Below are 72,089 nucleotides of genomic sequence, written 5' to 3'. Positions count from 1 at the left end.
TATGACATGAAAATCTAATTAGAAAATAAAGTAGATCCAACCGGCTCTGATACCATTTGTAGAGAAAAATCCGACGCAAGGACAATCAAAGATCAAATCCCCAAGAAAGAAAATAGGTTTTAGAATTAATTTTTTTTAATGTAAAATAGTACCTAAATTTTTGCAGTGAAAAAACTTATGATTGCTGAATGATCTTTGTTGAGAGTGGCACCTACTGCTTCTTTATGTTGCACGAACATCGAAGATTTGAAAACAACAAAAACAAAAGCAAAAACTAGTTGATGAAATCCACTTCACCAGAACTACAGATGTAGTTCCTCTACTTCACTTGCATGCTGAGCTTCACAGAAAAGATAGAAGATCAAAAAAAAAGGTTTCTAATATTTCGCATGCTCTCCTAGAGAGGGGGTTTTCAAGAATTTTAAAGGAAAAGATCCGAAGTGATAACAGCGACGAACAGAAGTTTGTTCGCGTGCTGAGAAAAGAATTCTATTCTCAGCGTACGAATAGTTTTTGTTTGTTCATTGAGTTTATCTCTTTCTTTTTCTATTTTTTAAACTCTAATTTAAAATTATGATTTATTTTCAATGTGCAAAACCTATTTGCGTGCTGAAAATAGAGTTCTATTTTCAGCATGTGAATAGAGTTTCACACGCTGAAAACACTGCACCCTATTCTAATTTTTTTTAATTTAAAATCAAATTTCAAATCCCTGTTTAGGTAGAAGTTCGAGTCCTAACTAAATTAGGACTCGAATCAAATCCCCTCTCATTGAGCTGTCAAAACAATTAAATCAAAAGTTGATCAGAAATTTGAGTCTTAATCAAATTAGGACTTAAACCTAATTTTTCTCAAATTTTGGATTACAAATTAATCTAAATTCATCCCCATAATTAATACTGTAGCTAATGCCTAGTGCTAGCAAGACACAGCCAGTATTTAATTCCATATGATCCAAAACTTAATTCTTAATTAAGTAAATCTATTTACTCAATCAAGTCATCTACTTCTAAATTGAATATATAGATCTTAGGTCAAGCCTTTCCTATGCCGCTCGACTATGTGCGTGACTCCATAAGTTCAAACACTAAATCGATAGTGTAAAAATTATTTTTTGTATTAATCAAGTGATCATCTAGCAATGATACTTGATATCCAGATAGGTTGAATTTTGCAAAACATCATTCAAGAACCTTAGTATATGGTTACTGCATCATTCCATGATAAACAATCAAACTCTTAATAAGTCATCCACGTTGCACTTCAATTTTATTATGATAATCTCATAATAATTTCTATGATCAATTACAAAGATTATTCTGACCAAGATTTTATTAAATTAAAATACAATAAAGCATTATCTCCTAAAATTTAGAATGGTCAATTCCATCTTGACTCACATATAGACTTCATAAGTACTTAACTGTGCTTAGAAGCCTTTCGTCACTATATTAAAAATATAGATAGCTTAGCACCAAAACACAGAGTTGCTTGCAAGTTAACATGGTGATCTCAGATCAGAGGGATATTTATACTCATATCTTTCAGGAGTGATAATGTTGCGAAGTTATCGTTAGGACACCATGATTATTAAATTAATTTTAACTTTTGAAACTATATTAAAAATCTATAAAAAGTAGTAAGTCAGATCGAATCCATAGAAAAGATAGTATTTTGATTTGATAACTTTGATTTTTATAAAAAAAAGAAAGATTTTGAGAAAATAATTTAAATTAAAAAATAAAAATTAAAAAGTATAAAAAATAAATTTGGTACTAAGATCTACTATTTAGATCTTAGGGTTTACTTACAATAAAATAAATAATAAAAATTTAAAAAATATAAAAATAAATTGATACTAAGATCTACTGACTAGATCTTAGCATCTACTTATAATAAAAATAAAGAGCAAAAATTTAAAAGTACAATAAAATAAATTTTACATTAATTGAAAGTGAAGTTTAATTATAAAAAATTTAAAAAATAATAAAATAAAATAAAATAAAATTGTAACAAAGATCTGAAGTTGATCGATTTAGCCTCATCGAAAAGATGGTTGACGATCTCTCCTTCTTCCTTCATACTCCATGGAGCGAACTGACTTCTCTCCTTCTTCTCTTTGGATCCTTACACTTCTCTTATTTTTTTCTATTTTTTCTCTTATTTTTTCTACTTTTTTCTACTTTTTCTCTTGTTTCCAGACTTCGTTATTTATAGATGAATTTTTTTTCTTTTTCTGATAGCAAACAGAGTTCTAAAATCTCTAAAAAATATGTCCAACCTATGTACAATATTTCTAGCCATCGGATCTACTTTGGACCATCCAGATTTCATCACAAATCCTCTTCATTAGGTCTTATTACAGTCGGAAAGGATATCAACTGTCGGATCGACTGTCAGATTTGATTTAGGCCATTAGATAGTGCATCTGATCTCCTATTTAAAGTCAGGATCAATGGCAGCGGTTGGATCGTGCCTAAGATTGATTCTAGACCGTCGAATGGCGCAAAAATCCTCTTCTCTAATTTAGTTCTCAACCGACAATAAATGCCAGCCATTGGATCATGCCCCTGGATGGCTTCAGATCGTTCGATCATGCAAATGATGTGGGCCACCACTGCTAGATATAGGAAGGACTGATTTCGACCATCCGATCAGGTGTTCAACACAATCTCAACTGTCGATCAGTGCAAAAGCCAGCCACCCACCCCATGAGCCATGACGTGGACCATGAAACTGTGCTGTGGACTGCAACCCAGGTTCTATAGATCGATCGGTCGGTCCATCATGTACCGAAGGCTTTTTTAAAATAATTTTTTAGGTATTTTGGCTTGATTTTTTCTTAGATTTTGCATCTGAAAAATAGAAAAAAAAATATAAATTAAATTTTTTATTAATTTTCCAATTATTTTGATGCTTAAATTACTTAATTAGCTTGATATCTATTTTTCATAAATATGCTCTAATTTTATATTTTTTAAAATTATTTATTTTTATAAAAAATTTAATTTATAAGAGAACTCATCGAATAGACAAAAGAGAGATTAATCTCTTCAATCTTCTATAATCAAATGGTCTGATGATCTCATCAATCTGAGTACTAGGTTACTAAGATTTGAAATCTAATTTCATATATAATTACATTAACATGCAACTATTGACAAAACTATTTTAGGTCATGAACATATCCTTGATCTTATCAATTATATTTTTCATCTAATCTAATTAGATTTAATGTATCATATACATCATATCAGATATGAAATATATCTTATACTAATTATAAAATATCAATTTTAGATTTGATATCATATAAAAAATTAATTAGATACAAATATGAATGTATAGGGTAAAATCTATTTTCGCGCAATGCTGAATTCTAATAGGATTCAGATCTAAATATCTATCAAAATAGATCCAATTCAGATCTAAAATAAATTCCACTCTATAAGAGAAATAACAATATTAAAATTTTATTAAAATAAATTTAAAATAGATTTTAATTTATGTTATTATTCCATCAAAAATTCAGCAACAGCAGAATTCTGTTATAACAAACTTATAACAACCTCAATCTACTATTGATTAGCACCTCTAATCCGATCAAAATCAGATTAAAAATTTTATATAAAAAGATTTAAATCAAATTTAATATTTTATAAAAAATCTCTATTACATCTTATGTAATTAATCTTGAAAAATTCTGTTATACATGTATATATTTCAAGCCTGCTCTGATACCAATTGAAGGGAAAAAAAATGTTTCTCCTCTGAAGGCCCAGATTGCATCTAAAATTTTTTCTATTCATTTACATGATTAAGGATCAAATTCTTACTTAATTAGCAATAGAATCAGAGATTAAATCTCAAATTATCTAATATAAACCTTCACGGAGGTTTGGATATGCAGACCTTTTACCTCGCATGTACGTCAGATACTGCAGAAAAGCAGGATGAACTCCAATCTAATTGCATTCACAATCTAATCAAACGACAGATGAGATGTGCTGGTATGACATCTCACACCAGCAGGTGAGGTATCCAAGATAGATCCATGCCCAAGAAAAGAGGGGCAGCACCAAAGGGGAGAGGCTAAGGAAAAGAAGAGACCTCTCTCTCTTCTCACGTCTCTCTCTTTTTCTCTTCTTTCAATCTGATTTGTTTGCTATGCATCCATAGATAGAGATCTTCTCTATTTATAGATAATTTTTATGATCCAATAAGTATAGGAGTCCTAACTCAAATCTGATTTGAATCAATCCAATACTTATGAAAGAAAGATTCCTCCATGAGATAGAATTACCATCACATATGACAACCAATTTGCACCCACTCTCTCACCTATATGAGATGCCCCAAATGAGCAAAGCTCCAGGTGTTGGTCAGCCCATAATAGAGGAGAATTCTAGAGTGTAAGTGGAAATACTCATATCTCATCAAAATTGAATCTGGTTCGAATCCAATTCGAAGCTGGTTCGAAATAATTTCGAAAGACTGTCAATTTCAAACTCTTTAGGACTTTTATACCAAGTCTAACTTAAATTTTAGATCCAATTAAGTTAATTAATTCAGATCTAATATGAAATTAATTAGTACTTAAATTCAATCTTTCATATGCTCCATAGATTATAGATCAAAAATTATTCATCCCCGGGATCGAACCTGAATCTCATGTGTAGTGCTAGCTAGACATAGTCAACTCTTCAATTCTGTTTGATCCATAACTTAATTCTCAATCAAGTTAGCTTATATGTTCATCAAGTCAAGTACTTTTAAATTGGACATATAAACATAGGCCAATTCCTTCCTACTTTGTCTGACTTGTGTGCATGACTCTATAGATTCAAACACTAAGCCGGTAGCACAGGAACTAATTTCTACACTAATCGAGATACCATCTAGCAATAGTTTCTGATATCCAGATAGGTTAAATTATTGTAAAAAAATATTTCAGAATCCATACACATGATTGCCGCATAATTCATTCTTTTGACTTTGAATGCTCTAGGATAGTCTCAAGTTAACTATATAATGAGATTGCTTCATCTGTATTGTATTTCATCTTTTCAAATCCATCTCATAGATTATCCTGATCAAGATTTTGCTAAATTGAAATACAGCGATATATCAACTTCAAAAATCTGGAGGGATCAATCTCATCTTGATCCACACATAGACTTCGCAAGTACTTGATGGTACCCAATAGCCTTCCATTATTGCATTAGAAATCTAGATAGTCCGGCACCAAAGCATAATGAGTTGCTTACAAGTCACTATAGTGATCTCAGATCTGAAGGACACTTATATCCATGTGTTTCGTGAGCAACTCTTGACAGCAGAATACTCAGTAGATGAGTCACTTGTTCAGTGATGATGTATCCCTACATCTCATTTGTATGCCATACCAATATCATTACACTCCTTAGTTAAGAAGATAACTAATCTATATGGCACACAACGACCTTCACTCGATAAATATCATCATCCTGTAATGACGTATCATTTGATTGCGAACATGTTTAAAAACTATATGATAAATCTTCTTTTTATTGTACACTAGCATAGTTCTAAGAACTTCATCACAGCACAAGAGTTCAAGAAAAATGTAACTTTATGATGAAAGATATCAGAATAATTTATATTTAATAATTAATAATTTATATACAAGAATGAACTCAATCATCACATGATTGGATTTTGGACACAATTCCCAACAAAGACTACATATGAGATGTAGACTAGGCATAAGCCGATACTTTCTTATCTTAGGGTTTGAGAGTGTTTATTATATGTCAAAGCACTTGTAAACCGATTAGTTTGGATTCTGATCCTATATATATTATTTTATAGGATAACCCTAAAGAATCTAGAGAATATAACTTCTATCTTACTAAAGAACAAAAGTTGTTGGGTATTCTTTTTAGAAAATGAGTACCTTGGTGAAGGAACTGATGCCTCTAATAAAAAACTTATGAAGTTTATTAGGTAGAAAAATCGACACAATCTAGTAAACCCATAGAATCAGATTTGATTAGATTAAATCCAGAATTTATGATGGAAGACACCATTAAGAAGATTTGGTAGAGTACCGTATCCGTTGGATAGATACTTCAATTTCTAGTTCTGGGACGTGATCTTATTGAACTTGATGAGAACAATAAGGATCTGATTACCTACATGGATGCCATGCAGAGGTCTGACTCCAATTAGTAGCTTGAAAAAATAGTATCCGAAATGAAGTCCATAATGGTCAATGATGTATGGACACTCATTGATCTACTCGAAAGGATAAAGCCCATAGGGTGTAAGTGGATCTTCAATAGGATCAGAGAGCACAGACGAGAAGGTAAAGATTTACAAAGCTCGTCTGGTTACCTAAAGATATTGTCAATATTATGGTAATGACTATAACGAGATATTTCTCCTATGGCAATGTTGAAATATTTCAGAGTTAGAACATGCATTTTGATAAGTGATTAAAATGCATAGCTTCGTTGAGAACGAAGAAGAACCTTGTAAATGCAAATGGGTTAATAGTTCTATGAGTATATTTCTTATTTTGTATGTGAATAAAATTTTCTTAATCGAAAATGATATTACTTATATTATAGGAAATAAAGATTTCGCTATTATCATTGTTCTCCATAATGGACTTAGAAAAAGTATCCCTCATCCTAGGGATGAAGATCTACAGCGATAAATCTGAGAGCCTGCTTAGATTTTTTCAGTCCAACATACATAGGATGTTTATGATTAGAATTTGTTCTATCATGTACACTATGTATGAGATCGGATATGGTATACTCACTAGGGTAGTGAGTGGATACCTGCAAGATTCGGATGAGAATCACTAGAAAGTCATCCTTAAGTATTTGAAAAATACTAAGGATCGGTGATTCGGTTATGGAGAATCTGACTTAAAACTTATAGAGTATGACTCTAGTTTTTAGTTGGATATAATAATAGCAAAAATGTATCGGAATATATTCTTACCCTAAATAATGGAGCAATCTACTAAAAAAGTTTCAAACAGAACAATATAGCTAAAATTCAATTTGCGAGGCAGAATGTATTGCAGCATTCAATGCTTGTAAAGAAGCTATGAGATTGTATATATTCACTGGCAAGCTAGAAGTGGCACCCTCTGATAATGATCCTACTATATTGTATAGCATCGGAGCCATAGCTCATGCCAAGGAGCCAAACTTTCATTAGCTTACTAAGTATTTTGCATCGCTACTATCTTATTCAAAAATCTGTTAAGGTGATGTTAATCTTTAAAAGATTGTCGGAAAGGAGAACCTGACCAATCCATTTACTAAAGCCTCGATATCTAAGAGTTCTAAAATGATAAATCGAAGATGGGTATATGATACTTTATTGATTGATTTTAGTTCAAGTAAGAGTTGTTAGGAATTATATCCTAAAGTCAATCGTCTAATAATTATGCTAATTATAAATACATATGAATTAATCAATAATAAAAGTTATTTAATCTTTTTCATCATAAGATTACATCTTCTAACGAACTTTTATATTGTGATGAAGTCCTTAGGATTACTTTGATCGATAAAATATTTATCGCGTAGTTCTTTAACTGGTTCGCGATCAAACGATACGCTATTACTAGGACGATAGCGATATCAAATGTAGATAGTTGTGTGTCATATGCGTTGGTTATTCTCGTAGCCAAATGGTATGAAAATACTGATATGGCATGCAGGTGAGATGTAGGAGTACATCATCACTGAATGTGATCAACTGCGGAGTATTCTGCTGTCAAAAATAGCTCATAAAGGGTATGGATATAAGTATCCCTCCGATCTGAGATCATCACAGACTTGCAAGCAACTCATTGTACTTTGATACTGGACTATTTGAGTATCCAATTCAGTGATGAAAGGTTGCTGGATGCAGTCAAGTACTTGTCCGATCAATGCGTGAGTCAAGATAGGATTGACCCCTACGAATTAGTAGGAGTTAATGTATCAATATATGTATTTCAATTTAGCAAAATCTAGGCTCAGATAATCTATGTGATGGATTTGAAAGACTGAAGTATAATGTAGATGACTTATTTAGGATTGACAGTTAAATCCTAAGTCTCCTTGATCATTAGGGTCAAAAGAATGAATTATATGATAACCATACACCAATAGATTCTTGAATGTTGCTTCATCATTATTTAACCTATCCGGACGTCGGATCACCATTGTTAGATGGTTACATCGATTAGTTTAAAAATTTATTCATGTACTACCAGCTTAAGTTCGAACCTATGGGATCACCCTCAAAAGAAGTTTCTGACTGATCATGTGGCTGATTAATAATTGAGAATCGTTTAAGGCTTAATCATCAATTCGATTAATTGTTAACCTTATGCAAAAGTTATAAAAAATTTATTCATCAAGTGTTAGTAAATTTATGAAGGATTAATTAACAATTAGATTATCGATTAGCTTAATTTGATTTAGTAAAGAGGATTAAAAAAAATCTAATTGAATTAGATTCAATTAGGTTTGACTCGATTAGGTTATGAGATGACCTAATCGCTAAGGGAGAATTGTCTCTGATTTGATCAAGATTTTAGTTCAATCAATTTTTAATTTACTTAAAATTTTATTAAAAATTTATAAATCTAATTAAATTGAGTTTCATCTATTTATTTGGGCTTAACCAGATGTAATTTAGATTAAGATTCAAATAAGGAAATTTAGAGTCCATATTGCATTGGACTCTTTTGCGCCACCAATTTTCAATGCCCATATTTTTTCATGCCAAGAGATTTTTTATGTGAGATTTCTTCACACCAAAATCTCTTTTCCTTCTTTATCTCATGTCCAAAAATGGATAATTATTTGATTTTTATGGTATATTCAAATGTGATTTGGAATTGGATACCATATTAGATAAGGTTTGACGTTATCTACAAGTCCAAATGTCACACCCTTTATCCTCTTGATTTTGTGCGACAAATAAAGTGATATGGGGCATGGAAAATCAGAAAGAAATCAGTTTTACCATAAAAAAATATATGGGAGCATCTTATGTTTCCTTTTGGGCATGAATTGGTGAGAAGAGCGAAACATCTTGATAGAGTCCAAGATCCTTTGGACTCTTCACCCCACCTTTTACATGCCTAAATAAAAGGGGTTTTATTTTTGTTTTGAGCATGTAAGAGAGTAGAGAGAGTACTCTACACCTTGAGGGTCTTGGGGCATGAGTTCTTGGTATGAAAAATAGAGGAAGGTCCTTTTCTCTTTGGGTGTGTGTAAAATCTAGGTTTCTAGGGTTTTATTCCTTAGGGTTTGGGAAGAGAGAAAAAATAAGAGAAAATTTATTTTCTTCTCTATCTTTCTTCTACCTCTTCATCTCCTCCAAAATCCATCTTCAACCTTTGGAATAGTTTTAGAGATTTGAAGAAAGGATCCAAATCAGTCAAGAAGAAAATCTTCGCACGAACTAGCATTTTTGAGAAGATCGATCAGATCGGGGCTTCGAGTGAATTTTCTGTAGAGGTTGAATGCATGTGCGACTGTGAACAACTAGCAAAGATTATCTTTATCATGTCTCTCAGTAGCGGCGATCGTCGATCTATACTCAGGTATCGAATTCTGAACTCAAATACAAGTAGATCTAATCTACTTTTCAAATCCATGCATGCAGATTTTATCATATGATTATTTCAAAATTTATATACAACATATCATGTATATAGATCTTAGAGTAGGTTGATTTGATGATTAGATCATATGTATGTTATATTAATATAATTAATCTAGATGTCTTTTGCTGTAATTTATTGGAAAAAATTTCGAAATACATGTATGAAATCACCTATGTTTTCCAACATCCACTACATACACAATTAATTCATTCAAGTAGTGCATATAATTTTTTTAAATTAGAAAAAATTTTTAAAATCTAATTCACCCCTCTTCTCGGATTGTATCTATGAGCAATATGACCCACTCCAACCTAACCCTATCTCACAAATCCCCTTCATTCTTATTTTCTCCCAAATCAGTCATTGGAACTTACTGTGAATGGCTCCAATGAAGTACCAAGAAGGATACCTCTCCCTTTGTTGCTGCTCACACCCATTCCAAAACTCAAGCATAGCAAATAACTAAAGATGATCACTCCTCCATTGTTGGCACTTTCATAGGTACTTCTTTCGGATAGGATAGTTTCCTTTAGCAGAAAGATTGACTTCAAGTTCCTAGAAGAAGAAGTATTTGTCAAAGGAGATAAGGTCAAAAAGTAAAGATGGGAGTACTTTTGCTCACTTAATGCACCCATCTATCCTACCATAGTTTGTGAGTTCTATGGGCATGCTAGCTTTAGAGCCAATTGAATGGAATCTATGGTGAAAAGAGTTTGGTTTATCCTCTCTAGCGAAGAATTGGGACGAATTCTCTACATGCCTATCTTTGGGGCCATATTCAATAGTTTGAGAAATCGTGATACGACCTTGAGTTTTATATTTGATTAAGAAGATGTTCAAGGGGTCAATGAAGTTTATGCTAGTCATTTGTCTATTGAGATGAGAATTCTCCATAACGTGGTCTACCAGCTCTTTTTCCCTAGAACTAGAAGATTCTATTTTGTGATTGAACAAGATTTGGTGTTGATCTATCACATTGTAGAGGAGCTCCCATCTAATTTTCCTATTGTAATATTGAGGTAATTTTTTGAATCTGCAAGCAGACCAAGAGCTTCAATTCCATGCGACATGCTACTTACTCTCGTGTTCCTCGAGCAAGGAATCAATTTGAATGGAAAAGAATCTAAATCCTTGCTCAAAATTGATACGTATGATGGGCGTTCACTACGCTGCATGGGTTGTATAAAAGTGGGAGATAAATGGATAAAGAAAATGCAATTCCAGGAGCTTCGAGCAAAGCAAAAGATACTAACAACGAGGGTGGACCCTCAGAATCGGATGTGCATATCAAACCTATAAAGCACCGGACAAATTCCTTTTCTCATGTTTCCCATGGCAACACCATTCGACTTGATTCATGGAATAGTAGAGATGTTATACAAGCGACAAAGTGATATCATGGATATATGAGAGCCGGAGAGCCCTCATCTTGAGGATTCTCTAAGAGTGGTTTATATATAGGCGGAGATCAGCATTTATCATCGAGGAATCTATGCACATGGATCGACCATCATTGGTAGATGATCACACATCCCAAATGTCGCGAACCATTCCATCCATGCATCATGCTCTACACATTTCGTTCTCATAGTTATAGAAACTATTCACAATCATGGCTAAGGTGTCATCAACTGGTTGGTGAGTTTGAATTCTCTACATGCTTATAGGTTAGCCATATAGCATGCTTTGACTGGTTAATCGGAGGCTTCAAGGCAAGCTTTGATTGATTGATCTACGATATCGACTGCAGTAGATTTTAAGGTGTATTGTTTACTCTCTAATTCAAAGAAACTTATTAAATTAGATGACGAAAGTAGATCTATCTGTGAGGACAACCAACTAAAATGAGTTGTCAATCCAAGCTATAGAGTCAAGTCATGAAATCGAGCAATCATAGTTGTCTTTTCATTTTTTATTGCAGACATCTTCTAGATAGTTCATTTATGGAGGATGTGCTAGTGTTTCTGCTTCTCAAAGCGGTATCATTCCTAGTGGGAGCCTGGGCACAATGATTAGATGCCTGGATGGTCACAATTCTAGTGATCATTCGAGGGCGGACGTCCGATTGATACATGGCAAGGATCGATTGGGATATGAGAGTTTGTCTGACTTGCATATTAGAGGATCACCCGCCGAACACTCTTCAACAAAGAGGACTTCTTTGTTTTGTACTGTTTCACATTGGATATGGCATTTGTGCGAAAGTTCGAGCATAGTCCCATCTTTCTAGCATTGTTTCATGAGCGATCGGCATTGGAGCCACAGTTGTCCAAGCACAGCAACCAGAACATCATCATCCTAGAGGCACATTCTGATCAATTGATCCTTCAGTCCATTCAGTCCGTCAACGGAGCCCTCCAGTAGATCAGTTAGCTTGGTATACTGGTCCGACTAATTCAAGTGCCAACACTTATGTTATAAAGTTTGATAATTTTTTTTCCTGTTCATCTGAAAACATGGCATAATTTCTAATCTGCAGGACTTTTCACCCTCAATATATCATGTTTCATCCTATGAAATAAAAATATGGATTCAACATCATGGAGCATGGAATGAATGACATCATTGCAGGTGAGATTAGTGGTAGCATTTCACACCAACATCCTCATTTCATTTTTCCTAATATTCATCATGTTCTAATTTTTGTTTTGAATGCTTAGTGAATAATAGCTTTTTGTTTATCTTGCATTGGATCGTAACCTAGATTTTGCACAACTCAGATTATTTTTTTTCTTTATTTAGGGATGGGAGAAGGCAGCAGCTCAACTAGTTAAAACTGACAAAATATGATCCGACCCATCAATCCGATCCGTATTCAAACCGTCATAAACAAGTTTGGATTTAGACTAAACGGATTCGGATTATAAACAGATCGATCCGTTTAACTCGTTTAATAAGTAGATCGGATATGGATTTTAAATATCTAATCCGTTTAATCCATTTAATATTTAAGTTGGGTTGAGTCAGATAACCCATTTAATCTGTTTAACCTGTTTAACCTATTTCTGACCCATTTAACCGGATCTGTTTAACATGTTTAACCAATTTAAGACCCGTTTAACCTGTTTAAAACCTGTTTAATCTGATTCTGACCTATTTAACTTGATCCATTTAACCCGTTTAACCTGTTTAATCTGTTTAATCTGCTTAATATAATTTAATTTATTTAATAAATAAATTAAACGGATCGAATCAGATTATTTATTTAATAAATAGATTATATTTAGATTTAAATTTTTGATCCATTACTCGATTTGTTTGCCAACCCAACTCAAGCTCAAAAGCGTTGGACCTTACCCATTCTAAATGACTTGAAGGATGCAATTTTTTCTTTTCTGATGAACCCAATCTAACACGATCTGGCTGGCCAATGGCTTTGGTTCGGGTCCAGAATCACAATCCAGGGAAGTCGAACCTGCTTGGGTCCGTACTATAGGAGGCCCAGCGGTCCCGCTAAACACGCGCGAGGGATGTTGATTGCTTGCGACCGCGGCCGGCACGATAGCCAGCCTTTTCAGCGCCATACAAGTCAAATTGCATGTCCCTTTCCTGCCCGCTGAGAAGCCGAAACCCTAGCGGCCCTAAAACCCCGTTGTTTCCTGTTCGCCTTTACCTTCTCCCTTCTCGCCGCGGTCTATCAAGGTAGGATCCCTAACTTCCCTCACTCTTCCTCCGATAGCCTCCCGTGCTAAGTCTTTTCAGTTTGATTGAATGGCTTATATTTCCAAATCTATGGCTTGAGATGAAATGGTTGGTGGTATTCGATTCTCTCGACTTTATGTTATTATTGCTCCTTTAATTTCTTCTCTTCTTTCATCTGTTTACTTCAGTAATTAGATCTGTGGCTTGATACTTACACTAACGATGGATCTTAGAAATAGTTTGCTTCTAGGTTTTAAGCGAGACGTTCGAGGAATTTAGCCGGTCTCAAATATATGGGAGATTTCCCCTCTTCTAGTGTGATTAGTAAATTACTGCTTCCTTTTTGTGCGAATATATGATCTAGATATTGTTTTGGATTTTAAGTTTGGGTAGTGGTCTGGTGAGATGTCACGTAAAAATGTGCCTTCCATGCTTGTTTTATTAAATCTAAGTTTAGTGGTGGTGCTGGTTTTAGTACACCACGCATCATGCTGGGGTGGGGGTTTTGCAGAGTTTTAGCTGTGAGTGCTATGAGATGTTTTTGTGTCCATTCATAGTGCTTATTGAAATTCCTAAGAGAATGGATAACCTTTGTGCCTTTGCGCAGTAGCCCTGTGGAGAAGGAGCAGGAGGGTTGTAAAAAAGTTTTTGGCTGTGGACGGGCCTGTTGGTGGTTCCAGCTGCCTGTTTGTCTTGTGACACCTGCTACTGAATTTCACCTAGTCTATTGTGGTTCTAATACAACTTGGTGAAGGAATGGTGTGGTGAGAAGATTATTAGAAGGCCTGTCTATACCCTGTCAATCTTCCAAACAGGACTTTGTGATGTAGCATGCTTGCAGCTTGACAGTAACAAGAACAAAAAATAAAAGAGGATATGCCGTTCATAGATACCAAAACTACATTTCTATAGTACCTTAGGGCACTCCTTTTAAGTAGAATAATTATGTGCCTTAATGTCATATTTATTGAGCTGGCAATACTCTCTTTATATGTCTATGCTGAATGCTGATGTAGTTCTGGTTATTTAAAATATGTCTGTCCATATTTAAGACCTCTCTGTATCCTTTAACAATCTCTTCCAAACACGACTTTGTTATCTGTGCTGCTTGATAGAAGCAATAAAAGAAATTAGAAGAGGATATGCCTCTTATAGATTCCAAGTCGACCTTTCTTTAGTACTTTATGGTGCCCCTTGTTATTTAAAATGATTATAGTGCTTAATTCTTGTATTTATTGAACCTGCATTACTCTATTCGTCTGTATCTTACTTAATTTTGATGTACTTCTAATTTAAAATAAATCTATTAAGATGTGTATTGATTTTGACAAATTTTGGGGTTATTATGTAATCAATAAAAAAAAAAAACATAACACTTGAGAGAAATCCATAGACTCTTTGATTGCATACTCTTTTGGATATAAGCTGTCGTTTAGAGTAATTCTGCGCAGTGTGCTTTAGCTCTCCTACGCGGTTGTCTGATTTATGGTGGGCTTTGAGATTCATTTAGGGTTTCGAGGTTATTAAAAAAATTGCTATCTTGCCCCTTCCCTGAATGTTAAGGTTCCCTGTAAAGTGCAAGCAGACTCGCAATGGAAGTAAATAGGGCCAGCAGTGACATCAATGACTTTATACAACTTGCAAAGTTCTTTAGATGCAAATAAAGGATAAGTCAAATTGATTTTTTGAACAATTCCTAGGCTTCATGGAATTGAAGTAACAAGACATAAGATGTCAGCAAGTTAGTTATACAAATTCCTTAGCCAGTACAGCTAACAATATTTATCAAAGGAAAACTACAATATCCTGGGAAGGCCCTGATATGTTGTGATTAGTTTATTGAATTGAATGTGATGGAAGATTATTATATTTATTAGACTGCAAAATCCTTTGGTAATGATCAAATTGTGATTATGTTGATTCCACCATGAGATTAAACTATTGCACCAAGTAATTGGTCCCACTAGCATTCCATCTCTTTGTTATTGGAGCTCGTGTTATTTTTGGGTACTCTAGCATTCATTTTCTTTTAAAGCATCCACTATTTGTCTTTCTAATCTTAAATTTTATTATCTAATAACATTTGATTTGTGTGGGCTAATAACTTGTGAACTGACAGACACTTGTGAACAACCTATGGAATCCCTCTCATATGTACTAATCCGAGGTTCTAAAAGACTCGTAAAAAAAAAAAAAAGAAGAAAAATTAACATTTATGGTATGCATTAATCTGTTGATAAGCTTAACATTGTTTGCCTGTCAAATTGCCAACAAGATGTGTAAGGATTGTTCTAAAAAGTTAAAATATAAAAAAAATAACATTCTCGTAGAGCGGATATGATGAGTATGACATAAAAGGATTAATAAAAAAAATAACATTCTCGTAGAGATGATATGATGAGTATGACATAAAAGAATTATTATGCATGCCTTTTCAAGTTGTTTTAAATGAAGCTTCAGAAATCGTGTAGCATTGCTCAGTGGATGTAGTATGGGTGGTTTTTCTAGGATGGAGGCATATCTTTTATTGAATAATTTTGAATGTGCATGATCAAAGAAACTTTTGGATACTTTTTAGTAATATCTGGTAGGAACTTGGTCTATTGCACAAGAAGTCAACCTAAAGAAGGAAGATGGACTATAAGAAAGTTGTTATAGATGGCAGCCTTTTGTCCATATTTGCCTCTACTAGAGTGTAATGTCAGGAATGTCTTGATGACAATATAACTTGGTACTTCTAGGTATATGGGTGTGTGCACGAGGGAACTGTGATGTAAAGATTTGGTAATTTGCTCATAGAAATGAAATATGAATATTTGGTGTTTATCCATTCGTGATATGTAGATTAAGGTTTGCAATCTTGGTACCAAATCAATATAGGACTAAACCGGCACTTAGTACATAGAAGCGAATGGGTATGATATGGTTTATTATCTATACATTTATTTTTAATTTTTTGGTAGTTATGGTTATTGTGAGGGTGATCCTTGGTATAACGGTAAGAGTGCTCTATCGTGACCTGCAGGTCATGGGGTTCGAAACACAAAAGATCTTTTTGCATATGAGGGTAGGGCTGCGTGATGGGTTCCAGTGGTGCAGTGGAAGAGTTAGGTGTTTAAAATTTTCATTCAAAACACTCGATGTACTAGAAATCCCAATGTCCAGAAATCCTTGACTATAATAATCAAAGTACAATAAATATAAATTAGGATAAGAAGAATATTTGTAGCGCTAATCCCAATTTCTACAAGACGTCCAAGTGTCCGTCCTTCAATGGTGATCTACATGGAAACTGAACCAAGGACAGTGCTCCTTCACCTTACTTCAAGAGTTCTAGCCACTAGAACTCGACCAGCCTCATACCGGTCAGGTTTCTCCAAGAAACTGACTCCACCCCTCAGAATCTCCTTTGGACTTCTGATCCTCCTTTGGACTCTGATCCTCCTTTAGGATCCTCACAACCCTTGTTAGGATTAGATATGGTTTTGTCTTAAATCCCAAAGTCTTATTCTAAAACTAAGATAGGTTGTAAGAAAGAAAAGAGAGTAATGGAGACAAAATTGGAAACTCTTTCTGAATTGCCTCGGACACCCAGTGCCTCGGTCAATTTATAGCCACTAGAGGGACGTCAAAAGAGAAGATAAGAGTTCCTTCAAATAGGACTCTTATCAATGATACGTCGATCAGCACCTTGCTCTGCGCGCGCGATCAGAGAAGGGATGTTTTCGCGTCACTTTCTCAAATAGAAAAATCCTCAAAAATCCACATGGATAGAGGATTCAATTCTGATTCCAGAATATATAATGAGTGGATAAAAATTTCCACAAATGGATGTGTTCTTACGTCCTTTCACGCAAAGTCTGATCACCGCACGCGCAGGCATGAGGAGGAACTTATGGCGTCTGTTTGGTATCTAGATAAGTCTGAAAAAATTCTAAAAAAATTATCAAAAATAGCTTGTCAAATGTGGAACGTTATCACCAAAAATTGTTCTATTTTGAAAGCATTTGACGAGGAGAAGGGCTCTCCAAATCTCGGAGAGACACGACGCTTCTGCACGTGCGCGAGACTTCCTTTTTTTCAATTTTTCTCCATCCCAAAAATTTCAGAAAAAATACATCTCATGCTTTGAGATGTGCACCAGAGGATGGAGGATGATATGGGCTGCCACACGCATCTTAATCCCATGCCAGAAGGACTCTTTTCTTCTGCCCATGCCAACATTTGTACGCAGAACCTGTTTTGTGCCAAGAGTCTTTCACAACTTGGACTTTTCATAATTGGCGTTAAAATGGAATGTGATGCCCCAAATTGGGCTGCTTCCAGGTGGCATGATCTGACCCAAATATCCACTAAATTGGGCTAGCTAATTAGCAAGGGATGGGACCAAATTGACCTCCAAAATAGCAAGGGTTCTACACGTGCTAGCATGCTTATCGGAGCCCTAATTGAATTCAAAAGTTCAATCAACTTTTTTCAAAAGGGTCCTTGGCCAATTTTTATATGTGTGTGACCCATTGGATTCCACATCTAGCTGGCAGTAGGTTCGAGTACAAGTTGATCAAATTTGATTAAATTTCAATCTAATCGATTTAGGTCCAATCGAGCTAATCCGAGTTCAACAATTATAATCCTTTCTAATTAGCGATCGAATTAAACTCTTTAATTCGATAAAAAACTTACAAGTCAAGATTGACGTCTAGCAATGTATCATGATTACCCAGAAGATGATAATTTTGGTGGAAATACCAAATATATCCTTCAGTGGCAAGTTAGTATACAATTCAATCCTTCGATCATCCCTGCATCCTGAATATGTTCATGAGTATGGAATAATGTCAAACTCAAACACATTCATATCGATTCTCAATTAGCCAATGATGACTCCAATGAAGAAGTATTAGAAACTCTTTCTAATCTCCTTTCTATTTTTGACCAAAAGATTTTTCTCAAGTCATTTAGGATTGAGAATACATAGGATGCGATCTCCTTTTACTAGGAGTGATCGATTCCATATTGACCTACTCACAATCTTCATATACACTCCACTATATCCAGAACATCCCATACATATCTTAATGCCATGCTTGGGTATGAACCAAAATATGGATTCATGTGCACAAGATTTTATGGTGGTCTCAAATCTAAGGATCACTTGCACAACTCTCCCTTAGAGAACCATCTTTGACATGCAAGTAAGGCTTCCATAAGATGTTTTCTTTCATCGAGTCAATTCAGTGGACTCATTTTTCAAATGAGCACCCACATCCTTGTATTAGTGTTCTACACAAGTGGTTAGTGAGATCTGCCATCCTTTCTATCGAGCATACATAGGATGTGCCAGTCTATCCGGAATATTGATCCCCGACTCAATGCTCCTATGATCAGGAATGTTTAAGATTAGGGTTTTAGGAATTTAGGTCTCACTAGTATTACCCATTCATGTCTCCTAAAATCATTGCCTTAATTTTTGGGGTTCATCATAATCTTAGATATAATAAGATGCAGCTAATATGATGAATCAATACCTGAAATAATAAATATCATTTCATGAGTTGGAAAATTATAAAGAAAAGTTCCATTGCAACACACTTGCGATTGGTTTATAGGACACTCTTCTTTCAATTTCCCACTTGCATTAAAGTCAATCGTCTTTATATCTCATACAATCAAGATGGCGATTATATAGCTGCTTTTGTATGGCTTAGTGAATGGGTCTGTTATATTGTTGTTTCTATCTACTCATTCAAGGACAACATCTTATCTCTAACGAGATGAAAGTGTCTAAGGATGTGCTTGGATCTATAATGAGACCTAGGTTCCTTTGCTTGAATAATGGTCCCAGTGTTATCACGATAGAGTGACACTGGTCCTTCATTCTTAGGAATGACTCCAAAATCTATGATGAATTTCTTCATCCAGACAGCTTCCTTAATGGCTTCACTAGCAGCGATGTATCCTGCCTCAGTAATTGAGCCAGATACTATTTGCTGTTTGGAGCTCTTCCAACTCACTGTCCCATCATTTAGGGTAAACACGTACCCTGATATCGACTTGCTATCATTCGCTTTCCAATGATCCTCCTTTGGATCAACTTGAAATCTGAGAGCTATGCCCAATGCATAAGCTACATCAGGCCTAGTATATAGCATGGCATACATAATTGATCCTATAGCCAAAGCATAAGGAATTTCATTCATCCTCTTTCTCTCCTCTAATGTCTTAGGACACATTTTCTTGGAGAACGTATACCATGACTTGCAGGCAAGTAACTTCTCTTACTAGCTTCCATATTAAACCTCTTTAATATGAGATCTATGTACCGTGATTGGGATAAGCCTAACATTCTTTTAGATCTATCTCTATGGATCTTTATACCCAGTATATAAGATGTTTCATCCAAGTCTTTTCCGGAAAATTTATTCGATAGTCAAGTCTTGATCGATTGCATTATTGGGATATCATTCCCAATGAGCAGTATGTCATCGACATACAAAATTAAGAAGAGAACAGTACTCCCACTTGTCTTCTTATACACACATGGTTCATCCTTATTTTTGATAAAGCCAAACTCTTTGACTGCCATATCAAATCGGATGTTCCAGCTTCTCGAAGCCTGCTTTAATTCATAGATGGATCTCTTTAGCTTGCATATTTGATTTGCCCTCCCACTTGAGACAAATCCCTTTGGTTGAGTCATATAGACTTCTTCCTCTAGATTATCATTGAGTGCAGTCTTGACATCCATTTGTCAAATCTCATAATCGTAGTGTGCTGCTATAGCAAGCAAAATCCGGATGGACTTGAGCATAGCCACTGGTGAGAAGGTTTCATCATAGTCAATTCTTTAGCTTTGATTGAAATCCTTCACCACCAACCTAGCTTTGTAAGTTTTTACTTGGCCATCTACTCCGATCTTCTTTTTGAAGATCCACTTGCACCCTGTTGGGATCACACCCTTAGGTGCATCAACTAAGGTTCGCACTTGGTTGATATACATCGAATCCATCTCAGATTTCATGACTTTCAGCCATCTGTCTGAGTCTTTACTCATGACAGCTTTCGAATAGATCAGTGGATCATCATTCTGAATGATGTTGATCATATTGTCATCAAATCTCAGAGGTGCATGATGCACTCTATTTGACCTTCGGAGAGGTGTGTATTGTGGATGTACCTCATCTTTAGGTACTTTTGATTGAGGATCTTGTTGTGGTCCAACCATTGGTATTTTGGATCGATTTGTAGATCATGAACTTCAGTAAGTTCAATATTCCTCCTACTGCCTCCTTGGATGAGTTTATTTTCTAAAAAAGTGGCGTGCCTACTAACAAACACCTTTTGTTCAGTAGGTGGTAGAAGTAGTATCCATTAGTTTTTTTAGGATACCCTACAAATCTACATTTATCTGATCTAGCATTAAGCTTATGTCCAAAAATATTTCTGACATAAGTAGGACAGCTCCAAGTCTTAAGATGTTTAAGATTAGGCTTCCTTCCCTTCCATATTTCATATGGTGTGCTTGCAACAGACTTTGAAAGCATCCTGTTTAATATGTATGTGGCAGTTTCTAGGGCATTATCTCTAGAAAGATATTGGAAGATCAGTGAAGCACATTATGGACTGCACCATATCTATCATAGTGCGATTTCTCCTTTCTACTACACCATTTAACTGAGGTGTATAAGGAGGGATCCATTCAGAGAGAATACTTTTACTTTTAAGATGATTAAGAAATTTATTGGATAAGTATTCTCCTCGATCAAATCGAAGAACCTCGATATCTTTTTCAGTTTGTTTCTCGATCATACATTGATATTCTTTGAACTTATCAAAGGCTTCGAATTTATGTTTCATAAGATACCCATATTCGAATCTTGATAAATCTTCCGTAAAGGTGATAAAATTTGAGTATTCTCTTCTAGCCTGAGTTGTCATTGGTCCGCATACATCTGTATGTACTAGGGCTAACAACTCATTCGCCCTCTCTCCATATCCAAAAAATGGAGTCTTGGTCATCTTACTCATGAGACAATATTTATAAGTTCCCAATGATTCATAATCATATGGGTCAAAGAATTCTTTTTTGTATAATTTGTTAATTCTTGACTCACTAATATGACCAAAGCGATAATGCTAGAGATATGTGATATTCACATCTTCTCTCTTTCTTTTCATATTTCTTTCAATATGAAAAATATTTTCATTGAGTGCACGAATTAAAAGATTGTTATCAATATAATTACTGCCACAATATTCATTAGAAAAAAAAATGGAGCATGCATTTTCCATTAGCCTTATTTCATAACTTTGTTTTTACAACAAAGATGTAGAAATAATATTTCTAATGACCTTTGGTATGTAATAACAGTTTTTTAATTCTAAAGTTTTGTCCGAAGGCAAATCAAGCATACAGGTTTCGCTGTAATGAATTACAAATATGTGATCCACAAGTGGTATCTAATACCTAAGTATCAGAGTCTTGAGCCACTCAATGAAAAATAGGTTTGTATCATATACATATTTTTGGTGCTGTATTTGCACCATGCTTCAAACTTGCAAGATTATTCTTGCAATTATACTCCCAATGTCCAAACTTGCCATAAAATAAACAGCTAATATCCATATTGGACATTTTTTGCCTTTTCATTATTACTGACCATCCCAAGATTAGGAATATCTAGAACATCGGAGTTCTTCTTTGATATAAGCTTTATTTGCAAGTTCTTCAACCAATCCACAGAGTTGGATCGGTCAACATATTTTTATTTATGGTGTTATGCAGTGAAAATAAAGAAGCCATAATGCAACTTAAATCTGCATAAATAAAAAACAATAGTGTAAGCAAACCACTCATGTTTGACATGTATAACTAGATGAGGATTTTTAAACTAATTATGTCTCCCACTATTTTATCGGATATCATAGTCCGCTCCTATGGTAAACGAGAAATCCTAATCTGGTTTCTTAATGGGGTTGAGACCTTAATCCCTCAATGAAGCCTTGTGGATATCACAACAAACCTCAATGAGTTCAAAGGTAGGAAAATCTATCTAAATGCATTTCATGCAACTTTCAACATAATCTGCCTCTAAAAATACTCATAGTCTTGTGAATATCACAACAAACTATAGTATTTTTAATTAAGTCAGACTCTTCATTCTATATAGTCATATCTGAAAAATGCTGCCCTTGTGGATATCACAACAAGGCAACATATCTAAATATGCTGTAAAGCATATAATATGCACCAAGACAAATCCACATCAATCTCCATAGCAAGCATTGTAGATATCACAACAAACCTACTATGGTTTTTGACAGGATATTGACTAGGCATGAAGGAAGGTATATGTAGTGTTCTAAATACTGAGCTACCTTCATTTAAGATTCGAACTAATCCAATTAGCCAGAAAAGTGTTAAGATTGGTGGGGAACTTTTCTTAGACACCAATAAAATTAGCTAGGCCAGCAATGGAACCAATTAAGTAACCACCGCATTTGAAACACTCCTTAGACACCAATTGATTAATCGATTCAAGAAATAGGTCTGCTATTGATTTATAACACTACGACTTAATATAATTTTTATGAGGACTTTAATGGTCTCAAGCACATCCTAATTCAATCACAATGATGCACTATTATAGTTATATTTTAATAATCATAATAACTAATTATGGCATCTATTCATATCTTTAAGATATGAAATCATAATCATTCAATATGATATAACTAATCATCTCAAGCATATCACATATGTATGAAGTTCTAATAACGTGCATGAATACAAAATATTTTTTTCGCGGTTTTTCTTCTTAGGACATCACAATGGCACCCCTACACGCCATAAGAGTACCTTATTGATTAGGAAGAGAGGTTTTTGAATCATACTTGCTCTTATGATCGGACGGTTTGGTGATGAACCCAATTAGAGTACTAAGCTAGTAAAAAAGATTTTATACATGCATCATGTATTTTATATTTAAAAACATATCAGTAAGACATGCGAGGGTTTGGATGTTCAATCGGATTCAACCATTGATCCGACTTGAATCAAACCAAAAATCCATGTTTGATCACAATCAAGACAACATTCTAACCTTTGATTATATAGATCAAGGTAGGCTCTGATACTACTGATGGGTTCCAGTGGTGCAGCGGAAGGGTTAGGTGTTTAAAATTTTCATTCAAAACATTCGATGCACTAAAAACCCCAATGCCCAGAAATTCTGGACTATAATAATCAAAGTATAATAAATATAAATTAGGATAAGAAGAATACCTGTAGTGCTAATCCCAATTTTCACAAGGCATCCAAGTGTCCGCCCTCTAATGGTGATTCACACAGAAACTGAACCAAGGACAGCGCTCCTTCTTCACCTTGCTTCAAGAGTTCTAGTCACTAGAACTCGACTAGCCTCATACCGGTCAGGTTTCTCCAAGAAACTGACTCCACCCTCTCAGAATCTTCTTGGACTTTTGATCCTCCTTCTTTAGGATCTTTACAACCTTGTTAGGACCAGATATGACTTTGTCTTAAATCTCAAAGCTTTGTCCTAAAACTAAGATAGGTTGTAAGAAAGAAAAGAGAGCAACGGAGATAAAATTGAAAACTCTTTCTGAATTGCCTCGGACACCCAGTACCCGGTCAATTTATAGCCACTAGAGGGATGCCAAAGAGAGGGATGCGCCTCATCAAGGCTATTTGATTTGATTATCAGAGATAAGAGTCTTTATACCCTACCGGTCAATTTATAGCCACTAGAGGGATGCCAAAAGAGGATGCGCCATCAAGAGCTATTGATTGATAAAAAAAAAAAAAAAAAAAATGCCAAAAGAGGGATGCGCCTCATCCAAGAGGCCTATTTGATTTGATTATCAGAGATAAGAGTTCCTTCAAATAGAAGGACTCTTATCAATGATATGTCGATCAGCACCCTGCTCTGTGCGCGCGATCAGAGAAGTGATGTTTTCGCGTCTCTTCTCAAATCAAAAAAATCCTCAAAAATTTACGTGGACAGAGGATTTAATCCTGATTCCAGAACATATAATGAGCGGATAAAAATTTCCACAAATGAATGTGTTCTCACGTACTTTCATGCGAAGTCAGATCACCACGTGCAAAGGCGTGAGGAGAACTTATGGCGTCCGTTTGGCATCTAAATAAGTCAGAAAAAATTTCAGAAAAATTATCAAAAATAGCTTGTCAAATGTGGAACGTTATCACCAAAAATCGTTCCATTTTGAAAGTATTTGATGAGGGACTCTCCAAATCTCGGAGAGACGCGACGCTTCTATGCGCGCGCGGGACTTCCTTTTTTCAATTTTTCTCCATCTCAAAAATTTTAGAAAAAATATATCTCATGCTTTGAGATGTGCACTAGAGGATGGAGGGTGATATGGGCTGCCACACGCATCTTAATCCCATGCCAGAAGGATTCTTTTCTTCTGCCCACGCCAACACTTGTACGCAGAATCTGTTTTGCGCCAAGTGTCCTTCACAACTTGGACTTTTCATAATTGGCATTAAAATGGGGTATGGCGTTCCAATTGGGCTGCTTTCAGGTGGCATGATCTGACCTAAATATCCACTAAATTGGGCTAGCTAATTAGCAAGGGATGGACCAAATTGACCTCCAAAGGAGCAAGGGTTCTACACATGCTAGTATGCTTATCGGAGCCTGATTGAATTCAAATTCAATCAACTTTTTCAAAAGAGTCCTTGGCCAATTTTCATATGTGTGTGATCCATTGGGTTCCATATTTAGAGTAAAGATATATCTCGAAATGGATTTGCTATCATCTGGGTTCGATTGAAAACTAGAATCAAAATATCTTTCTAGTTTTAGATCAGATCCATCATATATCAGAAAAACATCTTTAGTTCTTCTTAAGTACTTAAGAATATTTTTCACTATTTTTCAATGATCCTCTTCTGGATCAGCTTGAAATCTGCTGGCTATGTCTAAGGCATAAGCAACATCAGGTCGGTACATAGCATAGTATACATGATTGACCTTATTGTCGAAGCATAGGAATAGAACTCATTCTATTTCTCTCTTCAGGTGTTTTAGGAGACATCTTCTTAGAGAGATATATGCCTTGACTCATGGATAAGTAAGCTCTTTTACTTCCATCCATGTTGAACCTCTCCAGCACAAGATCATGTACCTAGACTAGGACAAGCCTAGCATCCTCTTAGACCATCCTTATAGATTTTAATATCAAGTATATGGGATGCTTCTCCTAAGTCCTTCATGAAAAACTTACTTGAGAGTCATATTTTGACCGATTATAACATCGGGATATCATTTTCAATGAAAAGTATGTTATATACATACAATACTAAGAAGACAATGACACTCCCACTTGTCTTTTTATACACAAGATTTATCCACATTCTTAATGAAGTCAAACTCTTTGATTGTGATATCAAAATGGATGTTCCAACTTCTTAAGGCTTGCTTTAATTCATAAATGGATTTTTTAAGCTTGTGTACCTGATTTGCTCTTTCACTTGAGACAAATCCTTCTGGTTAAGACATGTAAACCTCTTTCTTAAGATAATCATTCAGAAAGACGGTCTTCATATCTATTTATCAGATTTTATAGTCATGGTACGCACTATAGTAAGTATAATCCGAATAGATTTGAGCATTGCGACAAGTGAGGATGTTTGATTATAATCAACATCCTACTTTTGCCTAGAACCTTTAGCCACCAATCTGATTTTGTAGATTTCAATTTGGCCATCTTCCAATCTTTCTTTTATAGACTCATTTGCACAAAATAGGGGTCACACCCTCTAGTGCATCAACCAAAGTCCACATTTGATTTGTGTACATGAAGTCTATTTCGGATTTCATGGTCTCTAGTCATTTGTTTGAGTTCCTACTCATGACAGCTTTCGAATAGGTCAGAGGTTCATTATTCTCAATGATGTGGGCTACATTTTTCTCAATAATGTATCCACACCTCAAAGGTTCATTTCACTCTTTCTGACCTTCGGAGAGGTGTGCCTTATGGTTGTACCTTATCAATGGGTACTTCTGGTTGAGAAATATATTGTGCATCTATTTGTAGGTCTTGAACTTCATCAAGTTTAATTTTCTTCCCACTATCCTTTTCTAGGATAAACTTTTTTCTATAAAAATGGCTTGCCTACTAACAAAAATCTTTTATTTGGTAGGATGATAGAAGAGGTATCATATATATTTTTTAAAATATCTTATAAATAAATATTTATTTGTCCTAGCACTTAGCTTATGTCAAAAGTTTCTTTTAACATAAGTCGGATTATCCCAAATCTTAAGATATTTAAGATTAGGCTTCTTACCTCTCCATATCTCATTTGGAGTACTAGGCACAGATTTTGAAGGTACTCTATTCAAAATATATGCAGCAGACTCTAGGGCATAATCCCTGAAGAAAATAGGTAAGTTTGTAAAGCACGTCATGGACTGCATCATATCTAATAAGGTGCGATTCCTCCTTTCAGCTACACCATTTAACTGTGTTGTACAAGGAGGGGTCTCCTCAGAGAGAATACTTTTTTTTAAGATGATTTAAGAACTCATCGAAAAGATATTCACCTCGATCTGATCGAAGGATTTTAACACACTTTTCAGTTTGCTTCTCGATCATACTTTGATACTCTTTAAATTTATCAAAGGTTTCGGATTTATGTTTCATAAGATAAACATATTCAAACTTTGACAAATCATCAGTGAAAGTGATGAAATAAGAGTATCCACTTTTGGTCTGAGTTGTCATAGGACCACATACATCTGTATGCTCAAGTCCTAATAACTCATTTTTTCTTCATGTCCTGAAAATGGAGTCTTGGTCATTTTTCTCATAAGATAAGATTCACAAGTTTTTAATGATTCATAATTATAAGGATCAAAGAACTCTTCTTTGTATAACTTAATTCTTGTCTCACTTGTATGACCATGTCGACAATATCAAAGAAAGGTATTATTAACTTCTTTCTTTCGCTTTTTACTTTCATCAATATGAAAGACATTATCATTAAGAGATAGAATTAAGAGATCATTGTCAAAAATACCATCACAGATATGCTCATTGAAAAAAGAAATAGAGCAACTCTTGTCTTTTTTATTAATTTCATAATCTTGTTGCAACAACAATGATATTGAAATTATATTTCTAATGATCTTAAGCATATAATAACAATTCTCTAATTTTAAGATCTCAGAAGGTAACTTCAAAAGATATGTTCTTACGGTTTCTGGATGGACTCTCCTTAACATCGTAGAACTTGAAGTCATCTTTCTTCAAAAACTCTAATTTTCTGTGGCCCCTGCAATGACTTGCAGAAATGAGTGCCGCAGGTGGTATCTAATATCCAAGAGTTTGATATAGAAAAACTTAATGATAAAATAGTATGTATCTAATACATTACCTTTGGTGCAACACTTGCATCGGCTTTACAGATGCAAGAAAAGTCTTGCAATTTTTTTTCAGTGACCTACCTTGCCGCAGTGAAAATAGGTATCTTGTCTGAAGACTTTATTCCCCTTTTTCCTCTTCACGATGCCACCTTTAGGGTTCAACCTTTTTTTTGAATCCTTTTTGTCTGACTTCTTCTTGGAGATCCTATCCACAAGAAGTAGAGCCTTATCCTTTTGATATGGCTCTCAGTTATTTTGAGCATATTCAATAGTTCAGGCAAAAAGGTATTCAGTTTGTTTATGTGTAGTTCACAACAAATTGAGAGAACGATTTCGGAAGTGATTGCAGGATTAGATCCTGACTTAACTCTCCATCCATCACAAAATCTAATTGACCTCATTGAGTGACCAAGTCAATTACCATGAGAACATGGTCTTGTATGGATGTGCCTTCTGTCATCCTGGTACGAAATAACTGCATAGATATATCATATCTAGTAGTTTTACTCTGTTCACCATACAGCTCTTTAAGATTGAGCAGTATGGACTGAGTATCCATGCTTTCATGCTGTTTCTATAACTCATTACTCATAGAGGCCAGTATGATGCACTTGACAGTAAGATTATCATTTTGCTGCATTTTATATGTAGCTACTTCATCCTCTGTGGCATCCTCCCCTACTGGCTCAGGGTCGGGCATCAAGGATATAGAAGATTTTCTTCTGAATGAGCACAATTTTCAAATTCCTCAATCAATCCACATAATTAGGAGCGATCAATTTATTGGAATCTAAAATTCCATACAGTGATAATGAAGATGTCATTATAGAATTTAATCTACATAAATAAAGAACATAATATAAGTGGATAACTCATGATGACACGCACAATTAAATAAGGTCTTTTGTTTAGTTTTGTTTTTCACTATTTTATCGGACATCATAACCCTCTTCTACGATGAACGAGATATTCTAAATATTTATCTTAGTGGGGTTGAGATCTTAATTTCTTATAGAGGCCTTGTGGTTGCACAACAAACCTTTATGAGTTCGAAGGTAAGAAACTCTTTTCAATTGCATCTTATGCAATTTCCAACTTTATTTTGGCCTCTAAAACATTCATAGCCTTGTGGTTACACAACAAACTATAATGTTTTAGTTATGTTGAACCCTTCATTTCCATACAGTCAAATTTGAATAATATCGTCCTTCTGGTTGCACAACAAAGCAGCACACATAAAAATGCTGTAAGCATTTTATATGCACTAGGATTACATTACGTTTGTCCCCATAGCAAGCTTTGTGGTTGCACAACAAACCTACTATGGTTCTTGACATAATATTAATTTAGTATGAAGGAAGGTTCTAAGTAGTGTTTTCCAACATTAGGATTTTCCAATTTCAAGATCGCTTAACCAAATTGGCTAGGTAAGTTGGTGGAAGGTTCTTCGTAGCTTTCCTTAGATACCAACAAGTTGGTCAGGTAAGCAAATGGACCTAATTAAATAACCATCTTTAGAACTTTTCTGGACATTAATTGATCAATTGATCAAGAATTGGTTAACCCACAGTTGCTATATCATAACTTAATATAATTTTTTATTAGGGCTTTATCGGTCTCATGCACTTTCTAACATCAATCACATAAAATTGAACCGCATATCAATTAAATCCATAATTCTAACATATATGCATCAATTTATATCAAATCATATGAATACATAATCATCACATGATTATGGATATAGCATAATTCATAGCGTGCATCACTTCAATACTATCAGCATACTAACATATGATTGAACCAAACAAGGTCGGCTTTGATATCACTGTAGGGTTCGACGAGCACAGCGAAAGCATGGATTCCTAAAATTTTACTATGAATTCCAAACCATCAAACCCTAATCCAAGATCTTCTTGATGATTAACAATCATATATGTAATATTTGCATAATATAATAGAAGGTATAGAAGAATACCTGTATCGCTATATCCAAAATCCGGCAGAGCTTTCATCAGGTGTCCAAGTGTTCGCCTTCCAACGGTGATCTACACCGGAATTAGGTCAAGACACCAACTCCTCACATGTTGGTTCCTGTTGATTGATTCTTCCAAAGAATTCGATCAACCTATCCTGGTAATAAAAACACTATAATAAGTGTTAGCCCATTATCTATCCCTCGAGCTTTTTTTCTGACTTCTTTCTTCTTTTAGATCTTTCCTAATGATCTTCCTAAGCCCTTGTCCTAAAGCAGACTTCTCGTTCTTAAGAGGACCTAGTCTTAACAAGGGAAGGAAGAAGATTATTCAGACCCCTAAGAAGGAATCGGCCTCTCTCTCTTCCTATCTTTCTTTCTTTCCTCCTTATCTTGCCTATTTCTCTTCCTAAGCTCTTGTCTTAAAGCAGACCTCTTGTCTTGATTTGGACTTTATCTTAGCAAAAGAAGAAGAGGAATATTGGGACAAAAGAGGAGTTAATGTAAGAAAGAAAGGATTGCTTCTGATGGCCTTGACACCGGAGACTCCATGCTATTTATAATTAGTGTGGAGTTGCTTCTATGGGGTGCACGCCCATTCAAATAATTAGCATGGAGTCGCTTTCATGGGGTGCACGCCCATTCAAACCATCGGTTGGTGGTTATTTTCAGATAATTTCCACATCTAAAATCAGATAATAAGTGAAGAGTCGCCTTCTTTCAGAAGGGTGCAAATGGTCATGAGTCCATAACCAAATGGACTCTTTAGTCTATATCAATTCAAGGCGCGTAATCAAACTTGACCCAATCCAATTAGGTCAAGCCAAAAGAGAGAAATTTAGTTAGGTGCCAACAGTTGGCTAACCTAAATCTGATCCAATCAAATCATGAGTCCAATTAGCTCAATTCAACCCAAACTGGAATCAATTTTGAATCCGATTAGAATATAGGAGCTAGGGTTTGCAATACGTGCAAGCATGTTCATCTTGCAAACTTGATCTAGTCCAATTAGATCCTTGATTAATTTTCTGTGTGTGATCTATTGGGTTGTACATCTAGCCAGCAGTAGATCCGGGTGCAAGCTGACCTGATTTGATTAGTATCCAATCTAACCGATTTAGGTCCAATCGACCTAATCCGATTTCATCAATTAGAATCCTTTCTAATTGACAATCGAATTAAACTCTTTAATTCGATCAAATCTATAAGACAAGATTGATGTCTAGCAACGTATCATGTCTACTTGGAAGAATGAAATTTTGATGGAAATATCAAAAATATTCTTCAGTGATGAGTTACCGTGTGATTCGATTCTGCGATCATCTTGCATCCCGAATATGAGTCTGGATATGAAAAAATGTCAAATCCAATATCATATTCATATCTCGCAGTCTTATAATGATGATTCGATTAATGAAACATTAGAATCTCTTAATTTTCATTCTGCTTTAATCAAAGACTCGGAATTATCATTCGATTAGAGCAAGTAGGATGCGATCTCGTCTTACCAGGAGTGATCGATTCCATGTTGATTTACTCATAACCTCCATACACAATCCATCATATTCAGAACATTCCGTAGATGACTTAGTCATGAATGAATATGAATCAAAATATGGATTCATGTATACCAGATTCTATAGTAGTCTCAGGTCAAAGGATTACTTGCATAACTCTCACTAAGAGAAACATCTTTTGACAAGTAAGATTTCATAGGATGTTCTCAAGTTGGATCAATTCCGTGAACTCATTCTCTAATGAGCATCCACATCCTTGTGTTAGTGTCTCACACTAGTGATTGTGAGATTAATTATCCTCTCCATCGAGCATACATAGGATATGCCAGTCTTTTCGAAAACATTGATCTCTGACTCAATAATCCAACGATTGGGAATATTTTAGATTAAGATTTTAGATCTCACAGGTATGATCTCATCATAGTCCTAAAATCATTGTTCTAATCTATGGAGTTTATCATAATCTTAACAAATATAACATGCAGCATATGATGAAACATAAATATCTTTTATTTATTTATAAAATGTCATTATATGTGTTAGGAAGATTAAAGAACAGTTCATCAAAATGCAAATGTCGATTGGCTTGTAAGACATCATTCTTTCATTTGCAGCTTTCTTTCCTTCCTTGGTCTTGCCTCCCTGCTTGATTGGTTTTACTGGGTGGCTTGACTAGGCCCACTACCATTACTGGCCCCACCTCCGTATCTATATTGGGTGCTATAGTGACCTACCCTTAGTTTCTCCCTTCATATCTTTGGATGGAGGTCTCAAACATAGGGTGATGTGTTCCTGACTAACTCCCTCCTTATCTTTGTGATTGCATTTGTTGCTGGTATTGGTTGGTTGTGTGTGTGGCATGCATTGCTCTGTCCATTTCTTTGCATTCATCTCAGTCATCTTTGCTATATATATTTGCTGATTAAGGAAGCGATCCTAGCTTATCAAGGTCTAATTGTTGCTGATGGCCTTCAAAGTCTACTAATCATGGGATCCTTGTCATCATATACAAAATCATTTCTAAAATGGATCATCATATTTTGCATCCACAAGCACTTCCACCTTGTGGATGCACTTCAATCTGAGCTATAGATTGTAGTCCACATGTACATTTAGCTTCTTCTATGTCAGATGGTTCCTTTGTTTGTTGTATATTTAAGAAGAAAGTTGACCAATTGCAATCACAACCATTGGCGAAGGTCATTTGTGAGAGGATTTGGATTGCTAACGTCTTGAGCTTTTTGGGTGATAGCCCAAAATGGAACTACTATTCAGTTGCATATGCAATCAAGTAAATTTCATATTAGATCCTATTTATTATAAATTATTGGATCAGGTACAGTTGGTGTTAATTTGTAGCTGCTTTCTCACCAAAGCTATTGGAGACACCCTTAAAAGTTTGTCTATGAAACACATGCCACTTGTGGCATCATATCTCTACTTGAACTGATAATGTATCATTTTATTAAATTTAACTCATCTCCTTAAGACATTGGTAGTAATAGCGGTATTAGGCTCCATCTTGTATATGATATTGTGCAAGATGTTCAATGGTTCCTCATTCAAGTGTAACCTGGGACACTATATTGGAATCCTGGATAGATGTAGCAAGTTGCCAAGACATGCAACTGATTTAATTAGCAAACAAAGGATTGCATAATTGTAGTTTGTAAGAATTAACAAGCAATGAGGACTGCACTTAGATAATTTGCTAGATGCTGCTCCTAGCCTGTATGTTAATCGTGCTTCTTTTTAATGATGTTAATATACTTGTCAGCATGCTTCAGATCCACCTGCATGATCTTGGGCTTGGCAAAAATCATCATATGATACAAGAAGCCCGTTTCGGATACGTATCGTCATTCACAACCATGAGCACTCGATGCAGAGATACAAGTGTTCTGAGTAATCGGACTTCTGGAGGAGTTGGCTTGTCATTAACTTGTTCGCATGGGTTTACTTGCTCTCTTTTTGTTTTGCACTCATGAACATCTTGTGCCAGCCCACCTTCTCAATGAGGCTTGTAACATAGTGCATGGTAAAGCCGAGTGATGATTGACCTCAATATCTCATCCTTGGTGCATTATTAGAGCCAACATTCACGTGTAGTTATGCATGAATTTAGTGATGATCAATTTTTGCTTCTTTATGGTTGTTCTAAACCCTCACTGAAGTCATGGAAGTGCTTCATCAATTATTAAACCTTTTGCAGGCATTTCTTGCACAATCATGTTGAGATAATCACTAGCGAAATGCTCCTTCAATCTTGTCATTTAACCCCTACTCTCAGCATTGCACTACTTGCACCTTCAATGGTGTTGGCTTGGGATCATTAAACCATGCTCCCAATCAATGTAAGATTCTTATCCTCCTTAAGTTCATTCTACAAGTTTAATGTGTTGGGTTCCGGTCACGCAGTGGGATATAAATTTAAAAAATTTTTAACATGCATAAAAGAAGTTTTAACTCTTAAAATCAACAAACTAGAACTCAAATCCTAGAATCACCTTGCAGACTTCAATCAAACCAAAACAAGTATGCAATAGGAAAGAAGCTATACTTTCTGAAGACGACGATCTGGTAATAGAATGGTTTGCATAAGACTCCAAAATAGAAGTTCTCCAACAGTGATCCACACGGGACTGATCAGGGATCTTCTCAATCGATGTAGTGCTGCAGCCTTTTTTCACAAGAGCACTGCTGATTTTCCTTCTCAAGAAACGATTGGATCATTACCTGTACGCCTTCGAATCCTCCATTAGGACCATGCCAAGAACTTCTTCTCAAGAGATCTCATTATCCAAATTTGGTTTGGAATAACATTTACAAAAACCCAAATCCTAGGACAAGCAACTCCTTGTTTTCCTTTTTCCTCTTGTTTTTCTTTCTATTTTTTTCCTCTCTTATTTTTCTTGTCTTTTTCTCAAAATTCTTGTGCTTTTTCCTCTCTTGTCGCACACTTAACAACTAGAATATCAATGCCTTATCACATAAGGGGCGTCTCTTTTAATGAGGAATGAGGAGATGCTAACAATCTCCAATGGGGGCCAACTCTTGGCGCTCCACTTCATGTGGAGATTAAATTCTGTGTGTGATGAAGTATAGTGCAGAAGAGCCTTCAAACCGAAGGATTCTTCTTCTGCGCCCCATAATTTTCATATTTAATTTGGCATGTAACACAGAGTTGGCGTGGAATAAGTAGGTGGTTAAGAGACTTAATGCAGGACTTCTTCCTTCTCTTAACGCTAAATAAATATCGCACATTTATTTCTTGGCATGGAAATCAGATGGATGGCGTGGAAGACTCCTGCACATGAAACACTTTCATGTTAGGTAAGAAACCAACCTAATTTAATTAGGTTCAAGGCTACAGGTTAGGTTTAGGTCAAACTCTTTTGAACTAATCTAATTTGGAACTTAGGTTAATACAATATGTTAGCATATCAAATTAATCCATAGGATTTACAATAAATTCTAATTAGATCAAATTCTAAAGTGTGTGACCTATTGGGTTCCATATCTAGCCAACAGTGGATTCAGGCTCATGACCTAAATCAATCCGATTGAATTAGATCAGTCCAAATGCACCAATTAATCAAAATCTTTTTAATTAATTTTTGAATTAAACTTCTTTAATTCTTGCGAGTCCACAAGTCAAGATTGACATCTAGCAACGTATCATGACTACTTAGAAGATATGAAATTTGATGGAAATAGCAAAATTATTCTTTAATGGCAAGTTATCGTGTAATTCAATCCTTCAATCATACATCTCAGATGAACTATGGGTATCGAATCATATCAAATCTAAATGCTTATCTATATGGATCTCGATTAGATGGTGATGATTCAGTTGATGATACATTAAAATTTTTTTTTAATTATCATCCTGTTTTGGTCAAAGACTTTTTGAATCATCAACCGATGAGATCACAGGATGTTCGCTCCTCTTATTAGGAGTGATCGATCTTTTATTGACTGCTCAACCTTTATGCACACTACATCATGTTTAGAACACCCCACACATGAACAAGAGAACCAAGCTAGAAAATAAATCAAAACATGGATTCATGTACACAAGATACCATGGTGATCTTAGGTTTGAGGATCACTTACACAACTTCCATTAGAGAACAACTAACTGATATGTAAATAAGGCTCCATCAAATATTTTCTCATAGGTCAATTCAGTGAACTCATTTTTAATGAGCACTTACATCTTTGTATTAGTATCATTATACAAGTCGTGAGATCAACTATCCTCTCCATCGAGCATATATAGGATGTGTTAGTCTTACCGGTATCATTGATCTCTGACTCAATGAACCAATGATTGAAAATATTTTAAATTAGGGCTATCAAGGATTTAGTTTCATTGGTATAATCTCATCGTGGCTCTAAAATCATTGTCCTAACCTATGGAGATCATTATAATCTTAAACAAGCTTAAGATGCAACATTTAATGAATCAAAATGTCCAATTTTATTAATAAAAATGTCAATTACATGAGTTTAGAAGAAAAATATAGAAAAACATCCTATCGCATCACACATGCGATTGGCTTGTAGGGCATTATTCTTTCAATCTAACACTTGCACTAAAGCCAATCATCCATATACTTGATGCCCATGCAATCTAGGTGACAGTCAAACTGCTGCAATGACAAGATCTTAATGAACGGATCCACTATATTATTCTTGGTGTCAATTCGCTCTATATGATCACATCACGTTTTTCGATTATCTTCCAAACGAGATGGAGCCGTTTTAGGATGTGCTTGGATTTGTGATGAGATCTTGGTTCCTTAGTTTGAGCAACTGTCCCAATATTGTCACAATAAAGAGGCACTAATTGTTCAATTTTAGGAACCACACCCGACTCTGAGATGAACTTCTTCATCCAAATGGCTTTCTTAGCAGCCTCACTGTTAGCCATGTACTCAGCCTCAGTGACCAAGTCAGCTACGTCTGCTGTTTGGAATTTTTTCAACTCATTGCACCACCATATAGAATGAATATATATCCTGATATAGATTTGCTATCATCTGGATTAGATTGAAAGTCTTTCAATTTCAAATCAGATCCTCCATAAATGAGAAAAGTATCTCTAGTTCTCAAGTATTTGAGAATATTTTTCACAACTTTCCAATGATCCTCTTCTGGATCTATTTGAAATCTGCTTATAATGTCTAAGGCATAAGCCACATTAGGCTGATACACAGCATAGCATACATTATTGATCCTACAGCCGAAGTATAAGGAATAGAACATATTTTATTTTTCTATTTAGATGTCTTAGGAGACATATTCTTAGAGAGTTGTATGTCATAACTCATGGATAAGTAACCTCTTTTATTTTTCTCCATGTTGAATCTCTTCAACACAAGGTCTATGTATCTAGAGTGGGACAAGTCAAGCATCCTCTTCGATTTATTTCTATAGATCTTTATACCAAGTATATAGGATGCTTATCCAAATCTTTCATGGAAAACTTCTGTGATAGTCAGATTTTGACCGATTGCAACATAGGGTTGTCATTCTCAATGAGCAGTATGTCATCCACATACAAGATCAAGAAGATAATGACACTCCACCACTCTTTTTATACACATAGTTCATCCATATTTTTGATAGAGCTAAATGATTTGACTGTCTCATCAAAATGGATGTTCCAACTCGATGCTGCTTTAATCCATAAATAGATTTTTTTAGCTTGCATACTTGATTTGCCCTCTCATTGGAGACATCTTTCTGGCTGAGTCATATAGACTTCTTCAAGATTTTCATTGAGGAAGGAGTCTTGACATCCATCTGTCAGATCTCAGAGTCATGATATGCAGCTATAGCAAGCATGATCCGAATAGACTTGAGCATGGCTATGGATAAAAAGATTTCTTCATAGTCAACATCTTGCTTTTATTTGAAATCTTTTGTCACTAGTCTGGCCTTATAGGTCTCTATCTGATCATTTGCTCTAATCTTCTTAAAGACCCATTTGTAGTTTATTGGGGTCACACCCTCAGGCGCATCAATCAAAATTCAAACTTGGTTGGCATACATGGAGTCCATTTGGATTTTATGACCGCAAGTTATTTGTCAGAGTCATTACTCATAATAGCTTTCGAATAAGTTGTGGGATCATCATTCTCAATGATGTGTGATGTGTTGTCATTCTCAATAACAAATCCATGTCTGACTGGTACATTACGTACTCAACTTAACCTTCGAAGAGGTGTAGTGGTTGTACCTCAACAATGGATACATCAGGTTGATGATAAACTTGTGGACTCTCCACATGTTGCTTTTCGATAGACTGTAAGTCTTGAACTCTCAAATTTAACTGATCTCCCATTGCCTCCTCGGATAAACTCTTTTTTTAGGAAGATGGCATGCTTACTAACAAACATCTTTTGTTGAGTAAGATGGTAGAAGTAATATCCTATACTCTTCTTAGGATAACCTACAAATCTGCATTTATCCGACCTAGCATTTAGCTTATGTCCCTTAGTATTCCTGACATAAGCAGGGCAGTCCCAAATCTTAAGATATTTAAGATTAAGCTTCCTACCTCTTCATATCTCATATGGAGTACTAGCATTGATTTACAAGGTATCTTGTTTAAAACATGTGCAGCAGTCTCTAGAACATAACCTCAGAAAGAGATCGGAAGATCTATGAAGCACATCATTGATCACACCATATCTAAGAAGGTGCGATTTCTCTTTCTGCAATATCATTTAATTATAGTGAAGGAGGTGTCCATTGAGAGAGTTTTATTTTCTTTTAAATGATCAAGAAACTTACTAGTTGAGTATTCGTCTCCTCGATCAGATCAAAGAGCTTTGATACTCTTATCAGTTTGTTTCTCAATCATTCTTTGATACTCCTTAAACTTATCAAAGGCTTCGGATTTGTAGTTCAATAAATACACATATTCGAACCTAGATAAATCATCAGTAAATGTGATGAAATAGAAGTATCTACGTCTAGCCTGAGTCAACATTGGACCACAGACATCAGTATGTACTAGGTCCAAAATGTCATTCGTCCTATCTCGATATTCAATAAATGGAGTCTTGATCATTTTATCCATGAGACAAGATTCGTAAGTTTCATATGATTCAAAATCATAAGGATTAAAGAATTTTTCTTTATATAACTTATTAATTCTTGACTCATTGATACGATCAAGTGGGCAGTGTCAGAGATATGCGACATTCACATCTCATTTTCTTTTCTTCATATGATCAACATAAAAAATATTATCATTAAGTGACAAGAATAAAAGATCATTATCTATAAAAGCATTACAATAACATTCATTAGAAAAATAAATAAAGCAACCGTTATCCTTTCTTTTTATTTCAAAATTTTGTTCCAATAACACAGGTACAGAAATAATATTTCTAACAATATTTGGTATATAGTAAGTCTTTCAATTTCAAAATTTTGTCTTAAGGCAATTTCAACATCTTGATTTCTATGGCTTCGGTCTGAATGGACTCTCCACTAACGCCGAACAGCACGAAGTCACCTTCATTTAGATTTTTTATTTTCTGCTGACCCTGCAATGATTTGCAAAGGTGTGAACCGCAGACGGTATTTAATATCCAAAGATATGAAGTTGAAGTATTTAATAATAAGTTTGTTTGTATCATATACAAACTTTTAGCAACATTTGCTTCCTTGTGCTTGAAACTTGCAAGATACTCTTTGCAGTTCTTCTTCCAGTGTCCTTCCTTGCCATAATGATAACAGGTATTCTTGGTGGAGATTTTCTTCGACTTCTTCTTGAAGATGCTAGCCTTAGGTTTCGATTTTTTCTTTGAATCTTTTTTGCCTTTCTTCTTGGAGATCTTATCTATAAGAAGAACATGAGTCTTTTCACCCTTGAAATAGCTTTCTGCTGTCTTAAGCATGTTCAATAGCTCAGGTAGATTAGTGTTCAGTTTGTTCATGTGATAATTTATGGCAAACTGCGAGAAGAAATCTGGGAGTAATTGTAGGATCAAATTCTGACTAAGCTTACCGTCCATAGCAAAATCCAACTATCCCAGATGAGTGATCAGATCAATCATTTTTAGGATATGAAATAACTGCTTAGATATTTTATATCTAGCAGTCCGACTCTATTCTTCATACAACTTTAAGTTAAGGAGTATGGAAGGAACATCCATGCTTTCATGTTGTCTCTGAAGCTCATTGCTTATAGAGACAAGTATGATGCATTTGACAGTCATACTGTTATCTTGTCACATCTTGTATGTAGTCCTTTCCTCAGTAGCATCTTCACCGATCGTATCGGGTGGAGGGGCATCCAAAATATAAAAATTTTCTTCTATGTGAGAACAATTCTCAGATTCTTCAATTAGTCCACATAATTTGATTCGGTCAATTTGTTAGCATCTAGTATGCTACGCATGAAATTGAGGATGACATTATGTAGATTAATCTACAAATATGAGAATATAATATAAGCGGACAACTCATGATGATACGCACAACTAGATTAGAATTTTTATCTAATTGTTACCCTCACTATTTTATCGAATACCATAGTCCTTTCCTACGATAAACGAGAAACTCTTATTGATTTTCTTAGTGGGGTTGAGATCCTAATTTCTTACAAAAGTCTTGTGGTTGCACAACAAACCTTCATGAGTTTAAAGGTAGAAATTTTTTTTCCAATTGTATCTCATGCAACTCTCAACAAATACTTGTCTTTAAAACATCTATTGCTTTGTGGTTGCATAACAAACTATAATATTTTAGTTAAGTTAGATCCTTCATTTTTATATAGTCATATCTGAACAATGCTGTCCTTATGGTTGCACAATAAAGCAACATATCCAAAAATGCCGTAAGTATCAACTATGCACCAAGACAATCCCATATCAATCTCCATAGTAAGTCTTGTGGTTGCACAATAAACTCGCTACAGTTCTTGATGTGAAATTGACTTAGCATGAAGGAAGGTCTTTGTAACATCTACGTTACTAAGCAATCCAAATTCGAAACTCAATAGACCTAATTAGCTAGGTAAGAGGTGGGAGGCTCTCCGGTGATTTCTTAGATACTAACAACTTGGTCAGGTAAGCAAACGGACCTAATTAAGTAACCACTTTTGATACTTGCCTTAGACACTAATGATCAATGAATTCGACATTCGGATAGCAAATGAATCCCGACACTATAATTTAATATAATTTTTAACGAGGGCTTTAAACTGGTCTGATGCACATCCTAACATTTACAGCATATGTAAAAATGCATATCATAAGAAGAAAAACAATAATATCATGCTACATACCATGCTATTCAAATTGTAATATCATTCGTATATCTATGCCAAAAACATGATTACAAAAATCATGTAGGGTGCATATATTATTTTGGGTCAACTATTGAGCCAAAGTTATTGGACTATGACTTGGATCCAATGCTTGGTCCAATTCACATATCAAATTTAATTTGAGCCAATATTTTGAATCTTAATCCAACTTGGATTACATCTTATTTAAAATCCTAATCACATTAGGCTTGACCAGGTCAACAATTGATCTATTTCCAATGCATCCTAATAAAATCGATTAAATCATCAATCTATCATGAATTATAAAATTTCAGATAATGATAAATTTTAAATTTAATAGTCGAACTACAATCATGGTTAAAACAATTTTTGATTAAAGATCGATGCAAGTAATCAAATAAAACAACCGACAACATATGAATCAGATCAAATCTATATTACAACAATAGCACCTATTTGATTGAATTTAACAAAGGTGGCTCTGATACCACTGTTGGATTTTGGTTGTATAGTGGAATATAAATTTCAAAAATTTTTAACATGCATAAAAGAAGTTTTAACTCTTAAAATTAGTAAATTAGAACTCAAACTCTAGAATCATCTTGCAGACTTCAATCAAACCAAAACAAGCATGCAATAGGGAAGAAGCTATACTTCCTGAAGACGATGATTTTGTAACATAATGGTCTTCACAAGACTCCAAAGTAAAAGCTCTCTAATGGTGATCCACACGGGACGGATAAGGAACCTTTCCAACTGATATAATGCTGCAGTTTTTCTTCATAAGAATACTGCCGGCTTCCTTCTCAAGGAACGATTGCACCATCACCTGTACGCTTTTGAATCCTCGACTAGGACCACGCCAAGAATCTCTTCTCAAGAGATCTCACCATCTAGATTTGGTTTGGAACTCCAACACTTGGAAAAACTCAAACCCTAGGACAAGCAATCTCTTGTTTTCCTTTTTCCTATCTTGTCTTGCTTTCTATTCTCTCTCTTATTTTTCTTGTCTTTTTCTTAGAATTTTTTTATTTTTTCCTCTCTTATAACACGCCTAACAACCAAAATATCAACGCCTTATCACATAAGGGGCGTTCCTTTAAATAACGAATGAGGAGATGCTAACAATCCCCAAGAGGAGCCAACTCTTGGCGCTCCACTTCTTCATGCGGAGATTAAATTCTCCGTGTGATGAATTATGGCGCAGAAGAGCCTTCAAATAGGACTCCTCTTCTGCGCTCCATAATTTCCATATTTAATTTGGCATGTAACACAGTGTTGGCGTTGAATAAGAAGCAGGTGGTTAAGAGACTTAATGCTGAAGGACTTCTTCCTTCTCTTAATGCCAAATAAATGTCGCACATTTATTTCTTGGCGTGAAAATCAGATGGGTGGCATGAGGACTCTTTTTGCACATGAAACACTTCCATAATAGGTAAGAAACCAACTTAATCTAATCAGGTTCAAGGCTACGGGTAAGGTTTAGCTCAAATTCCTTTGAACTAAATTGGGAATTTGGGTTAATACAATGTGCTAGCATTTCAAATTAACCTATAAGATTTACAATAAACTTTAATTAGATCAGACCAAGATCAAATCTCAAAGTGTAGGATCCATTGGGTTCCATATCTAGCCAGCAGTGGACTTAGGCTCATGATCTAAATCAATCCGATTGAATTAGGTTAGTCCAAATACATTAATTAATCAAAAATTTTTAATTAATTTTTGAATTAAATTTTTTTAATTCTTATGAGTTCATAAGTTAAGATTGACGTCTAGCAGCGTGTCATGACTATCCGGAAGAGATGAAATTTGGTAAAAATATCAAAATTATCCTTCAGTAGCAAGTTACTGTGCAATTCAATTTTTAGTCATACAACATTTCAGATGAGCTATGGATATGGAATCATGTCAAATTCAAATATTTATCTATATATATTTCGATCAAATGGTGATGATTCAGTTGATGATATATTAGAAACTCTTTTCTAATTATCATCCTATTTTGGTCAAAAATTTTTCGAATCATCAATCTATGAGATCATATAGGATGTTCGCTCTCCTTATTAGGAGTGACCGATCTCTTATTGACCACTTACAACCTCCATGCATACTACACCATGTCCAGAATACCCTACACAAAGATCGGAGAACCAAGCTAGGGAATGAATCAAAATATGGATTCATGTACACAAGGTAGTACTATGGTGATCTCAGGTCTGAGGATTACTTACACAACTCCTACTAGAGAACAACCAGCTGATATGCAAATAAGACTCCATAGATGTTCTCTTGTAAGTCATTTCAGTGAACTCATTCTTTAATGAGCACTTGCATCTTTGTATTAGTGTCACTACACAAGTAGTGGTGAGATCAATCACTCTCTTCATCGAGCATGCATAGGATATGTCAGTCTTATCGATATCATTGATCTCCGACTCAATAAATCAACAACTGAGAATATTTTAGATTAGGGCTATCAAGGATTTAGATTTCACTGGTATGATCTCATCATGGTCCTAAAACTATTATTTTAACCTATGGGGTTCATTATAATCTTAAACAAGTATAAGATGTGGTATATAATTGATCAAAATGTCTAACTTTATTAATAAAAATGTCAATTATATGAGTTTGGAAGATAAAAATACAGAAAAATATTCTATCGCATCACACATGCGATTGGCTTGTAAGGCATTATTCTTTCATAATGACCACACGTCATCAACCAGCTCATTCACTATGAATTATATAAAGTAGATCTATAGCTTAAAAAATAAAATTTATTTGTATTTTTAGACATATTATTGACTTTTATAATTTACTTTTGTTTAATCAATGTAATAATTTATAATAATATAAAAATAATTCATTTTGTATTAAATGTCCTATGACCAATAGACATTTGTCATATATTTCATGATTTTTAGTTGAGTTAATACTTTTAAGTTATCAAACACTTAAAAAATTAATAATTCACATTGTAATGCAAAAATGGCCTTATTTATTTAAGAAATACTTATAAATTATCTATAAAATATTAATTTTAATTTTTTCTATTTTTATATATTCTTAATTTAGTTTTAGATAAAAATGTTATTTTATTATAAAATATCTAAAAGGTACTTTAATGTTGGATTTACATAGAACCTTATAGGGGTGCTACATATAGTCTTGCAGTCCATGAGGATCCCACTTAATATTTAATATCTTAATCATCACTTATTTTTAAAATTTATTTAAATTTGGGCTTAGGTTCAAGTAATCATAACCATGCCCAAATATAAGCAAATTGCTGCACGAAAAAATCCAGCAAGTAACATGCATACCCCCAAACATGCTATCAAATTTTTTTAGTTTCTGAATATTATTTTTTAATATTATTTTTAAATCAAAAATATTTTTAATATAAAAAATTCATTGGTAAATGAAAACCCATTACTTTTTTGTCAATGTGGAGTATTATTTTTTAATATTATTTTTAAATCAAAAATATTTTTAATATAAAAAGATTCATTGGTAAATGAAAACCCCATTACTTTTTCGTCAATGTGGAGGTCATCCTTTTTATCTCCAATATATCATGATTCATGCAAAAAAGGCATTTTCCCTTATTTTACTGTTTTCGACTATTTATGGCATACAAAGTAACAAAGAGAAGCATGAAGAGCAAGGGGAATGTACCTGATATTGGCTCAGATTGTGGCTTAAAACCACAAAAAAATCCCTTCCCTCTTCATTTTCCTCACCTTCTTACCTATCTCTTGATGCTCTTTACAAAATGAGAGGAGAAAGGCATTGGGATGCCTTGCCCTCCCTTTTAGCCATGAGAGAGCCCCCATGTGGAACTAGGTGGTTTTACTTGGTTCAAAGTGGTTCTCGATGAATATCGAACCAAACCCTCAAACCAACTTGGCTTTGCATCAATTTGGGGTGGTCTTGCCGTCATTGATGGAGATTCTATATATTTGCTTATGATATATAAATTTTGTAGTTCGTTAAACGTTCATAAGAGAGATTCTAGTTGTTGATTTTCTTTCATGTATTATTGGTTCAACATGATACTAATGAGCAAACGGATGGGTGTTTTTATTTAATGCAAGTACTATTTAGAAACTTATCGTAAGGTAGCTGAAGCAATTCCTTGTTTATCATTAGGTTTGGTTGGTTCTTTAGTTTTTGTTGGTTGTGTGATAGTGTTGTGTGTGGACCTTTGTGCTTCACGTGTCCTCAACTGCTTGACACGTCAACCTCTAGAAATCTCAACTCGGGCCACTTTTGGGTCATAAATGGGGTACCAATCGTGTTGGGTTGCGTCATAAATGGGACGGGTCAAAATCCCAAATCTGAACCTTACCTATTTATTAAACAGGTTAGGACTTGAAACTTGAACCTGCCTTGTTTGGTGAACAGGTAACCTGATTTGCCTTGCTTAACCTACCTATTTAATAAATAGGTCAAGTTAGGTTGAACAGCAAACCAGATCCCTTATAAAACTTGGCTAGGTTGGCACATAACGTTTAGGTTTTGGACATGATGAGTGCTTACCTTGTAGTCAATAGGTGACAGATAAGGCAATTGTAGAGGTAAGTTGGGTGACAGGAGGAGGGCGATGGCAGTCATAGTGCTCCATTAGAGTCAAATAGAGCTTTAGCTTGAGTTAGTGGATGAAGCGATGTCGGAGTTGTTAGTAGGGTGGTGACCATGGTGGTGGAGGCTGGGGGTGAAGGCTCGAGTCCAATGAGATCTTGAAGCACAATTGATGAAAGGAAAAATCTGAACAAGTTCAACTCTTGAAGATATACCGAAGGAAAAGAAGGAAAGACATTTACCAAGATCTCTCCACCTTATTCTGCTATTAAAAACATTTGGAAAATTAGAACCATTCAGGCTTTGTATTCTCTGGGATTATTGGAGCAGACAGAGATGATAGGGGTGTCGGTCTACTTCTCAACATTGGGTAGGTTGGCCATGCTGAGAGAGGCGAGCATCTTCATCGTCTCCTTGTTGACCTCAATATGTTCGACCTTGATGGACTCATTGTGGATGAAGTCCATGAGGTGTTTGCGCTCCTAGAGCTTGAGGGAGATTCCACAAATGTGACTGCATTGGATCTGGTGCATTTGGTTGGTCGAAAACCCAACAATCATGTTCTGGAGCCGCTACAAGGGGATGATCGGTACCTCCTTGAGGATCTTCTTGTTAGTTTGGAAGTTAAGGGTCATTCGAGAGTAGTACCTCTATGGTGAGGATTTCTTCATGATCTTTTTGACGCGCCTCATCCCGACCTTTTCAATGATGAAGGTGTTGGCAGTTTTCCTCTTCGGTGGCTAGGGTGAGGTTACGGCTCACGGGCTTACTCTTCCACTAGTGCTAGGATTTAGATGGGGTAGAAGTGAGAGGATGGTGCTTTACAGAACCGTAAAGCTAACCCTTGAAAAGGGCAAAAACTCTCCAAAAGCAATTAAAAGGTATAGCAGGGGTGTTAGGCTGCACCAGTTCAGTTTTGGGTACAAACTTAGCCCAACCTGATTAACCAGGTTAATCAGGTTGACCTATTTACGACCTGAATCTGTTTAGCCTAAGCCCGAACTTGCTTATTACAGATCAAATACAGGTCGGTTTGATTGGTTGGTTCATTATTTGCTAGCCTATGCAAAACATAAAGAATGGTATGTTAAACTATGCTAATGTTTAGAGAGTTGCCTAACTCAATGGTACTTTTTATTAAAGATAAGAAAAGTTATGTGCCTATAACGACATTAAATTTTCTTGCATGGTTTTTGAAAAGTTACCTTGGCATTTTGATTGTTTATTTTGTTTGAGTTATTGTGCTCTTTGATAAGAATGGGCTGCAACTGTCTCTTCTCTAGTTCGGTGGAGAAAGACTTTGTATGACTTGTATATATGGTTTCTGCTAACGTGCCTTCTTTGATCTAGAAAGTTTTTTATTGACCTTGTCTTGCCTAGGGAAATTGCATTGTAGATGAAGCTCAAATCTATTTGGAAGCAATGTTTTCCTGATAAGCAGTGAGTTGTAGCATGTGTTTTAACATGTCTAATCAAATAGCATAATATCCAGCTATTTAATATATCTACATAGAATGATGTAACTTATAAGCTCAGATTTTATTCTAATTTGACCAATAAAACATGGCAAGGCATTGGGCCTTGGAGCGATATTTCCACTAGAACCACTCCTGAAGATATTGCTGTGTATGTGATAGGGGATTATTGGTGACAAATAAGTCATTTTAGAAACATGTCATCTAATGAACCATAAAAAACTGAATTTCTTTACATGGTTTAGGATGTACATAATATTTTCATGTTGAATCTTATGGTCCTTAGTCTATTAAAATTAGGGCTGAAACCGGATCGGATATCAGTATATCCATATCTATATTTATTTTGTTTGATGAATACAAATACGAATACAAATATTATTCGGATGCAAAAATTCATATCCATATTTGTTTTAAATGGATATGGATGCAGTTCGGATATCAGAAGTATGGATATAATTACGGATATAAATTTGATAATTTAATTTTATGATTATGGAATCAAAGATATTACTGAATAGATGATAAATCAAGTTAATATGATGTCTATATGGTTGTATATATTTTTTAAAAATTAATAAGTACTATATAAAATTATATTGAGTTACAGATAGATTTGGATATTCAGATACGGATCGAATAGTTGTCTATCCATATCCATATCTATCTATTTTCTTTAATGGATGTGGATATTAGTCGGATTATCAAATTTTTGTAGATATCCGGATTGATTCGGATACAAAAGGGATCCGGATGGATATTATCCATACTAGTTTCACCCCTAATTAGAAATTTAATATTCTTTGATCACAATCTGGCTCAGAACCAGACTCTGAAAGCCCCATAATTAATCATAAGATTTTGAGAACAATGGGAAGTATGCGAGTTAGCTGAAGTTGCTTAAGTTGACCACTAGATATTTTAGCATGGCTTTTTAATCAGATTGTTGATAGTCGGTGCTCTCTACTGTCTACATATAATCTGCAACTCCAGACAAAGTCTGTTTGACCAAGAAGTGCATAATTCTAATTATTGCAGGCTCCAGAGTAATTTGTAATTATTTGCATATTTCATATTTTAAAGCAATCTTAAAATAATATGCCACATTGACAAGAAGCAGTCATTACATATTCATCTCTCAGCTTTTTGTACCCTAATCTGTAACTCTTGCCTGGAATTATTGGTTATATCTTGTGTCAATTTTTTTTTTCTGCATTCCTGCCCTTTATGAATTGCGCTGCTATAATAGTGACTACTTTTGAAACATCAGAGCTACCCTGCATTGCTGACACTTATTATTTTACCTCAATCAGATGGACAGGGATAAGCTTATGAGGATGGCTGGTGCTGTTCGCACTGGTGGAAAGGGCAGCATGCGCAGGTTTTTGATGTTTTCATCTTTTTTTTTTTTTTTTTTTTAAATATCATGCTGTGAACTTTGAAATCATGTGAAGGTGTGGATATTTTGCTGAAATGCTTTCAGCAGTGCTTAAAAAGCTTGTGAGAGGTCAAATGTTTAAAAATCCCAGATTAGATATTGAGATAGGGTGATGAACTTGATTGGAGTCTTGGTTGGGATTCGCTCCAGGAGTAAATAATTACATTGCAAACAGCATCATATAGGCTTTCAAATAATTTTTTGGATTTAAAGAATGATGTCTTATAAGAGTTGAGGAAATTTCTCGTGTAAAATTTTTGTAGACTTAATGTTAAATTGATAAATTCTTTTTAGAAGCCAAGAAATTGACAACATTGTTGTGAGTACAATAACACCTGTGCGTTATTGTACATTCTTTTCATGTTTATGTATGATGGTTCATGTCAACTTTGGTGTTTTAAAATTCAGTAAGCCTTTTGTTGAGGATCATGATTTATTTGATCTGTCTTTGGTTTGTTAATGTTTTCATCTTGTACTTTTTACCAGGAAGAAGAAGGCAATTCACAAAACAACAACAACAGATGACAAAAGGCTTCAGAGTACTCTGAAGAGAATAGGGGTGAATGCTATCCCTGCTATAGAAGAAGTGAATATTTTCAAGGATGATCTTGTTATCCAGTTTTTGAACCCGAAAGGTAGAAAAGCATCATGGAAGCAGAGAGATAAATCATATGGCAAGAAATCAGTTCAAAGCTTTTGATGCACTAATTCCTTCTGTTTATCTTCCAGTTCAAGCTTCAATTGCAGCCAATACATGGGTGGTCAGTGGTTCTCCACAGACAAGAAGTACTCCCATTTCTTATATTTTAATAATATTGAATAAATAGAAATTTTTACAAACTTGATGGAATTAAAAGTTTCACTCTTTAATATTTTCTTTAGTTTGTCTTTATTTTCAAATTCTTCTCCTGATTCTGTGTCTCCTATGTAAAATTGTCTGCTGCAGAACTTCAGGATCTTCTTCCAGGGATCATTAACCAACTTGGTAGGTTCATCTCTTTAAGGTTTTGCTTTATGTATTCATTTATAGTAATTTTACACTGATTTGACATACAAAGTGACGGTTGTTTGTAATATCCTTGAAATCATGTCTTCTGCTTTTGTAGCCTGTTTTCATCTGTGTCATCAACCTGCACACGCCCATATTGTCTTGCCTGACACATTTACTCATTTAGATAAATCTAATTAAAAAATTGATTTTTGGTTTTTGTATGTAAGAATTTTTTTTTTAAGCAGCCACCTTCACACACAAAAAAAAAAAAAAAAAAGAAAGAAAAAAAAAGAAAACAAAAATTTTGTTTGCTAAACTGTATATAATCCGTAGTGTCTCAAGTTATCATTTGCTTGTCTTGTTGTTTGGTGTGTTATGTTGCATGTGCTACTTTATTCTTTCAGTGGGACTAAATCTGGAAAATGCAAAAAAGGGGGGCATACATGAGTTAATTGCCTAGGTAGCTTACTGCCATTGTACCAAAAAAAAAAAAAAAAAAGAAAAAAATCAAAGCAAAAGAAATTGAAGATGTTTCTTTAGCGCTGTTGTAAAAAGGTTTACACTGATATTCCATGATGTCTTTTTGTCAAGTGATTGTTACTGAACTTTCTTGCTGCTGTTCAGGTCCTGATAACTTAGACAATCTGAGGCGGCTTGCCGAGCAGTTCCAGAAGCAGGCACAACCTGCTGATGGTGCCAACACTCAGGACGATGATGATGATGTCCCTGAACTTGTGGCAGGAGAGACATTTGAAGCAGCTGCTGAGGAAATCAAAGCCACTGAGACCCCAGCTTCATAAAGGTTACCAAGTCTAGAACTTCCTCCCTTGCCATTTTAAGCTATCATTACTTTTTTCTCCAATTTCATTGTGTGACTCGTTGAGAAAAGCAGCCTTTTTGCTGTTTCGACAGGACCTATTTCCTTCGCCCATGCTGATAGGAGATTCACCTGTTTTCTACAATGAGTTGGTGTACTGGGAAAGGATCTTCTTGTGTTCCATTTTTAGTTTAAGGAATTGTACCATTTCGACCTATTGCTTGCTATTTGTAGTGCCATTTTGTTGGGACATTTTCAGAATTTATGAGTCTGCAAGCTCAAGCTGCCTCAATGTTAACAGAGATCAAATCAGCAATTAGTCCCTCTTCCAATGTGAAACCTCATGTACTCATCCATTGTTTGCATTTATTTAAGAGGTTTGTGAGAAGCTAGTTATTGTTTAGTGATGCAAAAAGCTTTTCAGTCAATTGCATGTCCCTGGTGAATATTGTTCTGCAAAAGCTTATTGATAAAGCGCACATGCATGCGAGCACAGGTATTACACCGTTCTAGCCCATGAAGGGCCACAACTATGCAATTTAACACCGTTGCCTGAATACCTATAATCTATACTGCATGTATATCTACAATTGTGGCTTGAAAAGCATAAGCAAACAAGTTGGTGGGGATGTTGGGTATTCTTCCCAGAGCAATATTTTTGCGCTCAGCAGGCCTAAATAAGTTGTAAAGTTTTTGTCAGTGGGTGCTTGGAACCTGTTGAAATGGCTTGAACGGTTCTAATTGTTTGAGACATGGTTGGGCTGTTGGTTGATTGTTTTATGGCCTGAGATATCCCTTTTGTTGTTCTTTCATACCATTTATTGAGGGAGGAAGAAAGAAGAAAGAAAGAGAAAACTATCACAAACAAATCAGTGGATTGTTCTCAAGTTTATTTTCATGGAAGAGCAAGTTTCACTGTAAGTGTGAGAGAGAAAATTAAATAAATATAAATAAAATTTATTATTTAATTTTTGTACAAAAATTTTTCAACAAGGAGTATTAAAATTTTTATAAAATTTTTTTGAAATCTTTTTTGAAGTATTTTTGCACGATAAGGATGTCACAGTTATCTTACACAGTAAATGACTTGTTAATCGAAATTATATAGGTTCTAGGATCTTCAAAACAGTATTTAGTAGGAGATCGTGTTTAAATCAAATTCAGAAATAATTTGGGTTGTCTGATTGCGATCGGTTTGCATAAGAGCCATTCGAACCTAAGTAAATTAGGAGTCCTCATCTGTTGGATTCTCATTGCATGCGATTTGGATCATCCAATCGTGTTTCGGTTTCTATTAGAGCTGTTCGAACCTGATCAAACCAAGAGTGTCCTCATCTATCGGATCCTCAACGTATGTGATTTGGATCGTCCGATCGTCTTCTGGTCCTCTATTCAAAGTTGAAAAATATAGTATCTGTCCGATCTTCATCGCATTCAATGCCAGCCATTCGATCGTGTACTCAGCTGCCATGGGATGGTGTCCAGATCACATCTCAGTCGCCTATTTGTGCCCATTGTCCCTATTATTGGATCGCACATTGAGCGATCCCCACTGTTTGATCCACCTATCACATGGTGGATCATGCCAAATCGCTGTCCATAGTGGACCGAGCGGGTTGGCACCGCGCTCGTGGGTCGTGCTCGCCTGAGCCGGCCCAGCGTGCTGCGTTGTCAGGCTTAGCCCATGTCATTGTCGATCTGTGCCAGCCTGTAGGTCCCATCTGATGGTTTGTGGGCCATACTATTTGTTTTCAGTCTTTTTTTACGTATATCTCCTCCGTTTGGACTTCGTGTGGACTGTTCTTAGGCTTGTTGGATTTCATTTGTTGTCCTGGATCTCATTCTAGATTTATTGTGGATCAAATCTCAAGATATTTTTCTCAATAATCTTTATCTTGATTATATTTGTCTTCTTCATCTCCAATCTCGATCAACACCACCTCTGCATAGATCGTCTGGTACCACTTATCCATGATAACCAGGCTCTGATATCAATTATTGTGCTTTGATACCATTTGTTGGGTAAGATTTAGTACCAGTTGTTGCAGCAGTAAGAAAAAAGAAACAAAACAAGAAACACAATCAAGCAAAAGGCTCGCCTCCACGGGGTATGCAAGCTTCATTATGAGAAAAGAGAATTTACAAGAAGAGGTCACACCCTCAACTCTCGTACACCAATCTTTCTTTTTTTCAACAAGAAGCACTCTCTTACAAAACTCTCTCGGAGACTCCACTGAAACGACTGTTGTTCACTGCCTGACAGTCTGCCTGAAATCCCTACTTCTGCTCTCTGTCAATGCCTATTTTCAGGATCTGCTGTCTGCTACCGAACTTTGCTCTCGGCTACTAGCGTCTCTCAGGTCTTTGCCGAACACACCACTCTCAGCTATCCATAGAGCCTCATAAAGGCCTTGGATCGAGTCTGGATCGGAGATAGAACTCTAATAGGACTCAAATCAACCACCTCACTATTAGATCAAGCCTGCAGCATCTCCAGACCGTCGGATCACGCATCCGCGCAATAAACAACACTGTAGACTGCCTTTAGACCGCGAGAATCATGGGGAAACAGCGCCTGGTCCATAATGGACCGCGCGAATCATCGGGGAAACACCACATGGCCGGTGGACCGAGGTAAACCGTGCGGGATCCCGTGGGCCGCACCCCCGTGAGGGTGTCTTGGGTCGAGCTTGCATGCGGGCTGCGCCCATGCTTGGGTGCGGGCTGCGTGGGCGCTTGGGCTCGCCTACATGGGCCGCACACGCCTGGGCCTGCCACGTGCTGGGCCGTGCCCTGCTGTTGGCCTGCGTGCCTGGATGGGCCGCACCCAGTCTACGGGTTAGCCCCTTCTGCAGGCTGTTCTTCACGTGGGCTCTTTTTTAGGCTTCTCCTTGGTGTGGACTTCACCTGTGGCTCCCTGTAGGTCGAATTCGAAGCATTTTTCTCAACACTTTTTATCCGGAATAACTAGTTTCAAATTCATCTCTCCAAGCATTCCTCCTGTCATCTTGCTGCCACAACTTGATTTAAGGGGTATCAACCAAGCACTCCAGCTTTTGTTTATCCTGAATTTGTCGTGCTTAATTAGAACGAGCCAAGGTAGTGCTAGGCTTGGCTTGTTAGACTTTGGCTTGCCTAAGTCTAAGATTATCTCTTTATGTCTGCATATGTGAATGTTTTGCGGATCAGTTTCATCCGTCCCTCATATTTCTGCGTGCGTGCACAGCGGTGGGTAAAATATGTGAATCTAAACTGTTGTATGTGGTATAATCTTTTGCATCCTTTGAATCCTAGATTATATTCATCGGTGTGCGCATGCCTACCAAACCACAATGTCGCAAAGGTAATTCTGTATATTGATACCGTGCGTACCTGCTGGTGCTCTTGTGCGCGTGTGCAGCCCATGTACAGCTGTGTGCTTCACATTCACTATAAAATTCAATAGCAGGGATTAAATTTGCAAATCTTAACTGTTGTTATGATGTAATCTTCATTTTTGATGCAGAAATTGCCATCAACATCTCAATTCACTTTGCTGGTCAACTAGAAAAAAAAAAAGATTTTAGAGTTTAAGCTGTAAGTTAAGATGTGGGTACAACATAATAACATGAAACTCAAGGGCGATATTGACATCACATACAATTCAAAATATAAATTGGAAAGGAATTATTAGTTGAACCACATCCATCAACTTTGATGGCCTCTTCTCCTGTGGGTCTTTTGAAAAGAACCTTCTTGTTTCTCCTCCAACACTCATTTCTTCTACCACGGTCGCTGTCTCCACCAAATTCTTCTACCCCAACTTCTTACCTCCTCTCTCCATCTTGGGAGCATCAGGGGCGCCTTACTCACCACCTTGGTGTCACCTTCTCCTCCGCCTTTCTCAACCCTAATGGCTAGCAGAAGTGCCACTACGAACTTGCCATTCTCCACTCTCCTTCTGCCACCATTGTTTGGTCCACCAACCTCACTGCCGCGCAAAAGACATGACCAAAAAAAATTAAATGATAGAAGAGGGAGAAAGAAAATAAAATAGAAGAGACAGAACATAAGATTTGTGGTTAGGTGGCTTTGAGTTTTTTCTTGATTGGGATTTCTATTGTGGATTCAATGATTCTTAGAGAGTTTGGATGGGTATTTAAAACTACCAATCATACCTACTTCATACATCTTCAAGACTATAATGTTAAAATATACAAACGTTACTTACATCTCCTCATATTCTACTCTCTTATCTCTTACAAAGTCTCCAATTATGAATATTCTCCTACGTTAAGCGCAATCACTTAATGATTTATTTGATCATGTCAAACTCCACAAAGCCAATATGATCAAACAAATACTTCTATTTTTATTTGATGCCTAGAATAATGAGAACTGTATATAATTAAAGAAGAAGAATAAAAAATATATCTTACATGATTATTTGTTTATTGCATCGAGGTCTATTTGGCCACTCAATTCAACGTCTCCTACTTGGCCAATTAGATCGAGATTATTATTGTTTAACACCTATTGACACAACATGCCCTTTAAATATTTTCAAAGTGACTGTTTTGGTTAATGGATCGGTTTTCATTTCTTTTAAAGACAGACTTCACTACAAGTTCATTCTTTTGAACTACATCAAAAGAATAATAATATTGATGATCTATATGCTTTTCTTCTGAAACAAATTCATCATTTTTTATGTTGCATATTATTGCTTGATTATCACACGTAATTCCTATAGGCTCATTGATTATTTGTTTAATATTTAGATTTATCAAAAAATCTTTTATCCAGATGGCTTCAGATGCTATATTACTACAAGTTATATATTGAACTTTCATGGTGCTTTTAGCTACAAGACTTTATTTTTTATTACACCAAGAAATAACTTCACCACCTAGGAGGAAAATATAACTTGATGTACACTTGCTATCATCTGTATTACCAAAAAGTTAGCATCAAAGTATCCAATAACTTTTAAATCTTTATCACTAATGTTATATGCCAGTTTATAATTTTTTGTTCCTACAATATATCTAAAAATTCTTTTAATAGCTGACCAACGTGCCTTATCTGGATTACTTTAAAATCTACTTATAAGACATATAGTAAAACTAAGATCAAATCTTGTACAAAGTATGACATACTTAGTGCTACCAATAACTTGAGCATATGGTTTATGCTGTATTTTATTTTTTTTCTTCATTAGATAGGCACATTTTCTTAGATAATTTTGTTTGCTTAAGAATGGGAGTATCCTTTTGATTGAAATTATCCATGTGAAATTTCTTTAAAATTTTATCAAGATATTGCTCTTGAGACAAATGAAGAGTTCTTGATTTTCTATCTCTAATAATTTGAATTCTCAATACATAGTATTGCTGCAAGGCTCTGGTGGAGTGCTGACATGACTAGAGCTAGATGCCGGTCAAGATCTGGGATATTAGAGGGCACGTACAAAGAAAGTCCACACTTGCTAAGGGTGTTCTGGTTGGGGATCCTTCGATGCTTAAGCTAGCCAGAGCTTTGAAAATAGTGAAGAGAAAATATAGCAAAGATGGAGTAAACTTGCTTTTCTTAGGGATCTCCTTCCTCTTTTATTTGAAGATTGAGTCCATAGGCTGCTAGCTAGAATCTGTTTGTTAGGCCTAACTCTGCATGTCGGTAGGCCACATTCTGGCTTTCATCATGAGAGAAATTTCTTCCATGCCTCTACATCGAAGTTGCTAGTCATGGATGTCAGGTGAAGACTTTACTTGTACGGCTGGTCATATGGGTGGTGTCTGGATTCATAGCTGGTATGATCTCACCACATCTTGTGTGTGCCTTTATGGAGGATTGGTCTCTGTTGGTGGGTCTCTTTAGTAATATATGCCCTCTACTCTCGAGTTTGAAGTAACTTTTAGACTTCAAGTGAAGGAAATAACTTCCTTGGTAGCTGGACCATTGACTTAACTCTTTGGTTGCATCTGTGTTATTGGCTTTGGGAAAGATTATCAAAAATTTAAGGATGCATTGTTTTTTGACTTGCACCATCTTTATTAGGAGTGGAGTCCGAGGAGTCACAGAACGATGTTCTTGAGAGAAGATATCTGAAGACTGCTCTAGGACCCACCTAGGACCTATCATGTGGTGAGTCAGGGTAAGTTCCAAAGCACGCTTCATGAGTTGTCCCATGCGGTTTGATTGGATAAGGGTGCAATGAAGGGCCATGCAGTCTGCCATTTCAGAGCTAGCCAAGTGGTGCAATCTGGCACTTTGAAGACTAGATCTGCACCATCGGTGGCCTATATAAATGGGCCACCCATTTGGTGGGGTCTCCTGCCATCTGACTATCAATTGCTCTTTCGTGGCTTGGTCATCAGAGAAAGGTTCTCCTTTCCTTGTCTGGTCATCATGATGCCATGCCATCAGTTGTTATGTCAGTTGTAAAGAAGAAAATGACCTCCAACCATGGAGAGTCATCATCAAAAAGGGTGAGAGTGCTTAACCTGAATTTTCAATTTTTGACTCCTAGCGGTCCTTGGTGGGGACTGGGTCGGTCGTAACCATGAGGCCGCATGTTGGTGTGTCAGGGTCATTCTAGGCTCCTCCTTCATCGAGCTAGGCCCCATCTTCCTTTGGAGGATCCATGAGATTCGGGGCGGGCCCTTATTTTCCAAGAGCAGCTAGGGGTTTATGGAGGCTACAATGGAGGCCTCCGCTGAGGCTAGGCTCTAATGCATCGATGGACTTTGAGGATGAACTCATCGAGATGTCCTTGGCTAGGTTCATCTAGGGCTTTGATGACTATAAGGCTCACCTAAGGAAGATGGTCTCTGTTGGGTATAAAATATCCCCAGTCGAAGTTTGCAAAAGGCCGACCCTTCTAGGGCTTTACCGACTTCCGACCTTGTGTGACGCCTTTCTGAACTCCCTCGATCCTACTCCGAACTTCTTCCGAATTTCGTCAATATCCGAGCTTCTCCGACGATAAGATTTCTACAGTAACCAGACTCCATCCAAGTTTTTACGACAGTCGATCGCCTTCCAGATTCCACCCGAGCTCCTGCGAGAGCCGAACTTCTACAGCAAGCAGTCTATTCCGAACTCCTACTGCAGGCGGTCTACTTCGGATATCTACTCTGGATTTTGGATGAGCTTCTACAACGGGGCAGGTTCCACCGGTCAGGTCACCACTCCGAGCTTTCACGACAACCGATCTTCGATCGAGCCTCTACAATAAGCGGCCTCCTTTTAGCCTTCTGCAAGAACCGGACTCCGTCCGAACTTCCATAGCGGATGGATTTTGGACGAGCTTCTACAACAGACGGGCTCCAGCAACTGAATTTCTACAACGATCGATTACCTCCGGTGTCTGTCGAACCTCCCCAGCCATCAACCTTCAATGACGTCAGCCGAACTTCAACAATGCCATCCAGACTTCCACAGGATCCCCAGACTCCTCCAGCGGATGAATCTCCCCAACGCCATCCAAAGCCCACCTCCAGCCGACCCTCCGTCAGATTCTTCATGAAATCGGACTTCCCCAACAGAAAGTCCCTGTCCGAGCTTCTATAGCAGACGGTTCCACCTACAGCATCAGTGCTCTAGACACCCAACAACAGTAGACCCATCACAACCTCGAAAACATCCGAGCTTCTCCTAGATCGATGAGATAGAGAGCCATTCCGCTCCATCAGACATCCCAGCCGAGCTTCAACCGACAGATCCGAACTCTCTAGCAAGTCACGACAATGGCGCTACCTTACCCCACACTCTGTAATGGATTTCACATGGCTCCACCACTCTTTGGCAAGCCACGACAAGGGTCACTACCCTACTCCACTCTCTGGCAAGTCACGACAACGGACACCACTCCACTCTTCGTAACAAACTCCACGTGGCCCTGAATGGCCCCTGACGCCACTACTCTCCGTAACAAACTCCGTGTGGCTCTGAACGGCCCACTACCAGGCGGTTACAGACGTCGCTGTCAATCAGTTACGCTCTCCGTCTATAAAAGGGAACCCTCAGATACGTTCTTCTCTAAGCTCTAAACTCTATCTCGAAACTCTGTTAAAATTTTTACTTGAGCACTCCATTTCTGTTGAAGCAAAGTGCTGACTTGAGCGTCGGAGGGTCTTGCCAGAGCACCCCAACTCCGATTTAGACTTCCCTTGCAGGTCCCGACGGTGGCCGCGGTCATCTCAGCTCCAGCTTCTCCGACTTCGACAGAATTCTGCATCAACAGAATTGATGCTAGAGGAAGGGTCTGTGTCTTCGTAGTACCCTTATTCTTAAAGGAGTGCTCAACGGGACTGTCTCCGGTCATCTTCTCTGACATCCTCTTCTCCTTCTTCTACTAGATCTCCACCTGATGCCTCCTGAAAGGCATCCACCAGGCGATCCACAGCCTCCGCGGCCAGATCTCAGCGAGCTCTGCAAGATCCGACCTCGTCTCCAGTTTTTCAGGCTCCTCCTTCTCCTCCGACAACGACAGTCGGCATGGAGCAGTTTGACTTGCTGGTTCAGTAGGTCAGAGGCCTCACCGAAGCAGTGCAGGCCATGCAGCAGCAGCAGCAACAGCCGCAGGCGTCAGTGCGATTGGAAAGAGCATCATCGGAGTTCCAAAATTCGATGGTAGGGTGGGCCACTTGGGCCAGTCACCCTGTCTTCCTCGGAAAGGAGAATCTGAGGGTGGAGAGCCCTCAGTCTGATCATGATTCCACCCCCGGAGGATTCCTACCTCCATTCTGTCAGAAGACCTTCGAAACTCGCAGTCGAGAGGACCTCCTGGATCAAAGGCTCCAGAAGATGAACCGATAGATCGAAGAGCTCCGCCACGCTCCCCCTGCTTATGGTGAGGACATCTGTACTGATCCTCCTTTCTCTCAAATGATCATGCAGGAACTGATCCCGCCAAACTTCAAGCTCTCCCAATTCGAAAGCTACGACGGGACCTCAGATCCGGTTGACCACCTAGAGGCCTTCTGGATAATGATGCTGCTCCATGGCGTGCCAGACGCCATCCTATGATGAGCTTTTCCATCCATCCTGAAGGGAGTAGCAAGGAACTGGTACTCGATGCTGAAGTCGGGTACTATCTTTTCCTTTGATCAGATGAGCCACCAGTTTGTGGCTCATTTTGTTAGCAGCTGGCATCCCCGAGAGGTTCGGAGTCCCTTATCAACATCAAGCAGAAGGAGGGAGAATCCATCCGAACCTATGTCAATCGATTTAACACCGCTGCATTGGAGGTCTGAAACTTGGATCAATCGATTGCAATGGCCACCCTAAAGAGCAGTCTTCAAATGAATGATCTTTTGTTCTCTCTGGAAAAGAAGTACCCCAGGGACTTCGCTGATTTATTGGCTCAGGCTGAAGGATATGCTCGAGCAGAGGAAGCCTTCAAGTTGATGGATGAGGAGGCCATGAAGGAGCAGCAGGCGGGTGGCTCCAGCAAGTCCGCAGTTGAAAAAAGGCCAAGTGAAGCTCGACCACGTTCTAGAACTCCTCCCGGATACAGGCGTGTCCAGACTCCTCCTCGAGTCGTAAGCAGAGGAGCTCGGACCGTAGAGTTCGACGGGGTCTCCCCCAGGAAGATTCCACAGCTACCCCCTCTCAATGCTCCAAAAGCCCAGGTGCTGATGGAGGTCAGGGAGTAGCTGCCGAGGCCGAAAGGATGCGCTCGCACCTCGGGAAGCACAACCCAAACAAATTCTGCCTCTATCATCGTGACCACGGCCACGACACGGAGGAGTGTATTCAGCTCCGAGATGAGATTGTGGAGCTCATCAGGTGGGGTCGGTTCGACAGATTCATTCGACACCGGCCTGAAGGTAGGGAGGATCGGTCGAGGGCCCTGCCACAACCGGAGCTGCCAAGAAGGGAAGAACAGCCTGGAGGTCAGCCTCCAATCGGGATCATCAACACCATCACTGGAGGGCCCCGGAGGGGAGCGGCCAGTGGATCGGTCGGATCGCTCAAGCGATAGAGAACTGAAAGATCTATAACCTTTACTGAAGAAGATGCCCGGGAGATCTAATTCTCCCATAATGATGCGGTTGTAGTTTCTTTAAATATTACTGATTATGATGTACGTCGCATTCTTGTTGATAGTGGAAGCTCGGCTGATGTTTTGTTTTACGATGCATTCTCAAAAATATCCATCCCTGATGGTCAGTTGGGGCCGATTGGCTCCCCGTTGGTAGGGTTCACTGGCGATGCTGTGCTAGTGGAGAGAGTAATAACTTTGACTGTAGTTGCAGGTCGGTATCCGAAGCAATCTAGAGCGCTAGTGGATTTCCTGGTAGTGAGGGCGCCGTCCTTCTACAACGCAATACTCGGCCGACCTGGCCTCAACGCCTCCGAGTTGTAGTATCGACCTACCATTTGAAATTGAAATTTCCTACTAGCCAGGAGGTCGGAGAAGTCAGAGGAGATCAAGCCCCGGCAAGACATTGCTATAATATAGCCCTACAAAGAAGTGGTCAGCCTGACCCCTGTCCGATTGATGGATTGGACACCCATGATGATCTGACTGAAGAATGGGGTGAGCCAATAGAAGATCTTGTCTCAATTCCTTTGAATGATGGGAATGAAGAGCACGTGGTGAAGATCGGCTCCAACTTGGGGAAAGAGGTGCGGACACAGCTTATCAATTTTCTACAAAAGAATGCGGATGTTTTTGCTTGAGCTCCGACGGACATGCCAGGGATCGATGCTGAAGTTATGGAACACTGTCTGGCTGTTGATCCCAAACACCGACCGACGAAGGAAAAAGTTCGAAGTCATGTACCGAAAAGACAAATGGCAATAGCTGAGGAAGTTGATAAACTCCTGAAAGCCGGGTTCATCAGAGAGGTCAACTATCCGAGCTGGGTTTCCAATGTGGTCTTGGTTAAGAAGGCGAACGGTAAATAGAGGATGTGTATAGACTTCAAAAAGTTGAATAAAGCCTGCCGAAGGACAGTTATCCTCTGCCCAAAATCGACCAATTAGTAGATGCAACCTTGGGCCACGAGCTTCTCACTTTCATGGATGCGTTCTCCGGCTACAATCAAATCAGGATGGTACAGAGGATGAAGTAAAAACTGCTTTTATTACTAACCGTGGCCTTTATTGTTACAGGGTCATGACTTTTGGCCTCAAAAATGCAGGGGCGACCTATCAACGGCTGGTAAACAAGATCTTCAAAGAGCAGATCGGCTGCAACATGGAGGTCTACGTGGACGATATGCTCATAAAAAGCAGATCCTCGATGAACCACGTCGCCGACCTTGAGGAGACCTTCAGCGCCCTCCGAAAATACAAGATGAAGCTGAACCTGAACCCATCCAAGTGCACTTTTGGAGTAACCTCAGGAAAATTCCTGGGCTTTTTGGTATCGGGGCGTGGGATCGAAGCAAATTCGAAAAAGATTCGCCCATTCAGAAAATGACCGCTCCGAAGTCAATAAAGGAAGTTCAGCCCTTACTGGGAGAGTAGCGGCTCTAAATCGCTTCGTCTCAAGATCGGCCGAGCGATGCCTACCTTTCTTTTAGACTCTCAAGCAGCCAAAGAACTTCTGTTGGACCACTGGATGTTAGCAAGCATTCGAAAAACTGAAGAACTACCTCGACTCATCTCCACTATTGGCAAAGCCCAAACCTGGAGAGGAGTTATTCCTGTATCTGGCGGTCTCCCCTGTGGCTCTCGCAGCAGTTCTGATTAAGGAAGAAGCAAAAATTCAACGGCTAATCTACTACATAAGCTGAGTATTGAGAAACATCGAAACCAGGTATACTAAGTTAGAGAAACTAACTTATGCCTTGTTGATTACAGCTCGAAGGCTCTGACCTTACTTTCAAGGGCACACCATAACACTACTCACTGACCAGCCGATCAAGGGGTTCTGCATCAAGCGGATGCCTCTGGGAGGATAGCGAAATGGGCAGTTGAGCTTATGAAGTTCGACATCGACTATCGACCTCGACCGACGATAAAAGTCCAGATATTAGTAGACTTCATGGTGGAATGCACTATCCCGGAGGAGGCCGAACTTGGACGAGATGAAGCCGACAACCCAGGGCTCCAGCCGAACTCCCCTGAAGAAAGAACAGATCTCCCTGATGGTTTTTGGGCCCTCTACGTGGACGTTCCTCCAACATGTCAGGCACAGGCACGGGCCTGATCTTGATCAATCCAGATGGAATTATCGTGGAGTATGCACTGCGCTTCGAATTTTCTGCAACAAATAACAGAGCAGAATATGAAGCTCTGATTGTAGGACTGAGGATCGCCAAAGAATTAGAAGTAGATCAGCTTCAAGCCTTCAGTGACTCTCAATTAGTAGTGGGACAGGTCAGTGAAAATTATGAAGCTCAGGAGGAAGTATGGCCAAATATCTCAAAAAGGTAAAGGAGATCATCTCTACCTTCGGCAGCTTCAACATCAGGCAGATCCCAAGGGCAGAAAATACCAGGGCCGACCTTCTCTCCAAGTTGGCTACACTGGCTCCGACTGAACTGCCTAAAGAAGTCTTCTTTGAAGTTTGAAGCACCCAAGTATGGAAGAATCACAGCTTGTGATAAAGATCAGCCATGAACCAGCTGGATCGACCCACTGGTTGCATACCTCAAGGATGGGGTTCTTCCTCCTGATGCAAAAGAAGCTCGGAAGCTCAGGAACCAAGCCTCTCGATATATCCTTTACGAAGGCAAGCTATACAAGAGGTCGTACTCTTTGCCCCTCCTGAAATGTCTCTGGCCTTCTGAAGCCGATTTGCCTTGAGGGAGGTACACGAGGGAGTCTGTGGAAGTCACCTGGGGGCCAGATCTTTATCCCACAAACTACTCTGACAAGGCTATTATTGGCCTACCATGTACCATGACTCCATCGAATATGTCAGAAGGTGTGATCGGTGTCAGAGATATGCAAATATCCAAAGGCAACCTGCCTCCGAACTTACACCATTGAGTGCCCCATGGTCGTTTGTGCAATGGGGGATGGATATCCTTGGATCTTTTCCCATGGCATTCGGGCAGCGAAGTTCCTCCTGGTGGCAATAGACTATTTCACCAAGTGGGTCGAAGCTGAACTTTTGGCAAAAATCATAGAAGCTAAAGTGCAGGACTTCATCTGAAAGTCAATTGTCTATAGGTTCGGCTTATCCAGAACCCTCATTACTGATAATGAGCAATAATTTGCTGGGCAGGTTTGCTGAATTTTGTGAGGACCTAAATATCTCCCATAACTTCACTTCGGTAGTCCATCTGCAGGCAAACGGCGAGGCGAGGTAATTAACAGGACTCTGTTGCAAGGAATCAAGATAAGACTTGAAAAAGTAAAGGAAACTTGGGTAGACGAGCTTTATCATGTGTTATGGGAATACCAAACTACTCAGAGATTGCCCACAGGGGAGACCCCCTTTGCCTTAGCCTTCGGGACAGAAGTCGTGATCCCGATTGAACTCAAGCTTCCGTCGGTGCGAGTCATGGCATTTGACGAGCAGCGCAACCCACAGGATCTCAAGGCCAACCTCGACTTGTTAGAAGAAAAGCGGGAGATAGCTCAAGTCCGGATGGTGGCTTACAAGCAGAAAGTAGCCCGCTACTACAATTCCCTGTCAAAAGTAGAGCCTTCAGAGCGGGAGACTGGTACTTCGGTGAGCCACTGTCTCACAACCTCAGAATCAAGAGAAACTTACCCCGAACTGGAAAGGCCCGTATGAAGTCAAGGAGGTAGTCCGGGCCGGAATATACTATCTAAAAGAGCTCGGAGGAGCAGATCTTCCGTGATCATAGAATTCAAAAAATCTGCGGATGTATTACCAATAACTTTGCCTTAAATAAAAGTTTCATATTTGCATACTTTTTCTTTTAGCACGAGCTTATAACGACAGGAAGTAACTCCCCCATACAATCGAAATTAAGCGTGTTAAGAACAGGAGAAAAACCTCATCCTAACACGAGCAAGATCGAAGGCCCGATTACTTAAAGACGGATGGGGGGAGAGGCCCTTGCAACGGCCCTTATGTGCCCCCACAGCCTTGTTAGGAACAGGAGGAGAACCTCGTCCTAACATGAGCAAAGTCGAAGGCCTGGTTACTTAAAGATCGGATGGGGGAGAGGCCCTTGCAACAGCCCTTATGTGCCCCCACAGCCTTGTTAGGAACAGGAGGAGAACCTCGTCATAACATGAGCAAAATCGAAGGCCTGGTTACTTAAAGATCGGATGGGGGAAGAGGCCCTTGCAACGGCTTTTATGTGCCCCACAGCCTTGTTAGGAACAGGAGGAGAAACTCATCCTAACATGAGCAAAGTCGAAGGTCCGTTACTTAAAGATCGGATGGGGGAGAGATCCTTGCAGGGCCCTTATGTGCCCCCACCACCTTGTTAGGAACAAGAGGAGAACCTCATCCTAACATGAGCAAAGTCGAAGCCCGGTTACTTAAAGATCGGATGGAGGGAGAGGCCCTTGCAATGGCCCTTATGTGCCCCCACAGCCTTGTTAGGAATGGGAGGAGGACCTCATCTTAGCATGAGCTGAAATTGACTATGTCAGGGACAGGAGAAAAATCTCACCCTAACACAAACAAAGATCCGATCGATCAGAATCGGATGAAGAGAAAAACCTCCTCAGTGGCTCCTCTACATCCCCATAACCCCGCTAAGAGCAGAGAAAAAACCCTCGCTTAAAGGAAAAACCCTCACCCAAATAAAAAGAAAAAGAGAGATAAGAAGGGAAGGCGACGAACTACACCAGCGATAAGTGAAAAACAAACTACATTAAAGACACGAGGGACCTCATCTCAACGAGGAAGGATATTCCTATCAAAAACCCTCAGTCGCTAAGAGAAACTCAACACAGGCTGAGGAGAAATAGACAAAAGAAGTTCGGTAAACGACAACTCAATACAAGAATGGACAAGATAATGAAATTTTTTTTTTATTTCATTAATGAAGTATACATTACAAAGCCTTGAAGGCCAAAAAGAGAAATGACAAGAAAAGAAAAAGAATACATGGAAGGATGAAAGATAAAAAAAAAGGGCTCTAAGGAAGCTCAGCTTCTTCCAACTTCGAGCTCTCGGTTCCGATCCTTATTAGGGATTGCTTCAAGTTTTTGACTTCTTCCTCTAGTTTCATCTTTCTCAGCAGCATCTCCGGTACATCTGGTGGAACCGCCGGCTTTCACCTTCTGACTCTCGAAGCCTCTTCCTCAGGACCTCAAACTCCACCTCGGCATCTTTGACCGCCTGCTGCTCGTGGACCAGCTGAATCCTCAGCTGCTGTAGTTTGGCCTCCTCCCGCCCAAGGGCCACAGACAACTCTGCCATGGTCCCCCTCAAGGAGCGGAGCTCGTCAGAGCCTTGTGCAGAGGCAGGTTGGACTCTCTCAGACAACTGCCTCTGAAGGCGGCAACTTCATCGGTCGCCGTCTGGAGCTTCCTTCGGTAGTCCTCTACCTACCCACACCAGCCAACCCGATAGGCGTTGTAGTTTGCCTCAGCATCCTGTAGCTGCTTTTGAAGGTCGGAGAATTTGATCATCCAGTCTCGATCGCGTTTGGCCTGAGTCACGAGCCAGGATGAACTCCCTTCCAACTGGTCGATCTTTTCTCGTGCAGCTGCCAGCTCAACTTCAAGAGAGCTGATCTTAGAAGCCTGAGTCCAAGATTGGTCGCTGGCGTATTTTTGGAGTTCTTCAAGCTCCACCATGAAGTCGGCCTTCCTCCGAGTGTATTCTATGAAACCCTTCTTGTGGAGGTCCCAAAAGCGAGTAGCCTCCGTAGTGACCTCTGAATGGCTCTCCCTCAGTCGGTGAAGTTCGTCTTCCAGCTTCTTGAATTTCTTCGTCAACTGACAAACTTTCCTTCTGAGGTCTCGAATCATCGACTTCAGAGGAATCCCCTGTGGCAGGGGAAGAGCTTCGACAGGGCATTGTCGTTGGAAGACAAGAGCGCCACAACTCAAATTAGTGCAAGAAGATAAAAAAAAGGAAAAGAATGCAGAAGAAAAAGGGGGGCTCTCTGTAAAGAAGAATCCGATTTCATTGATTAAATAATTTTAAATACAAGAGAATGACGAAAAGTCACCACAAAGAAAAAATACAAAACTAGAGGTTTCGAAACTCTGGGGCAGAAGTGAAGGGGCTCGATGCCCCCGGAAGGTCAGTAGCGGCGGCCGTAGCAGTCGAAGAGGTCCCGACTGGAGGAGGACCGACAGTGGCTTCGAAAGTCCTGCTTCATCGTCGGATGCTCATCCAGGAAGTCGAGGTCCAGCTCGGAAACTTTTCGGCCACCTTCTCTTGGCAGAGTTCGAAACCCTTGATGAAGGCATCATGGCTGAACTAGACCTGTAGATCCTCCATCTCGGAGGAGGCCTTGAACTCCTTCACTGCTCGGGCCCCTGCCTTCGAGACCAGGGACGGGATCCATGCCTTCAGCTCGAAAACCTACACCTTCAGTTCGGAGACCTCGGCCTCCGCCTTCTTTCTCTCCTCCTCCAGGACGGTCCTCAGATCGGACGAGGTTTATCCCTCCTTTTGTAGTGCCTCCTGGAGACTTATGACCTCGGTGATCTTCTCCTCGAGGGAGTGGCCTCAGTCAGGCGACCTTCCTCCGCCTGAGCTGCCTCCCTCTTGGTGATCTTCACCGCCTCGATGTTGGCGACAAGCTGGTGTCCGATCTGCAAGAGAGGCCGGGGAGTCAATATAAATGCTAAAGAGTAAATTAAGTGAAGAAGCAAGAAAGAGAAAAAGTGAATTAACCTACTTCGAGAAAAGATCCCAGAGAGTCCCAGATCTGCAGCTCAGGATCAGTAAGGACGATCCTCTGGACGACCTCAGACAGAATGCACCCTTCGACCAGTCTCTTTATTAAATCCCTGTTGTTGAAGGATTTTTCCCCAGGTCTTCCTCGGAGCCGCCGGCCCCCTCGATGGTAGCCTTGCGGCTGCGGGTCTTGTGGACCAGGGTCTTCTTCCTCCTCCTCCCTTTGGCCCCGGGTGCCCCCTTGGGACGAGCCTCTGGAGCGGGATCCTCGATCGGGGGCTCCTTGAAGAGCTCGGGGACTTCGGGTTCGACGTCGAAAGGGACGTCGACGGCAATGACCACCTGAGCAAGCACGGTCGAGCTTGTCTCTTCCATCCTGGCTCTCTTCGCCGACCCCGAAGTCGAGGTGCCTTTTCTCTTGTGGGTCTTGAGACCCTGGGCTAACCTCCGAGCCATGCCTGCATCCATGTCTACAATAAAAGAAGATCAACACGGCTCAGAGATAGAATAAGGGAAAGAAAAGCAGCCAAAAAAAAAATAATGGTACCGGCAGGGTTAAGAGGACTCAGGCCAACGTTGAACAAGAGTTGTTCCTTCAGGAGTTCAGAGAGGAGGGGGGCTTGATAGGCCTCGAGCTTTTTGGAGGCTTTGAGGTCGTCCCTTTCCAGGCTAGAAGCCCGACGGACAGAATTCCTCAGAGAGCCCCAAGGGGGTAATCCCAACTCCAAAGTCGGGCATCGGACATAGAAGAACCTCTCCTTCCAGTTGTGGATAGAAGAGGGGGTGCCTTTTAGCAACCCCTTTCTACCAAATGGAGAGAGAAGTACCACCAGTCCTTTGCCGAGGGGTGATATTTGAAGGTGTAGAAATATCTAAATAAAGAAAGGGTCGGTCGAACTTTAGCTAAACTACAAAGAGAAAGAAATCCTATCAAAAACCTAAAGGAGTTCGGTGCTACTGAGACTAGAGAAATGTTCAAAAAATGAAAGAGAGCGATGACAAAAGACAGAAGTGGAAGCTGAAGTCTGGCACGGAAGGCCTCCTGGTACAGACAGAAGCGGCGGGAGGAGAGGCGCTAGCCCGATCAGTTGGCCCAGAAAGCTCCAGCTCATACTCTGGAGGAACTCCATACTGAATTCTTATCAGTGAGAGTTCATCCGGAGTCAAAGAGTGGGAATGGTGTCCAGCATAAAGACTAGATGAGGTTCGATCCTAACTACGGGTTCGTCTACGGTACAAGGACTTTGGGGAACTGGGGCTGACGAACTCCTAGAACCGCTAGAAGAGGAGATATTGAAAGACATTTTGGATCAAATGGAAGCCACAAAAAATCTTGAAAAAATAAAAAAAATAGCAAACGAGCTCTCGAGGAAGCTAAACGAACGAAATATGAAAAAGAAAGAATAGAAAAATGGCAAGAAGTTCGAAACTAACCTAGGTTGGCCAGAGGAGTGCAGGAAGATGGCAAGGACAATGGAAGTCGACCCGGAGGATGCCTAAGGTCGAAAAGGATGCTAAAGGAAGCTGGAGCTCTCGAGGAAGAGGAGGGACCGAGGGATTCTCTCAAGCAAAGTGAAACCCCTGAAGGAGGAGGACGTATTTAAATAGACCCCGAGATCTGACGCAATAATGATTGCGGATCTTCTCTGGCGACCTATGCTCGCCGCGTGTCCCACTCACCATGACAGACTGCTGAAAATGACTGACAGCTGACAAAATCATTATTGCACCATACCTAGAGCCATGCTCCAGCGAAAATTCTAAAAAATCTTTTTGGATCGCTTGATTTGAAAAGACTCCAGCACCAGCGTGCCAAAGCCAAAATATTTGAAAACCACCGAGTGCGGAAATCAAGGGAGGCAACTTCGACTGTAAGAATTTCTCTGTACTTTCTTCGTTCGAAACTCGAACTCGAAAGTAGGGGGACTGGTGTTTGGTATAAAATACCCCCAGCTGAAGTTTGTAAAAGGCCGATCCTTCCAGGGCTTTACCGGCTTCCAACCTTGTGTGACGCCTTTCTGAACTCCCTCGATCCTACTCTGAACTTCTTTCGAACTTCGTCAATATTCGAGCTTCTCCACGATGAGATTTCTACAGTAACCAGACTCCATCCAAGTTTCTACGACGGTCGACCACCTTCCGAATTTCACCCGAGCTCCTGTGAGAGCCGAACTTCTACAGTAAGCAGTCTACTCCGAACTCCTACTGCAGGCGATCTACTTCGTATATCTACTCTGGATCCTAGACGAGCTTCTACAATGGGGCAGGTTCCATCGGCCAGGTCACCACTTCGAGCTTCTACGACAATCGATCTTCGATCGAGCCTCTACAATAAGCGACCTCCTTTCAGCCTTCTACAAGAACCAGGCTCCGTCCGAACTTCCATAGCGGATGGATTCCGAATGAGCTTCTACAACAGACGGGCTCCAGCAGCTGGATTTCTACAACGGCGATCACCTCGGTGTCTGCCGAACCTCCCCAGTCATCAACCTTCAATGGCATCAGTCGAACTTCAACAACGCCATCCAGACTTCCACAGGATTTCCAAACTCCTCCAGCGGACGAATCTCCCCAATGCCATCCAAAGCCCACCTCCGACGATCCTCCGCCAGATTCTTCATGAAATCAGACTTCCCCAACAAAACATCCCTGTCCGAGCTTCTACAGCAGACGATTCCTGCCTGCAGCATCAGTGCTCTAGGCACCCAACAACAGTAGACCTGTCACAACCTCGAAAACATCCGAGTTTCTCCTAGATTGATGAGATAGAGAGCCATTCCACTCCATCAGACATCTTAGCTGAGCTTCAGCCGACAGATCCGAACTCTCTGGCAAGTCATGACAATGGCTGCTACCTTACCCCACACTCTGTAACGGATTTCATGCGGCTTCACCACTCTCTGGTAAGCCACGACAAGGGTCACTACCCTACTCCACTCTCTGGCAAGTCACGACAACAGACACCACTCCACTCTTCGTAACAAACTCCACGTGGCCCTGAACGCCCTGACGCCACTACTCTCCGTAACAAACTCCGCGTGGCTCTGAACGGCCTACTACCAGGCGGTTACAAACGTCGCTGTCAATCAGTTACGCTCTTCGTCTATAAAAGGGGACCCTCAGATACGTTCTTCTCTAAGCTCTAAACTCTATCTCAAAACTTTGCTAAAATTTTACTCGAGCACTCCATTTTTGTTGAAGCAGAGTACTGACTTGAACATCGAAAGGTCTTGCCGGAGCACCCCCAACTCCGGTTTAGACTTTCCTTGCAGGTCCCGACGATGGCCGCAGTCATCTCAGCTCCAGCTTCTCCAGCTTCGGTGGAATTCTGCATCAACAGTCTCAAAGATGGATTTGAGGCACCTCTGCTCCGATAACAGTAATGAGGAGGTCAGCCCATTTTCTTTGGAAAAAGACTGGATCTTCATCTTTTTGTATTTACTTTTGATGCCTTTGGCTTGGTGAAGTTCTATAATAAAATTTTAGATTAATGAAAAATATATTTCAATATGTTTTACCTTTCACTCAAAGCTTTTGCTTCTCTATGATGTTGATGTGGTCAGCTCTTTGCCTCAGTCAAGGACTCAGATGGCTCAGATAGATTGATTGGATTAATTCCATCCTTGAGTTAAAATCTCCTTTGACATCATCTAAAGTTTCTGCTTCATTTGGATATAGTGAATGGACTTCTGAAAGTCTTGGACTCATGTGCATGCCAAGCATCGAATGTTGACTGGTGCTGCATTGCTTTCGCCAATCAGGGAAGACTATTCGCCTTGATATTACACAATAGGGAACTATACAGTTTGAAGATTTGGTGGGGTTTGCATTTAATGTTAATATTTGCTTTCCAAGAAGTGCAGCCTTTAAGGCCTTTGAGGTGGCGATATTTATTGTGCAGCTAGAGGGATACTTGAATTCGCTTGGGCCTACCCATTCTATAAATAGGGGCTCTGCTAACTAGGACTCCTTTTGCATAATCCAGTGCTTCTATTATTTCTTTAGGATGAATCGACTCTTTTGTTGTAGTTGCTACCAACCTTTGGTGGTAGTGTGAGATTTCTAAGGGACTAGTCCCTATTGGCTATAGTGGGCCATCTATAGCTACAGTGGGCCGCCTCAGGTACAATAGATTGTGTGGATATAGTGGGCTATTCGTGATTGCAGTGATGGCTATAGTGGGCTGTGTGGCTACAATGGATCATTCATGGCTATAGTGGGCCATCTTGATAGCTACTGTGGGCCACCTCAGCTACAGTGAGCTGTGTGGCTATAGTGGGCTACCTATGGTTATAGTGGGCCATGTTGAAAGCTGTAGTGGGCCATCTTTTGCTACAATAGGTTCTGTGGCTATAGTGGGCTACCAGTAGCTCCAGTGGATCATGTTGACAGCTATAATAGGCCATCTCAGCTATAATGGACTGTGTGGCTATAGTGGGCCACTCGTGCCTATAATGGACCATATTGATGGCTATAGCGGGATGTGTGGCTACAGTGGGCCACATTAACGGCTATAATGGGATGTCTCAACTACAGTGGATCGTGTGGCAATAGTAGATCATGCGGTAATAGTGGATCATGTTGACGGTTATAGTAGGCCATCTAGGCTACAGTGGGCCATGTGGCTACAATGGGCCATTCGCTGCTACAGTGGACCGCATTTGATGGCTATGGTGTGTTGTCTCAGTTGCAGTTGGTCATGTGCCTACAATGGGCCACATTGATGGCTACAGTAGGCCATCTCGGCTACAGTGGGCCATGTTGATCTTTCCAGTATTAGGACCTCCATGTCCTGCAAACCTGGGGAGCTTCTTGCTCTTTTCTAGGTGTAGAGCCTTTTGGGGGCTCGAGGCTTCATCTACGTATAGAAACCAGTAGAGAATCTGATTGGTTGTCATATTCTGCATGAGTCTTTCGAGACTACTCTCAAGAATATCATTGTTAGGACTATGCATCACTTGACATGGCCTTTGCTCCAGCCTCTCCTTTTCTGAGTCTGTTGGCAATTTTATCCTTCAGACAACATTATAAATGAAGTGTTAGACAGGTTTTCATTATAAATAGGATGTATATTTATATCAGGGTGAGCTATCATTGCTAGCACGATAATGGTGCCATTGTTTCCCTTAAAAGTTAAGAAGAGTGATGCCCCTTGGGGCACTGTTCCCTTTATTTCTCTGATTTTATCTCCTACCCCTTGTGCCTCTAGTTGGGGTGGAGATGGGGTCGGATCCAATAACTGGTCCCAATGACAACTTCATTTTTGCAAGAATGATGGGTCTGACTTAACTAAAGAATGAGACCAATAACTATAAGGTGAGGTTTAGGACTTAGAGATCGGTATGAAAGAAGAGTACCCTACAAGTCAATCGCATGAGTGATGCGATAATTTTTTTTTATAAACTTTCAACTCATGTAATAATATTATTTATTGGATAATGAAATGAGGTATTCATTCATCATTGTAGCTGTATTTTATTATGTATAAGATTTTGATGAACCCCATGGATTAGGGCATGTT

At 38.4% G+C, this 72,089-nt stretch overlaps 1 protein-coding gene across 5 annotated transcripts; it reads left to right on the top strand.

Annotated features, from left to right (window-relative positions):
* The first annotated feature begins 13,158 nt into the window (after positions 1-13,158).
* LOC105035098 (nascent polypeptide-associated complex subunit beta) lies at positions 13,159-50,245 on the top strand. 5 transcript variants are annotated; one of them, XM_010910511.4, is made up of 7 exons: positions 13,159-13,309; positions 47,910-47,977; positions 48,521-48,669; positions 48,764-48,820; positions 48,981-49,019; positions 49,650-49,827; positions 49,938-50,245. In XM_010910511.4, the coding sequence occupies exons 2-6, from the start codon at positions 47,910-47,912 to the stop codon at positions 49,823-49,825; spliced, it is 489 nt and encodes a 162-aa protein (XP_010908813.1). In that variant the 5' UTR covers positions 13,159-13,309; the 3' UTR covers positions 49,826-49,827; positions 49,938-50,245. The 5 variants fall into 5 exon arrangements, with proteins under 5 accessions (XP_010908813.1, XP_010908812.1, XP_073117009.1 ...); XM_010910510.4 differs by lacking the exon at positions 13,159-13,309 and adding an exon at positions 13,332-13,417; XM_073260908.1 differs by lacking the exon at positions 13,159-13,309 and adding an exon at positions 33,488-33,572 and having other exon boundaries at positions 48,764-48,817.
* Positions 50,246-72,089: the final 21,844 nt, after the last annotated feature.

Source organism: Elaeis guineensis, chromosome 7 (genome assembly GCF_000442705.2).
Source record: "Elaeis guineensis isolate ETL-2024a chromosome 7, EG11, whole genome shotgun sequence".
Taxonomy (NCBI): domain Eukaryota; kingdom Viridiplantae; phylum Streptophyta; class Magnoliopsida; order Arecales; family Arecaceae; genus Elaeis; species Elaeis guineensis.
Note: the sequence above shows the minus strand (reverse complement) of the source record. Positions and strands in the feature narration are given on the sequence as shown.

Excerpts from the sequence above, each read along its gene's own strand:
- LOC105035098 (XM_073260907.1), top strand. Across the intron at positions 47,978-48,520 it reads GGAAAGGGCAGCATGCGCAG|GAAGAAGAAGGCAATTCACA; the intron begins GTTTTTGATGTT and ends ACTTTTTACCAG. Across the intron at positions 48,821-48,980 it reads TGGTTCTCCACAGACAAGAA|AACTTCAGGATCTTCTTCCA; the intron begins GTACTCCCATTT and ends TGTCTGCTGCAG.